Genomic DNA, 72089 nt, shown 5'->3' with positions numbered 1-72089 from the left:
AGTGCCGTGTCAATGATCCGTGCATTGAGGACTCCCTGAGTACGCATTGACACGACAGACCGGAACGGCTCAGAAGAAGCTGTTATGGTCTATCATGCCAATGATGTGCGGATATTGGCAGGGCCTCTGGCCCTTCCGTGGAAATTACGGAGTCTCTGAAGGAACCGGGGCGGGCGCCATGTGGGCGCCATCAGTGAGCTAACAACGGTCCCATCCATCCTCACTTCTCCTTGGGTTTACTTCAAAAAAGTCCGCTTGGAAAACTTGTCCAGTAACTTCAGTGGCCCCACGTTACATCACCAAAACATAAGCAAGAGGTAGAGATATTTTTGCCATTTAGTCTTTTCGTTTCTTCTCAGAGAAAGACACCGATCCTGTTCATATTAAAAGGAGCAGAAGTCAAGGTAACATTTTTTTTGATTTACAAATATCTCTTTTCTGCTCTATGAATTTCATGTTATACACATATATGGCGCTGGGCAGACTTTGTGGTGGTGGTGGTGGTGGTGGTGGTGATTTTTCTGAGATTGAAACACGGAATCTCTGCAAAGAAAAATTCCTTTTTTATATGTCCTCAGCAGTTGAATAGGTACTCAGAACTTGGCATATAGGAAATGGTTCAAAAAACCTTGGGAAGAGAAGTGCAAGTTCAAGAATAAAGTTTGGATTCACACATGCTTTACCAACTTAAGGCAGTAATTAATTCACTTATGGTATTTACATGCCCCTCTTCAGATACTTATGGAGAACATGGGAATTTTAAATTCACAATTCAGTGCAAAATTTAAAATGATCTTCATTAGAATTTGAAGCTATACTCTAAACTGCTTTATATACTACCAACAGGGAGCCTCATTATGTAGTACTATATTTGGACTACCTTCTTTACATTTTGTAGCTGTAGATTTTGAATGTATTTCTGGTATGCTTGAGCAGAATCAAACAAAGTGTTTTAATCTGCTCTATTAACTAACCAATCCACACAGTTGCATGGCAAACATATAAAGTTAAGAGACCTTCGTGCATCTTCTTTTCTGATATCGTCAAAGGATCATGGAGGAAGAGAGATCTGAGATACCCAAAACAGAATGGTGGTGAAGCCGTGCAGAAATACCAGAGGGGATTACTAGAGGGTGGTGGGAACAAAGAAACAGTCAGGTTAGGCAGAAAATGGCTGGAATGATTGTGATTCTAAGTACAGAAGGTACTTCTACGTGTTCATTTCCTTGAGTAGAAGAAAATGGTCCAATTCACATAATGAAATTTGAACCTGGGTTAAGATATCCACCACTGGTGTGTATTAAATGTTTACTGACTTAACGACAGACAGAAGGAGCAAAGCAAAGGGAAACTCACTAAATGCCAACCATAGGTAAATACTCAGTAAACACAGAAAAGTGGAAGGAAGGGCTATAACATTAAATACCTACTATGTGCTTGCTACTTCCTATCACCAGTATGTTTTCAAAACAACCCTGGTGCATAGGCATTATGAGAAATGGACACACACGTTGAACGACTTGGTCCCAGTCGCATGGCTAGCGAGAGGTGGACATCAGATTTGAGCCCAGATATCTAAAGCCTAGACTCCCTTGAGCACCCAAACATCCTTTCTATCTGCCTCCCTGACTCACAGATCTTACAGGTGTCACTGAGAATGGTAGAAAGCCAGTTGATTTAAGTATAAACTAAAAAAAAAAGAGAAAAGAAAAGGAAAAAAAAAAAACCCAAGTATTCAAAATGGCATAGTTGTCACTAAGTGGAGTTCAGGAAATTCTTAATAGGATGGTAGGGAGTGTAACATAAGTTATCAAAAGCTTTTTCTAGGTATTATGATATACACTAAATCTTTAGTGTACCTGCTGTATTCACTTTCAGAAGATACCTGACCAGAATGGATTCATCTTCATATTAAGTACAGCCTTACTCTAACCAAATGATCATTGTGTCCCATGCACTGAGCTACTCATTGGCGACAGAGAGATGATCAAGACTGCCCTCAAGGTGTTTGCACGTTTGTGAAGAGAGAAACAGGAAACAGAACTGTAAATGCTGTGATAAAGGTCAGTTCAATATATTCTCAGAGGCATATTTTTTAGAGGTCATTGCTCCTCTAAGAAAAAGTACTATGGTTACTTCCTGGAAATGAGGAGGCATAAGACCATGCCAATCACTGTGACTATTTCTTCTCCTTGTTTGTCTTTTAACACTCCCAAAAGACCTGAAAGGGAATAAATACCTCAGCTCAAGGCTATTGTTTCCTCTTTTCAAGAATGTTTCAGCATGGTCCAGAAACTGAACTGCCTGTGTCACAGAACTCCTGGGAGCCTGATTAGCCATGCTCTGAAACAGTCATAATCAGAATTTATTGAATATCTTCTGGGCTCGAGATACTGCCCTTAGAATTTTGTTCGATACTCCCAATGAGCCTCTAAAACAAGTATCGGGGGCGCCGGCGTGGCTCAGTCGATTCACAGTTGGTGAGTTCGAGCCCTGCATCAGGCTCTGCGCTGACAGGGCAGAACCTGCTTGAGATTATCTCTCTCTTTCTCTCTGCCCCTCCTGTGCTCTCTCCGTCTCTCTCAAAATAAATAAATGAATACAAACTTAAAATAAATATTGGCCTCCATTTTAAGCATTGTGAACTAAAGCTTGGAGAGGTTGAGAAACACGCCCAGGGCCACAGGGAGAGTGAGTGGCAGAATCAGAATTTGGACGCAGATTTGTTTGTGTCTGAATGCTGTGTCCTTTCAGGGCCTTGAATCCCTCAGTCCCTGGGGAGAAAGGAGAACTAGGCTAGCTTCATCATAACTGAATGGATTCAGGAATGTTCTCGGGGCTGGAGTCTGGGGAGCGGAGGTGTGAGCATGAAGAGTAGAGCAGCTCACGTTGGGTGTGCTAGTAACACACACAGTAGGGTGTGTCAAAGAAAGCACTGCCTCGCCTCTAAGTCGACCAGTTAGCAGCTTCTACACGCCATCCCTAGTTGTGTAAGCCATTTGGGATCCTTAAAAAATATACTGAATTCACATCCCATGCACGTCTCTAATGGCTGTTGTCCAAATCCTATTATCTGGGAACTTAATTTAAAATAGCTGGGTCTTTTTGAATTGTCAAAAATTCTAATAAAACAGGAATATTTCCTACTTGCACAGATCAAATTCTGTGGGGCATCCAAAGCTTAGCTCTTAAATTCTGCCCTTAGATCAGTGAAGAGGGAAAACCTAGACTATTGAAAAGCACAATGCAGATATGAATGTGAACGAATACTTGAATCCCATGCAACCCTATGTGAGAGTCCCCGTTCTGGCTTATTACTGTATCTACTATTAGTCTTTGCCTGTGATAGGAGGTCAGAAGTGTTAACCAAACGGTTTAGTTGAAAATGGAGAAAATGCTAAATTATTGTTCTTCTTTGACAATGTAAATTAATTTCATTGGTAGAAAAGGTAGAAATCTCTAAATTCGTTTCCTTAAATTCTAAGCCCTTTAAGAAAGGTAGACAATGTGGGAATACACAGCTGCACTTTTTTTTTTTTGAAGGTTACTGTTCCTTTAATGCCCAGCTGGTTCTGAGATGTAATAAAATTGACATATTGATTCCTTTGAATTTACAAATGCCTGTTTCATAAACTCCATCTCCAAAGCCTAGGCATCTTTAGAGCACTGTCATTTTTTTTCTCCAAATGGATCAATTATGTGCCCACGTAATCCTGTTACCTGTGAAATCCATGCATACTTCTCCCATTTGCTGCAGTTCCCAGGCGGACAAACTTGCATTATGTACGCATAAACAAACAGCGCATTTTCCTGATATTAGAGATTGTTTTCAAAGTGAAAGGCAATCTCTTGGGTCCTTAACTAAAAAAAAAAAAAAAAAAAAAAAAAAAAAAAAAAAAAAAAAAGAGAGAGAGAGAGAGAAGAGCAAAGAAAAAAGGAAAGAGAAAAACTGCCTGCTCCTTCAAGCAACCTCAATATATATCTACATACACACAAATGTGTGTGTGTGTATATGTATATATATACATATACACACACACACATACATATATATATACATATACATATACACACACACACACATATATATATATATATATACGGATTCATATTTACTATTTGCAGTTCCCCCAAATTTAAATTATATAGTTTTGATATGTTTAGATCTTTAACCAATTCAAGGAAGTAAATTCTTCATTTTAGTTAAACTAGTTCATGAAGATTTATCATTTTTTTTTTTTTATTGCTGTCTTTTCTCTTTTGTTGACAATTAGCTATTTAAGGGAAAATCATCCCCAGGATACCTTGAGACCATTGAGAAATGGCAGCCCAAAGTGACTTAGGTTAGAAAGTTTGCAGTCATTTTATAGAAAGAACAGTCCTCAGTGTTCGTCATCGGAGCACTTGCCAGTCCCCGGCTCTGAGCCTTCCTTAAACACACACAGAGTCCTTTATTGAAACAACCGTAGAAAACACAGAGATTCTGCTTCTACTACATTAGGAGAGAAACGCCTCAGTGAACTAGGAGGTCTTTCCCATGTCTTAAATCTGTAACAGCAAATCGTCTTCCTACACAAGCACATTTCCATGTTCACGTGTGGACACCCTCACCAGTGCACACTGCATAAAGAAGGCTTATGTGTGAATATACACACAGACTATGCCCATAGAATCCCCTGCAAATAACCAACAAGCAAACATGCTTTTGTCTACGTGTGAACTCTCTGTGTGAGCAAAGTACCTTGCGTGTTCTGCACTGAGATATGAATTCTTGCTTCATTCTTGCAGCCTGTGCTGTATCTGATTTTCCTCACTTCACTGGGCACCCAGCAGTCCAGCCACACCGCACTTGCACTCTACAATTTGTCTCTAAGAGATTCCCCAAATCACAAAACATCTTGTCTGCTGTCCAATGTGCTCCCCATATGCAGAAAAGATGGTCTGAAAAATTGGGTTGTGTTTGGAGCCCTGTGGCCTGGCCCACCGCTGCCATTGTGCGGGGGTGGTTTTGCTGCGTCTTAACCAGATTTGACATGCTGTACAAAGGCAGGCACCTTTGGTCCCATGACACAGCCAAACAGAAAACACAACAAGCAAGCCTGGCAAAGATGTCCGGCATGAATAAAAGCACAACAATTTGTCACATAGTTGTTACAAAATGTTAGCAGCTTTAGGGGCTTGCCATGGGATGCCAGAGATAAGGCAGTGTAAAGAATCTGGAAGTTCGAGGATTGGGGAGTCTTGGGCAATAGGAGAGTTAATTCGGGAAAGGGGGAAAACAGTCATCGCAGAGGGATTATTTTCATTTGCTTCTTCATAAGGCCGAAGAAGGCCTTAATGTCATGAATTAAATCAGCAAGGCCAGTGTTCCAGGGTTTACTAAATTCCACTGTCTTGAAGGGCTGTCTGTTAACCGTCTCTTTCCAAACTCCCAAAGATGTAACACCTTCTGGTGTCAGTTTCTTGAGGATCAGGAATCACGTTTCATTTTCTTTTACAAACTGGCATAATGACGAATGAAAGGAAGAATTGTGAGGATGAAAAATCCTTAGACCCCACTTAGGCTCACCATTCACCCAGCGGAAAGGGAAGCAAATTGCCTCACGTTAACTCTTTTTCAAATGCTGGGTTTCCTTTTCCAAATGTCCTTCCACAATTACTTGTACCTGGAAATTCCATGATTCTGGTAACATTTACCCATAAACTTTCTTCCTCACTCCGGGCTCGTGTCCTTTCTAAGCCTTAATTTCCCCATCTGTAAAAGGTGTATTAACATAATAGCATCTATTTGATAGAATTGTTGTCAGGGCGACATCAGATGGCATAGGCAAAATTCTTATCCACAGGTCCCAGCACATTACCAGTACTCAATAAATGTTAGATAATATTAGCTTCTACGCAGTTGCCAGTGACATTTCACTGAAATACAAATATGATTATGTCATTCTTTTTCTTTAAAAAATGGTTCACAAGCTCACCATCACCTATTTGCTGGATCAGAGCCAGAAACATGGCGTAGGAGCTTCCTCTGCTCCAAGGCTACTTCTGCAGACTCAATTTGAGCTCATCCGTTTGCACACAACCTGAGTTCACACATCTTAGTTGGCTGACAGCACCTGAAGTGGTCTACATTTTCCTCCTCTGATGCCTGGAACTGCCCAGGATGCCCTTCCCTCACTCCCCTGGGTGAAATCAGAGTCATGGGACCCACGCTGCCCTCAAAAGCTGTCTTCCTCCGGAAGTCTGCCCTCCCCACTTGCTCTAAGATCTAGTTATGCCATCTTGTACACTCTGTACTCACTGGGTACAAAGTTCTTTATAACACTCACCACGTTTTTCTCATTTCTTGAGCACCTCCCTCCCCCTTCCCGCTAGACATCAAGCTTCTCAGGGGCTTGGATTCATTTTTGGACCTGCAGCTTCAAGTATGGCGCCTGCACATTATAGATGCTCAATTAATGCAGCATGAGTAAACACTGCAATTTTCTGGTGGGATACCAGAGGCCAAAAAAGCACCTGGTGGGCATACTTTTTAATTACTTTTGCAACAAAATTTTTTTTTCTTATAATGCAAAACCCAGATTTCCCCGGAGAATGAAGGTAAAAGAAGCCGTGAGTGGAAAAAGAAAGCGTGCATTTTTCTTCCATGAACCTGACATCAGCTCTGAAGAGGGAGGGCCTGCTACTAGCCATAGTGGAATGAATCACGTGAGCTCACATGGCAACCTTTGAAAAGAATAAAGGACTTAAAACACCAAATCGCTGGCCAATCTAGCGCTGGTATAGCCAAGTAGTTCAGACCTTTTCCGAGCATCTTGGGGAAGCTATTTGGAAGAGGGAGTTTGTATAACAGACATTGTCATTATCATGGCCATGGTTCCATAAAACTAACATAGGTAAAATCTCCCAAGAGCTACACGTTGCTCTGTGAACTTGGAACTAAATGTAACAAGTTCAGAAGATTTCTACTGCAAATTTTCCAAAGGGTAGGGCCTGGAGCTCTATTGACATCTGTGATTCTCTAACCTTTGTGACCCCTTGTAAACCCAGAACCAGCACAGCCTGGAGCACGTCATAGTACCTCCCCCATCCCACCACTCTCCTGAAATTTGAGCCGAGCCCCATGTGGCTGAGGATCTTATGTTCACAGGTCCTGAAGGGAATCCTGGGAAGCCAGTCTTTGATGAAGCATGCACTCTCCCTCACCGAAGGTGAACTGACTGCTGGAAGATGAAATCGTCCTAGTCACAGTTAGTGGGGGGTAGGAGCTGGTGATCGCAGAGGGATCATGAAGTTAATGGTGACCTTTCAGTTTCCTCCATTTATAGGTCTCATTTTATTTCTACTTGTAATATTAAATGGGAAACAGATTTAAATATGGAAGAAATGATGCCATGCCAATCAGAACAACCAGTTGGGTTATCAGCTCGACATTGCACTGTTCTCTTGTATCCAAAAAGTGATGAGGAAGGGTCATGGGTGGGGAGGCCTGATACCAGGTCTGAAATCAGAGGACAGAAGCATACTGTCAGGGAAACAGACTATTCCTTATTTTTTTGTCTCTCTCCCCCAAATGTCAGGGCTACCCAAAGAATGTCTTCAGAGTGAAATCACTGATTTCTGCCTCAAACAGCAAAGAACCATGCAGAATATTTTACATAAGAGAATCGGATTATTAGATTGATCTGTAACAGTTAACTAAACATATTCTTAGAATGGGCTTTATACAGAGACATCATTTTACAGAATGCCAAATACAGGAAAGGGATGCTTAAGAAGTCCCCCAAAGTCTCTTTAACTCCACTGGCGGTCAGATATTCAAACCCCATGTTCTCTTCAATTAATTATTAAAATAAATTCACATTGTTCAGGCGGTAAGCATAAGCATACGAAAGTTAAACTTTGTTCATGAAAAGGAGAATTTAAAAGCTCAGTGGTTCTTATTGGAAGAATGAAAACGTAGTGTAAATAAAAACTTTTACATAGTATCTAAACTATGAATCTACTCATGTACTAATAGAATGTGCCATCAGCACGCTCAAAATATATTGACAGTATGATGCCTTGTTACAAAGTTACATCTTTGTGTGTTAAATGAAGAGATGCTATTAATCAGCAGTAAAATCATTTCTTAGTTCTTATTCTGGAAAAAAACATTTTTAGTTGTAGCTTTATTCACCAGTTTTGGAGGATTTCAGGCAGATTGAGAAAGATATGGTTTAAGACTCTAAGGTAAATATTGGCCTATTACAACTCTCTGGTTCTTCCTTAAACTCTAACCATAAAACCTCAGGTGTTCTTTAGATTGGTTAATAGTTCTCTATATCTGGACTACCTGTTCCGTGAAAAAATTTCCTTCCAGGTCCTATTTTATTGATGGGAGCATTGCACAGAAAACCAAATCTACACCAGTCACAACTTCAGGTGTACCATTTTTCACTCCTGCAAGGATTTGGGGCTTGCAATTTGCATTGTTACGTTTCTTAATCTGGGTCTAAAATATGTGCTGCATTGCTTTCAGGAAGTAAAAAACTGATGGATCGTGCCATCTATGGCAGCATTTGTTCAGCATTTGGTGCAAACGGGAGAAAAAAGATACAGAATGCATGGATTGATTTTCAAATTACCTCAATATTTTGAAAACATTTTCACCTGCATGCTGAGAATGCTAAGAATGGCAAGGAAGGCAATTGTGCATTTGCACAGCCTCCACTGCATTCATTTATAAATTACCTCATCACTGACTGAAATTAACACTGATTCTTACAGGCAATTTCTCAATTTCCAATGCTAATTACATTTTTTTTACTTTTAAATTCTGTACCACCTGTTTTGGGCAAGACATCTTAGGCAGCGCGACCGCATTTAATCACAATTTTAATTAACCGCCCTGTAGATGTGAAAAAGAAGCAATTATAATGTAGATGAATGATGATTTTTCTGCATTAAATTGTTTTGTTTCCCTGGTATGTTGATTGTAACACAGCACACAAATACAGTAACTGTACAATTTTTTTCTATTGTAATTTAGTAATTGTTTTTGGAAAACCAGTTTGGGAATGAGTGACTTCATCTGTTTACAAATTGATTGATACTGTTCACTCACTGATTGCTGCAGCGTATATTTTGGTATTGCACAGCCTAGCATAAAATATAATTAGAGATGCACAGGCTTTGCAGCACCATTTTGGAATCTGAAAATCAACTGTAACTGAAGTATGTTTTCCTTGAGCATACTAGTATCAGTTGGGGCTGATGAAATGATAATCAAAACAATGGGCTTTCCAATTCCACCACTAGTAGAAACCCTTGGTTTCAATCTGATAGTCTAATATGGTGAGTTTATGAATTACTCCGTACTAGGCCTGGGAGCTGGGGGCTGGCAAGGCTGAAGCTTGCACAACTCACTCAGATCTGTATCACGAGAAGCGTACCAAGTGAGGTAAGGAAACAATGATGAGAAATAAAGAGTTGCTGCTTTGGCAATGGAAAGATTGTTCCCGACACCCGGGCACAATGCACTGATGTGCTGTACCTCTCGACTATCTCATCTCTACACTGTGATACGATGAGATCGCATTCACGCTCCTGGCTTGCAGATACTGATCATTAAAGCCCTACCTCATTGCAGATACATTCAAAGATCTTATTTATGTGAAACACAGCTCGTTCTTCACTCAGCTAGGAAGGGGAAGGGGGAAAAAGACAGCCATCAATATCTGTTTATTTGAAACCTGATGCTGGCCGATGGCTAGAAGATCTAGGCTTACTATTCTCACATGAATTAGAAATCCCTTCAGGAATGCCCTCTCCTAACATCACATCCACTCCCAATCTCAGGAAAGTTCTCAGTCGATGCACCTCGTTGGCATCACAGGGCTGGTGTCTCCCTCAAATTATCCAATGAATTGTTCTGAAATGTGCTCACTTGGATGAGCCCTGGGCTAGGCCATTTCTGCTGGCCTGGAAAAAAGGGGGAAAGGCCATGCAAGCAATTGTGGATGTTCAAAGGAAACTATTTACGAGATCTCTTCATCTTCCACTTTGCTTCTTTTTACACTCTATTCCTTAGAAGATCCTAAAGAAGGACAGTTCATTAAGAGGTGACAAGCGATGCTGGTTCTAGCCATACGTTTGTTCTAAAATATAGCAAAGATGATGGCTGTAGTTAGAGCATTTTACGGATACAATGTTATGAGTTGGCACAACAAAGCAGATGATGTTGAGCTAGAGGTTGGGGCAGGAGGACTATTTGGATCAACTTGTATTTGTCTGTCTCCTTTATAAATAGTTGCTAACAAAGTATTAATAGAAAACACCAATGCCAAAGTTTACTTCATATATTAAGTAAGAATCTGCCCCCATTAATATATTAAAAGATCCATTCTTTTGCCAGATTGGAGATTTGCATGTCTAAATCTTGTTCACAACAATGGGATCGAACACAAAATCTCTCAGGAAACTAAGAGAAGAGCCCGCATGGCGAGCTATGCTCTTAGCAGGGTGTCTTTTTCATGTACGATATTACACAAAAACTAGCAATAAAAGCTTACTCCTGCCTAGTCACCCCTACCTGTGTCACCCTTTCTGGCTGTGAAAATTAGCTGGTATAAATGAGCATTGAGTAAAACCACTACTGAAAGAAAAAAGGCAATTCATTTCAGTTAGTAAAACTGTCATTGCTGAGAAAGTGTGCTTAGGACAGGTAGACGTGGGTCTGTGTTTCACTCTAGAGATTTAATTTCTGATTTTTAGTGCAGTCTCGCGAGTTATTAGCAGAAATACTTTCATAATGCTCAATATGTTTCTCTCCTTTACCACCCTTCCTCACCTTACTCAGAACAGCTCTCGGGAAAGATGTTGTTTTATGAATGGAGGTAAAAATAACCTTGAATATCTCAAATTATAGCCTCTTTACATAATGAAAAGGGAGTGATCTGGCAATAGATTAAAACAATTTTTTTTTTCATAAAGTTGTTCCAGCAATACTGCTTATTTGGAAGTTTCTAAAAGTGGTAGCATCTGTGCTCCTGCTGGGACGAGATGTCATCCCACAAGCCTTTCTGTGAGCAGTCTGTCTTTGGGAGAAAATAAAGTACCTGATCCCGGGCCTTGGTCAGCCTTAGCTCCCCGTGTTTTCACACTCTGACCCACTGCGCGTTCCTTCGAGCAGAGAGCTGCTTCCCATGGCTACCTCCTCAATATAAACTTGCTAACTAATCTCTTAGCAAACACTTGAAGCAAACCTGGAGGAGGAAAAAGAGGCAGAGAGGGAACAAAAAACCCCGGGCAGAGATAAAGCTCAAGACACATTCAACGGGACACTGGGATCTAAATTTAGTACTAAACTTAACTTTTCTTTGGAAGAGCTATAGCTGTTGTCTGTGGAACGGGGATTTTTACAACAATTATTTTCTTTTTCAATCCCAACTCTAATTCTCCTGCTGTCTGTTAAATAGGACTCATTTGAAAGTAAACTCGCTTCATTCTTTTCTTCCTTGCTGGTAGCAATGTGCCTACCCTTACAGGTATTTGTAAGTGGTTTCTTTCAACACTGACTATCTTTTTAACAATGTATCTTTTTAAAAGTCTGCCCAGCCCATGTACACACAAGGTAACTTTTCCTTAGGAATTTATAAGCGAATCCACTGTTGAAATAAATAATGACTTTCAACCAATGATCAAAGAAAAATAAATCTTTGACCCTAATAAGACTTTTTAAGACTGGAATCCCCTTTTAAAATGGATAACGGTTAAAAGGCTACTGGCAATCTATTTATTTCCAAAGCTGTGTTTTCACGTTGGCTACGTGTAAACTGGAGGAGGAAATGAACCCTAGGATCTTCAAAGTTAAAGCTTTTAAAATAAAGTTGGTATGTCGTATTTGAAAACATATTGTTTGGAATTTAAGTTTTAATATCTAGGAATAAACAGAGCATTAAATCAAGCAAAACTGTGACAAGGCCAATATGCACACGGACGATGCCAGGAAGGCATCTTCAGCCCTTTGTTCACAGCTTAACAAAACTGTGCCGTCACACCACTTTAGTTCAACAGTGCCTGTCGAATGGGCATCAGCAGATCAGCCAATGCCTGTCATACACAGAGCCTGAAGACGGTTTGAAAGCAAGGGCTTATTCGACCCCCAAGTCTAGTTGGAAAGTGGCGAGGATTTTAAATCATCTAGTAAGGACACCAACACCCACCCTCCTGCAAAGTTAGAAGAGATGAGAAAGAATGACAAAAAATATTGGTTTCAAAAAATAGACATGGAGGAGAAAGAAAAAAACGGACTCAGGCAAAGAGAGCACTTTTCAGATTTGTGTTCTTTGTTAGAGCAATTATAAAAGTTTTGCAATCACAGTTTTTTTTTTCCTTAAAGTGACAATACCAATACTGAAATAAAAAGTTTAATGTCATTGCTATTTTAAGATTTTTCCCACTTTTTTTGGCCTTTAAGCAATTGGATAAATGTTCTATTTGTGTTGTGTTATCAGGATAGGAGGGGGTTATTTGACAAAGAGAACCTACAACCCCATGTCACTCAAAGGAGTATCTCTTTAAATATATTTCTTGCTACATGGCTGTTTTTGTTGACAAAAATGCACCAACTTTTGAATTGACAGTCTCCTGAGCTCTGGTCTCTGTGAACATTTAATCTGCTTCCAAGTAGAAACCCGAGAAAACAAACCTGGTATAGAGAAGGATTGTTAACTTTCCTACAAGTTAACAATTAGGAAAAAAAAAAAAAAAAAAAAAAACCAAACCGCCTTATTTTCGTCCTATAACAGTGATCATGAGATTTGGCTTTCAAGCTTTAATAAGTGCTGAGGAGGTGCCTCAGAACTTTGCTCCTGTTTAATTAAGTGTGCCCACTCCTCTTTAGGCATCCAATCAGATGCAATCAGAGTGAGCCCCCCAGAGCAGGGCTGCTGAGCCCCAGTGGTAAGAATTAGCTGAAGGTGTTCTGAATCTCTCGACCTTTCAAGTTCCTCCAGGATACACTGCTACTGAGATGCGTACAGGAGTTGAGATTTCCCTTACAGTAAAGTTGAAAAGCTCTTGCTCTCGAGCCCGCCCCCCCCCCCCCCCCCCCGCTCCGTCTTTCACTCTGCTACTGTCAGTTTACTGCCTGTTCTTTAGCTGTCTCTTTTCCAGTCCCTACCCTGTCAGTTTCTGGCCTGCCAATTTCAACTTGAAGCTTGACTGGGCTGATTTGATGCAAATACCTCCAGGGAAAACCCTGAAACTGATGAACAGTTATGTCAAGTCGATTTTGCACCATCGGGAAAAGGTAACCTCTGAGAGAAAAAAAACAACAAGGTTAAAGAGACAAGGGCTTTTCACGTGTAATACCTCTGCTGCACATCTCGTTCACTGTTTACCATCCCTCAGAAATTGTAACTGTCAGAATTAGTCCTAATTGCAGATGCGAAAGCTGCCATTATAATAAAAACAGAGGCAGTGCAGGCATTAAATGTAGCAGCCTAATTTGTGAGACTACAGAAAAGGTAGAGTAAATGAATATTTCATTACTTTAATTACCAGGGACTACTCTTTTCTTGCTGTCTTATGATAAGTGTTGCTGTAACTAGCAACAGCAAACATCCACTAAAACATAAAGTGCAATAATCGTCCTGCTGTCAGGATCACCGCTTTAAAATACGAGCCGGGAAAAAATATAATGGTTTATCTATTTCTTAGAGATTGCAGAAGTAGAAGATGGAAATTCATTTAATGTCAGGGGAAGAAAAAAAGCACACACAAAGGCACCAGTAAACAGGTTTTAGTCAGAGAATAATGGCTCCAAGAGAGAGAAGGAAAAAAATCCATTGGCTATACATTTGAAGTGTTAGCCCTAAAAGAATGCTGGAAAGTGAAAAGTAGGAGGGAACAGTGTTTGGATTTTTTAAGGCAAAATTTTGTTTTGTGTTGCACAACGTAATTGCTTGGACATTAGAAAATAAAAACTCCAGCGACTGGGGGAAAGACGAGAGGAAAGCAAGTGGTTTTCAAATGATTAAGCAAAGGTGGAAAAAGTTCAAGCTGGCAAAAGTTTAGAAGCTCGGTCCAGTTCCACTTAAAAAAGACTAGATAAAGCCGGCCAGAAAAAGACTTTGCCTGTAGTTTGAGAGTCCTGATTCACAAGATTTGGGAAGTTTCAATAATTACTCACCACTGACACCTTGAAAAACCCTGGGCATCTCTCTAGAAATGTCAGTTTCAGGTAGAGGGGCAAAGCGGGTGGGGAGGTGGCTGGATTGCGGGAGGGGGAGACGGACCTGGGAGTTTGTGGGGGGGGTGTGGTTGAGGAGGTTGCTGAGACTGGTTGAAGCCAGCCTGTCTCTGCATTTATCACTTTGTCCCAGAGGAGGTGTTTGTTCAACACAGCAGTTTGACAGCACAAAAACACTGTGGCCAGAAGCCCTATCAAAGAACCTACTGACACATATCATTTGTGGTCTTGGTTTCACAGGGTAAGGCTACCTCACACTTTATCTGCACAAGTATAAAACTCCACACATTTGTAAGTGTTCAGTATAGCTAAATTCCTGCCCCCCCCCTTTTTTCCTTTTAAATATTATAAACACTACTTTAAAATACAATCTTTATTCCGTACTCCTGAATGCCGTTTTAAAAACCATAATAATTTGCAATCAAGTTAGCATAATCCATGTTAAGGTTGGTAATATTGAAGGAAAATGGCGGGGGGGTAACAGTTTAAAAGCATGAAGCTTGTAATTTATCCTAAATAATACACTTAAAGTTTAGATTAATAGGTGCAAGTAAGTTTTGTAAGAATCATGTGGCATAGGGAACACTTTTTCTTTCTTAAAAGAAGTCTTAGCAAACAGGAGTCTACGTTAATTCTTCACCTCTACTATTTTCATATGAATATATTTCATTCACAAGCTGTATGATTGTAGTCAAAGAGGAAAAGTCTCAGAGTTGGGGTTCGAGGGTGTATTTGTGTGTGTGCATGTGGAATGTGTGCATATGGGCTGTATGTAATTTTCAAATTCCCATCAGCAGAGCAAAGGTGATGGGAAATCTTTAGAGGACAACCATTTTGTTTAGAGATTTTCCCCTTTTAATGGGTCTCTTTATTATGAAAACACAGCTTACTGAGTTCTTTATATATAAACCTCACCTCTTAAAACTGAGAAATCTCATGATGTGAAACACTTCCATTGATGTGCTTTGTGTCTAAAATAGAAACTTAGGTACTTCCAAGAATAGGCAAATTGCAAAGTTTCTTTGATTACAGTTACTCAGATATATAAGACAATATAGATACAATTTAAACTAAGCAACAGTGAAGCCTGTACATTACATTGCTGGTCACTTGGGCACTGAATTCCTTGAAATTTACTCTTCTGTTTAAGATAAAGGAAAAAATCTCAGATCTTAAATAGCATGATATCTTCCTCTGTTGATTTATTAGATTGCTGATTTATAGAAGGGAGTGTCTATCACCTGGTCGGGAGTACCTTTCTTTCCTAGAGTTGATTATAAAAAGAAATACGAAATTATAGAAAGAACAAAAATCACCATATTGTCATATTAACAACCTAACTATTAGAGAGGAATCCATTACATTTTTTTTTAATGTAGAGTATGTTTTGACTTTTTGTCATGGGAAGTCATTAATGACAATGACCTGTTCCCAAAAGAATGTACTCATTGACCTCCATCGCCTGAGATCATTTAAAAATGTTTCCACCTTATTGTTGTGACTTAAAAATACACCTTCATATATTTGCTGTTGTGATAAATAAAGTTAGCTAAACTGACCAGTACTGCGTTTGTCATTTGCTTGGAAAAATATCTTCACTTAAGTGGGATTTAAAATTTTAATTTCAAGTTCAGAATTAGGTCTCCTCCAGTTTGAAGCAGAGTGTGTGTGGGTTTAGGTTGAAATAACACACAGCAACCCAGAAAGATGAATAACTGAAAACAGATTATATACAAAAGAACATGACATTTAAGCCCATGGATTACAGGAAAAGTGACCCGGGATTTTACTTTTATAGTAGTGTTTTGTTTTGTTTTGTTTTGTTTTGTTTTAAAGGAAAGGTAACTTAAATGTGCACACGAGCCCTTCAGTAATGTCTTTTCATTCTAACAGTTCCTTCAAATCTCAGCCCCTCAACTCAGCTTACTAACAGAACTAAGTTTGTAAAAAAAAAAAAATCATAAATCATTATGACGATTGCATTCCTCCACTGAAAAATGAAAGCAAAGTTCGGATCCTTCTCGAAATATTTGTTCCCCTTACATCCCTTACGTGTCCCCGATGCTTGCTCTTCCAAAGTCTGGTTTTCAGAAGAGCCCATATTAATTTCTAACCAAGACTCCAGCATCCACTGTAATGCACTGGGCTTTATTAGCTCTCAAATGTTCCTGGGTCACAAACACACAATATCAGATGAGACACTGACCATCTTCCTTCTCTCTTCAGCTCCTCTAACTTTCCTGTCAGGAGTCTGACAAAACACGCACAGTTACTGTTGCTGAGGGGAGACAAAGTTTAACTTCTGGGTTGGCAATCGGGGAATAATTCATGAGCAGATTTCTAGCAAATGATATGATTTGCTAAATTTTGGTCTTTGATTTATATTTATGTACTCCTGCTACTGTTAAGGTTTTGCCAACCTCAATTAGATCATGAATGAGATCATTTTAATTCAGCCCCCAAACTGTGACCTGACCATGGTCTGAAAGTGTTCAAAAAGTAATTTTAAGCCTCCCTTTGATTTGAAAAGGAATACTGCATGCTTGGTCGTTCATACAAATAACATAAAACTTAATTATTGGATGATTTGGCAAAGGACCTTCTTGCCAAACAACAGTCAATGCCAGCTACTGTGATGCTGGCTATGCCCGGGCCCCCGAGCACACAGCCCCCTGTATACAGCATTTGTTCATTGTGTCTCAGGGCAAGATGCTTTCAAATAGGATTCGTGGATCTGGGAGGCAGGGTGCAACTCGAAGGGTGTACCATATTTATAACTCCAGTTAAAAAATGCTGTCTCACCTAGAAGGGAAGTAGATCTGCGCTGTCAAATCACCAGGAGGCTGTGACAAAGGGAGCTTGCAGCCTGACACACGGTGTAACAACATAGCAAACACCTTTAATCCTGTCATGTCTCATACCCTTTACTTTCTCACACATTTGTGGCTGCTTGAACGTTGACACCTACACTCTTTTTCGAAACTAAATAAGGCAATCTTATTTAAGCCCAAATGCAACACCTGTAAAGTTATTCTTGTGCCCAGCAAAAAATAACCATTAACTCCTTCCTCTTATAAATGCCTCTCTGCTTGCTTTGGCAAGTCTCACGTTGGTAACAGTCGGCCTGAGGCCCTGACTCTGAGGTTCACATGACCTTCCGAGCTCCGAAAGATAGGCAACACTTCCCCCTAGAAAAGATGCGAGGGCTGCGATAGTGTCACTGTCCCAACTGGCCTCTTACAGCTTTTTGAGCTGAAGCCCCTTTCTTCATCACAAACTTCTGGTGTCTTTTATAGTAAGGAGAGAGGCCCCAGCTGCTTCATTCCCTCTAGCTACCATAGTCTAATATTTTAAAAGCTGGAAATGAAAATAGCTTTTCTAAAGATATTTCCTGGAATTTTTAATGTGCTGCCTTGATTCCTTTTTTTTTCTTGCCAATTATAAACCACCATTTGGAGGGCTTATGAGCAATGTAAGTCCACCTCATCTAATTAAACCACATTGTTTTAAAAGCTTGAACAGTTTTCATGTCTACAAGACTTGTCTGAATATTAAACTGCTAGAACCAGAATTCTGAGTGTCTTTGGAGAGCCAGGATTTTATCTGCTGAGTGCAAAGGGCCAGGCACTCAAAGAGTTAAGGAGTGTTCCCGCATTGCTGGGTAGGTTAATATCACAGCTGCCTGGTAAAGCATTATCCCTGTACCTCACTTAACAAAAGCCTCCTTTTGCAAACAGACTCCCACTTTCCCCCCAAGTGTCCAAAGGTGTTTACTGAAGTAAATCTGCCTAAATCCTTCATTGCTTGGGTCATGGGGGTGGATAGGAGGGGTGGAAGGTGTAGGGATAATCTCTTTTTGTAAATTCTGTAAATCTTCTGGGAAAAAGAAAAAAAAATCAGGAATCTCTGTCACATGCTCATGTACAACTTCTAATATCTCTGCTAGTTTTGCTCTTATAAGTGAAATCCGCACCATGGCTATCAGAACAGCCCCCATTTCCAATTATTCACTCGAAGCGATTGCACTCCTAAACTTGCGTGTGTGCGCGTGCGCGCACGCGCATTATGTACTTAATCTATCTGTTGAAAAACTGTTGGTATCTAAAACTGGTTTCAGAAAGGGAAAAAAAAAAAGACAAGGCAGTTTAGAAGCAAGATAATGTAGCTGAAAAGTTGTCACGAGAGCTTTCTGCTCTTGCTGTGGTCTCGTTCCGATACCATTAACTGCATGTTACTTTTGCATGTTGAAAATGGAGGCAAATAACACAGTAAAACCTGACAGGTCCGCCTGCAAGGGTTTAAACAGTTCCCAGTAAGAAGGAGCCCTTGAGGCATAAACTTTCTCTCTCAGGAGAACGTGAATACCACCAACCCCTCCCTACAAATCTTGAAGCATCCAGTTTGAGATACAAAAAGGCTGTCATCTCACAAATGTTAAACATACTAAAAAAATCTGAAAAAAAAGTATGAAGAAGGTGTGAAAAACGTGGCACTTTACAGCCCTCAAAGCTTTTTAAAATAGAACAACTTTTCCCCCTAAAATTCTTTTCAGAGAATTTTTTTTTTCCTTTTTGGCTCATTTGAGAGTTTCTTTCTTGGCTTTTTTCCCCTTTCATTTGAAAATATGAATTATCATAAAAAGTCAGGGGAAAAAATGGGAAAGTCTTTTCCAGTTTTCCTGAAGATTTATCAGCGTGTTCAGGCTGGGTGTAAGCACTTCTCCCTTTTTCTCTGGGCCAGACACCCATCCCTGAAACCAGAGCAGGGCCTTGGGAGACTTTATCCCTTCTCTCCTCCAGAGCAGCCTCCAGCTGCGACCCCCCCTCCCCCCCCAGTGCCCTTACCTCCCTGGTCTGATGGTAAACAATAAGTAAAGCCAAATAGTAGGCAGCACTCAAGATGGGAAGTCCACACACCTGACCCCAAGTCTAACAGGCTTCTGAGGGAGAATTTGATCCCTCTCTGACACTTTTTACCTCAAGTGTTGAGCGGGTGGCCATGAATAGTACAGACATGCCATCTTGTAACACTATATGCCTGTCAGGAGGGACAAGGCCTGGTCAAGCATCAACTATATAAGGCTGGTAACCAGGGAAAGCCCAACAAACAGCCACAAACACCTAAGTTATTTTACTCAGCTACTACCCTCGGCCTCTCTCCTCTTCTCTCTCCTCTCTCTCTCTCTCTCTCTCTCTCTCTCTCTCTTTCTTTTCATCTTGGCTTTCTGTGGCAGAATGCAAATGGAGCCTGCCGGCGGTGAAAGGGCTGAATTGTGATTAAGAAGAAGAAGAGCTCCTTTCTTTGTTCTCCCCTCAGGGGATGTTTACTGGGAGAGACACAGCGGATCAGATATGAAAGGCATTCAGGTCAGCATTGATGTGAGCGAAAGTGAAATCATACCTAAGGCATTCAAAAGACCGCCGTGTCAGGGGTTCAGCTAACGGTGCAGCTACTGTGCGTGTCTTCCCGGAGAGGCAAAAATCTTTTCACAGACTAGCGATTTTTTCTCCCTAATTTACTACAAAATTATTAAAGTTTCCCCACCCTATTTACCTCCTACCAGATGACACAAGAGTTAGTATTTTCTCTCCTTATGGACCACACGCGAAATCAGACCAACTTCTAATAACTGTATTACCTTAATGAACCAGCAAGGCACCATCTGAACTGTGAAATCTTTCCTTTTTTAAGCAGATGTATTCATGTGTGATACATATATGCATAATATGTAGGGGAGAACTGAATGAAGAGAAAAGCCAAAAACACACACATGGATGGCTTTTCCTCTCACTTTTCTCAGAGGAAACACAAGACAACACACACACACACACACACACACACACACACGCACACACACAGTATAAAAACAATACAGAACACCTTAAAATGAAATTCTTTATTTACTTTGTAACTACTAGTTACACTTTTCCTGAGAGTTTTCACTCTGACAGGACTGTCACCCAAGATAAAAGTATTTGGCACATAGCTATTTAGGCAAAGACTTCCATAGAGTCTTCTGATTATTACTGCTTTCCTTTTTAAAAAATTCTTGATGAAATACTTGGATCTTACTTTTTAAAAGTTTACACTCCCCACAGCCCAAATAGTCATTCAATAGGTTTTCCAAGTGGTAAGCTGACGCTGTTGGTATAAACAGAGCTATGTAAATATACACAAAATTCACAAATCACAGCAAACATACAAATAATGGGGAGGTGCCTAGATGTTTCAAGGCTTAAAAATGAAAAGGAAAATCACATTTCATCTTCCGATTGCTAAAGAAAGAAAAGAAATTGGGAGGGGGGAAGAGGACTATATTTATTGGTTTTAAATCATCCTTCCCTCTGCTCTGAATTATTTTTTTCAACCTTCACATCTTGGCGAAAAAGCATATTTGAGCTTATGTTAACATCTGCTTTTGTGGTGACATTTAATTCTGTATATTTTCAACTAGTGTTTCTGCATCACAGATTTTCCTCCTTTATTTCTTTGCTCTAAAAAGACAACCAAAGAGCAATCAAAAAGGTGTCTGACTTGGCCATTCAGACAATTGCCCCCTTGTGGGAATGCGGGAATGAATGGTACAGTGGACACCCCAGCACCATTGACGTTATAAACATGTAAATGAAACACATTAGGGCAGACAATCAATTGTCTGTGAGCATTGCAAACCTGCACTCCCTCTCTCTGTGACAGGCACAAAATAGTGTCTACCTTGGGAAGCCACGGTGCTGGAGAGGAAAAGGACAAAGAGTTCCCTTTCACACAGAAGAAAATGCACCTTAAAAGCCTTGGAAGAATGCAGATGACAAAAACTGTTGTAGGGAAAAGAATCTCCCACATCTTAGAATAAACGCGGCGCTGCTAGAGAGCTGGCCACACCGTCCTACCCTACCTTCAGGGTAGACATACATTTTCCCAAGGAAATATCCTTAACATGGCATTAGGGGCTTCAAGAACCTCTTGGAATTTTCTTTACTTTGAGCAAATTAAGCCACCAAGGAGGGAAGCATCGCATACATGTGACATAGCAGTTTGGCAGGGAACTTTAATCTTGGCTTTATTCAAATCATATTCGGAAATAAATGCTTGAAGACATGAATTTATTTTTATTTGGCAACAGAAGAACAATGTAAAGTTTAAAATCCTTAGCCCGCCCTTACCCCTGGTGGAGCGTCCCACTGTGGGTGCCAGCAGGCTAGTGGCTCTGCTACGAAAGCAGGCATGTTTCTGCCCCAGTGGACTTAGTTTTCCCAAACCGAAATAAAACAAATAGATCAGTCTAGATACATAGCCCCCAGTCTTGTGTGTGTGCAGCATGACGAAACTTGCACGGAGATCTCCACAGAGAGAAAAGGATGGAGATAGCTATCTTTGGAGTGCCCTCAGTACTGGTACCTGCCACACCAACTGTCTTTGAGTGCTTTGAGAATCAGCAAAACCAGTCTCCCTATAAACTCATCAACCCTGTGAAGCAAGCTACTTGCAAAAGATTTCCCCACTTGCAAAGATAGCCAAGTTTGAAGCGATTGTAATCCGAGGGAAACTTCCCTGCCTCAGTGTGTACTAAGGGGCTCTGACTCCAGGCAGCCCCAGCCCACCTTCACCTCTCGGAGAGGACAGACGGGAGCCACATCCTTGAGAAGGGGCTCCATGCATTTCTTTCCCTTTTTACTTAAGCATCTCTGAAACGGAAGCAACTTCTCCGTCCTCCGCTGCCTCTAAGCATCACCACCAGCGCCTCCACTCCCTTTAAGGAAGTGGTAAGGAGAGAGGGCTTATCTTAAAAAAGGATAATCATTTCTGCTCATCTGATTGCTTCTCCCCTAGGGTCCAAAGCCCTGAAAACATCCAACTTTATCCCTTGTCTTTACCACTGGAAATCAGAGACCAGAGGCATTTGCAAATATCTCCCCCGCTCCCCCACACAATCCCCAACCCTTTAACTGAAAGTTTGAAGACAAATCAAATTTAACTTTTCTTTCCTTCCTTCTTTCTTCCATTTCCTTTCCCCCTCCACTCCTAATTCAGTTTTCATTTAAAAGACGGCTTCACTCCCTTCTCTGAAGCAAGCAGTTTCCAGATTTGATCTTTGTCACAACCTGCATGTGTATGTGCGATTTCTCAGAGGCTGATGCTGGAAGGCAGTGGGCTGGGGAGGCTGGCCCATCTTCCAGGCTCCTCAGGAGGCAGGAGGGAAGCCGGAGCATCCCCAGGAGCCGAAGCCCCAATCAGGGGCTAAAGCAACAAACTTTGCAAGTTACAACCCCGGCCGCGCCAGTGGTAGGCAACAGCCGGGCATCTCCCGCTCCAAGTGCTCATTTCTGTCTCCAAGGCTGTGTGGAGATAGTGGGGTATAATCAGGGGGATGGAAAAGGGGGGCTGGGTTTCCCCCCTCCTCTCCAGCTTCAGTGAAAGTGTTACAAAGTGAGTCAGGCGACTGAAGATCATCTGACTGAACTTTCTTGAAACTGACACACATTCTTGTCTGCCGGCAACTTGCTTTTTGCCTCCTTCCCCTCACCCCTCTCCCCCTTTCCTCCTGCACATCTTATTTTCTGGGAAGAGATTTCATCCTTTCCATGTGGGGGAAAGGAGACTGTCAGCTATGGATTAATTTGGCCCTGGCACTGTCTTTGCCAAGCATCTTGCTGGCCTGAGAATCTTGAAGGCTGGATTTTAGATTCTTGTTTCTCTCTTTGCACATTTATTACCCTCAAGCTGCCTCCTTCTCCTTTGCTTTTTAATAATTGTGTACAGCATCGTCTTCTAACTCACGTTCTTGACCAGCCTTTCAAACACACACACACACACACACACACACACACACACACACACACACTTGCTTTACATGTTTTTTCTTCTTGTCGCCTCCGTCTATATATACATTGTTGACTTCATTAAAATTATATAAAGTGTCATTCTAGTTTCCTGGATGACCATCTTTTTTTTTTTTTCCTTGCAGCTTCTTACTTCTGTGATTAGTATTGCCATTATTCCTTTCCAGGAATTTCTATATGATTTTGATAAGCATCATCATATTTAGTGTTATCAGCAAAGACACAAGCTCAAAAGTGACATCTTTTCCATGAATCCAGGAAAGAAGAAAAATCCACTCAGTTCAGATAAATCCTGGCAATTCCCAAAGGGAAAGGCATTGGATATGTGCTTGATGAGAAAGAAAATGAAAACGGGGGAAGAAAACTCTTCTACCTGCTTCTCTAAACCAGGGCATTTTGCTCAGTCAGATTAAACCCAAGGAAAAACACTGACAAGTAACTAATTCACAGCATGTTTTACACAGATTATTCGGAAAAAGAGACAGGTAGTAAAAGTTAGAGAAGCTGTAAGCAATGGAAGGCTTGCTGGTAAGTATGCAAGGTCTGAGATAAATGCCTCAAAATTTGCAATTCAACTTTCCATTTCGGAGTGTTGAGGCTTCTCCCAAGTTACTAGCTGGGCGGAGGGGATATGGTTGCAGTGTCCACAGCTGAGCACCTCCCTGGCACTCTGTTTCACCTGCGAAGCCCCCAGCAGGCCTTCCTCTCTGCCAACCCCCACCCCTCAGGGTTCCCAGGAAGCCTGGAGCCTTCTGTTTCCCCAGACCTGGGCTCTGGCCTGACCTCACTGCCGGGGCCAGGCTGGTCATCGGTGGCAAAATCCCGAAGGGGGTGGGAGGAGGCAGGAAAGCAGAAACAAACATTCTAAATAGTCTCTTCTGCAAAAGAACACTTCTGGGAACCTTGCTTTATATCTCATTCTCTTTTCTCTCAGAAAAAAAAAAAAAATGACTGTTTAACATAAGAAAAAAAAGCCTCCTTGACACAAAGCTTTTGTTATCCAGTTGATCAGCACCGTGCTTTAGATACTTGTAAGAGGGGGAAAAAAGCCCCACAACAGACATTGATTTTAGAAAATCAATAACCAACATTTAATAAAAGGAACAGAGGAAACACAAGAGAGGAGAGGGGGACATTAGGTATAATTTTAGTGTCTACTAAATTACCCAGAGATGGGGAAGGGGAGGTCTCCTGTGTAAGGACCACCTTAAATAATGCCAGATACTAGAATGAAGAAAAAAATTAAATTAAGAGAGAGAGAGACAGAGACAGAGACAGAGACAGAGGGAGAGGGAGAGGGAGAGAGAGAGGGAGAGGGAGAGGGAGAGGAAGAGGAGAGACTGACTTAAAAAGAGGCAGCCTGAACTGGATCTTGGGGAAGCAGCTCAGAATATATTATTGTACTTGTTTTTTTTTTTTTTTTTTTTTTTTGTAATACTAAGCCAAGCAAATAGATCAAAGGCAGCACAAAGGGAAAAGGCAGGATAACGTAACGAACAGTTTCTGACTAAAATTCCTCTATCACTCCCCCATATGGCTCGACACCTCCACCACAACAAGCAAAAGATACACACACACACACACACACACACACACACACACACACACCCTAGAGAGGCAGAGACAGAGAGAGAAGCATCATTTGTCTCTAATCAAAATTCTCTTGTCTTTGTGTTTTCTCTCCCTCCAGCACCCCACACTGCGCCCCCGGCCGCCCCCTCCCTGCGCCGCGCAGCTCCGGGGCAGGCCGGGGGCGCGCACAATTGTCCTCTCTAGAGGAAAGTTGCTCCAAGTGGGCCGGGCAGTCCCCGAGAGGTGCGGGCTGCGTTTGCGGGAGGCCGGAGGCCGGGCTGGCGCCGCGTCCCCACGTCCGGCTCCGGAGCGTCAGCGCGGCCCCGCGCCGGGTGATAAAGCTGAGATCGAAGGGAGCGAGCGAGAAGTTTCCTTTCCCAGTCTGAGCTGGCGCTAGTTCGCTTGTTTGTTTTGGGGGGTTGGTTTTTTTCTTTTCAAACTCAGTATCCTCTGTCAGCTACCCCCGGCACCCTCTCCGGTCCCCAGCTCTCTCCCCTCCCCCAGGCGCCTTCTGCGCTCTTGCCAATCACTTTTCTCTTTTATTCCCACGATTTTGTTCGGGGGTAATACCTAGGGGGTCGATCTCTCTCTCTCTCTCTCTCTCTCTCTCCCCCTTCTCTTCATCCCTTCTTTGCCTTTCTCCAAGACGGACTTTATTAACAGCCACCCCTTTAATCTCCCACCTCTGGTCGGTGTGTCCCTCTCGCACCCCCATCTCCTTCCTCCTTCCTGACTCAGCTTGGATAACGGGCTCCTCCTGACCATGTAGAAAACTGCCCAGAAAAGTCTCCCTGCTCTCCGCGACTCCGCCAGTCCCCGGCGTGGGGCCAGAGCCCGCTGGAGAGGAACCACCCACCCCCGAGCCCGCGCCGACCCCGCCGGACCCCGCGCAGGGCCGGCCGGGTCCCTCCCACCCGAGGTCGGGGCGCGCCCGGCCGGGCCCCGCTGCCCGCGGACCGTTACTTGGCGTACGGAGAGGCGGCCGCGACACTCCGGCAAGAAACTTTAAGCCTCGCGGAGGCGCAGCCCCAGGCCCCCTCTCCCGCCCTCGCAGTTCCTCCGCCACCCCCGCCCCCCGCCCCGGGATCCTGCACGACCTGGCGCCCGGGCCCCCGCCCTGCCCTCGCCGGACGCTCCCGCAGCCGGGCCAGGGGACCCGGCGGACCGGGCGCCAGCGGAGCGAGAGGCGGAGGCAAAGGGAGGGCGGAGGCGGGGGCACGAGGGGGCGGCGGGGGTGGGGGCGCGGGGCCCCCGCCGGACCCCGGGGCTCGGAGCCCCCCGGCGCCCCGCGCTCACTTTGCCCGGCACTTCCCCAACTCCCCGGGTCCAGTCGCCGCGCGCGCCGGGCTGCGGCGCCGGCCACGGAGAGAGGCTCGCCCGCGAGCCCCGGGCGCCGCCGCCGCCGCCGCCTCGGCTCCCTTTCCCTTTCCCCCGCCTTCTCCCCGGGTCTCCAGCCGCGGAGTGGCCCGGAAAAGTTTGGTTCGGGCCGCTTCTTACCGTTTTTCCTCCTGGGATTGGCTTGTTTGCGCCTCTTGCACCGGGGGCCATCCGCCATGATCGGCTGCTTCATTGATAAGAGCGGATCAGATGGCAGTTCGCATGGACTCGGCGCCCTGCTTCGGCAGCACGCAGGCTCGATCTAGCAACCAAACACAGCGACAATGTGGGCATCGCCCGCGCCCATTGAAACGCGCGCGGGCCGCCCAGGGGAGCCGGGCCAGGGCCCCGGCGAGCACCCATCCGCGCCCCCCAACGCCAAAGCGAAACTTCGGCGGCCCCCTCCCCGCCCCCCACCCCCAGCCTTGGCCCCGAGGCGCTTTGTGTTTGTTACTGTTTGCTGTGTTGCACCCGCGAGGGGATCAGAGAGACAAGAATTACATCTTCAAAATGAGTCATAACTCCTGACCGTATGAGGGAATGCACACGGCGGTACAGTAAGGCTGCTTGACTCAGGGCTAGGCGGACCCTTTCCTCGGAAAAGTCCTCAGCCCGGCTCGGGAACTTGGGGTGAGGCGAGGCTTTCTTTCGCTCTCATCTTGTCTCACCCCCCCACCCCCCACAGCCCCATTCCCCAGAGGAAACAAACAAACAAACAACGCGAAGCAGCCCCCGGATGAAGCACACTCGGGCAAATTGATAATAGTAATTATAGGAAGCCCACTCGCCCCGCGCCCCCTCCCCTCCCCTTTTGGAGTTTATCGAGGCACTGTCTCTGCCTCCCCCCAGTCCCCCGCCCCCAAATTAAGATTTCCCGTTTCACGCCGAAATAAGAAGTATAATTATAAGCCTCTTTGGACACCGTCGCTTCCCACCCCCCCACCTCCCCCCCCCCGCCACTTTGACAATATTTACTTAAGTATTTTTCCCCCACCTCATTCACACACATGCTCCCCCACACTGGTTCCCTTAAATAGTTCCAGTAGAATTTTTTTTTAATCCCCTCAAGAAAGGAAAGAGAAAGTCCAACCGCTACGGCAATACTTTTAAGCTCTACTAAATGATCGTATCCTTTCTGGCTTCGAAACTTTTGTACCTAAAAATCGAGAGAGGCGCTGCATTTTTTCAGCTGAAACTGTCAAAACTTGGAGAAGGGGAACCTCGGAGGCAGGCAGGAGAGGAGGAGAATCCCGAAAACTCGGTGGAGGTTGGGAAGATGCTGTGCCTCGAGGATTAGTTTAAACAGGGGCTATAAAAGATGTAACAGATGCAAACTGTAACACAAGGGCCATTAACCCTTTCTCTGCCGAGCACACTCAGTCCCCACGCCCCGCACCTATTGTCTCCTGTGCTAGAAGCTTTGCAGAAAACCTGGAAAGTGAGTATCAGTTTCCAGACATTCGCTGAGAGGGGAGGGGGGCAGAGAGAAGGGGAAGTGGATGATTTAGAAAGCACCTTGAATTCAACCTAGGCATAGGGAGTGACTTTTATGTTTGACACGTTTTGTCATTTCTTGGCGTTCTATTGATTTGAAATGGTTAGGGAAAATCCTGAAATAAGGGAACGGTCACACAAGTGTCTGGGATGAAACAGCTGGCCTGTCTGTATTCATGCTGAGACTTACACACGATTGCATATAAATACATGTTTAATAAAGTAAGCTGCTAGTTTTATGAGCGTGTGTGTATGTGAGAGAGAGAGAGAGAGAGAGAGAGAGAGAGAGAGAGAGGGCATTTGTGCTGTAAACTTTATCTTTGCCTGTTATTTCTAACTCTGGAGTTAGTAATCTTGCCTTCATCATTATAGGGGGAGCATGTAAAATACATAAGTAGGTGGGAGATAAACACATTCATGTTAGCCGGGCTCATCACTGTTCCTGGGAACTTCTGTTATCTCTCTCGACTTTTCAGTGCCAAAGTATGGAATGGGATATGTGTGTGCATGTGTCTCCTGCTAAATCCATGTCTATATTACTTTGCCATTTAAAATACAATTTCAAAAGTTATCCTTAATTTTAAAACTCTGATATCCTGACAGCAGCTTTCTTCCCAGCTGTAGTGACCCCCCCCCCAACACACACACACTTTGGTAAACGACTCGAGTTCCATGAGGACTTTCACTTCTTTATTTATCATCACAGAAGTGAGGTGTTACTTCACATACATACACACACAAAGAATAAAATAAAGAAATGAAACTCGCTAAGCAGACAAAAACAGGCAACTTTCTGCTTAGAAAACAGCCTTCTCGGGTGGGAGAGGATGCATTGCCATATCTAAGAGAAAGACTTGCCCCTGAATTTGGTAGGTTTGTATCGATCAAGTTTTGTAATTATTCACAGGTATTTGCCAAGTTTTAATTGCTGAATACAATGAATTGGCACTAGATGCAAAAATAGAGCAGAATCTCTCCCCTTGAAGAGTTTTCATTCCACCATATAGTTCTCAATAAAACTTTTCCTAGGCTGGGTAGCAAAAGGCACCTTTGGTTACCTGAATGGACAGGTACAGGGCAAATTATTTGGGGGAGGAAAAAAGAAGAGAAAAGGAAAGAGAGAGTGCCGGAGAGCCAGAGAAATCAAAGAAGTCACTCTTGGGAAAAGCTTGCCATAAAGGAGCTAAACCCACCTGAAATTCCTGCCCACAGACACTCCTTCTCACTTCAGACTCACATCCCCACTTAAAAGGAGAAAAATCATAAAAGGAGGGTGGGGGATGACCATACCAAAAGGGAATAAAAAGAGAGAAAAGGGGAAAAAAACCTACCTGCGAAGTCTTGTTTGTAGTTTTGGCCAGAAATGGTGAGAAGAAAAAGCATGAAGAAGCCGCGAAGTGTGGGGGAGAAAAAGGTGGAAGCGAAGAAACAGCTCCCGGAGCAAACTGTACAAAACCTCGCCAAGAGTGTCGGGAGGCAGGACCGTTATTCCTGCGGAGCAGGTTAGAACTGATCTCTTTCGGCCACTCCAGGAAACACAAACCTGGGGACGGACTGACGTGTTACGCCTCTTCTAATGACATTTTTTTCTTTTTCTTTTCTGTAGGAGAGAGAGGAGAGACCCTGAAACACGCGCCACCTATCTTTGTGGGGAGGGATAATTGAAGCGCCCTGAGCGTGAGCATCATGTGAAAACGTGATCGCCAAGTTTCTCTCTGGGAAAGGATCTGGGATAGATTATACCTTGAAGTCTCCGCAAACGCTTTAGTGGAAGAAATGAAATTCCACCTCCCTCCCTTCCTCTCTCCCTCCCTCTCGCCTCCCTCCCTCCCTCCCTCCCTCTCTTCTCCACGCCCCCCCCCCCCCCCCCCCGTCAAGCCTTTGGCATCATTATCCTCATCACTAAATCCTACAGAGTACAGGGCGGAAAACGGTGCACACCATTCACAGAACTGGAGAACTCTAAGGGGCGAAAGTTAAAGGGAAAGATCCCGGGTCCTTAATCCAGATCGCCTCTTCTTATACAGATATTTCTAGTGGCCAGACTTGAGATGCACATTAAGTTGTGTGGATTTCTCAGCACGTCTTCTGGAACTAAATTCTTTGCCCTTTTTCTTCTTTTATTTTATTTTTTTTTTCTTTTTGGATGGCAGAGCCAGAAAAAAAAAATGCTGCATGTGAACTACATCTTAGGGTGTGTGTGCTGGGGTGTGTGTATGATGAATTTCTGGATTGGATCTCAATGGTAAAAAGTAGTTTGGCATTTTTAAAAAGGGTCTCTAAGTAAATTAACATAGAGCGCTGGGTTGACTGATCTCTGAATCTCTCTACATCTCACGGAGACCTCACTACAAAGTGAGGGAGTGTGTGTAGGAGGAAAAGGAGAAAGGCCATAGAGGGACTTAGCAGGGAAGGAAGAGTATGATATTAAACGGCATGGGGTCTAAGTTTTGGAGTATATATTTTTCTGATATTGCAATTAAAGTAAAATTAAAAAGAAAAGACTCCACCTTTGCTCTGAAGGGATTGGTTATGTAAATATGGAAGGGATTTCCTGGAGAATACAGCTTTCTACTGTATGGTTAATTAAATAATCACTCAAAAGCTTCCAACGTGACGCTTCTGTCGTAATCCAATCAGGTTACATAGGTCCTAAACAAGAAAGATATTTTCCACATCTGGAAGTCAGCAATTTAGCAAGTACTGCACATTATTAACCGATTCAGAGCCCACTTCCCAGGGGAATTTTTTTTTGAAGTTTAAGTGTTCTTAACCAATGCTCTGCTGTTTTGTTAATCAAAAAGCTGGTTTACACTGCACGTAATTGGAACTAATATAGAAGTAAATAAAGACAGCCAAATTTGAGGATGCTGAGCACAGGCATTTATCGGAAAAGGAAGAAATCTCTTAGCCTCCAATGGTTCAGGCTCAATTTCTTAAAGAACTGTGAGACTTTTTTTTTTTTTTCTTAAGAGTGAAAGTGCTTGAGAACCTCAGAGCACAAAATAAACTTCCAGTCCCAACAGCCTTTGGACTTCCTTGCAAAGGTAAAGGTGGAGGTGTCAGGAGGATTAAACCACCTCACCACCAGTTTTTCTGCTTTAATATTGTTCAGTGTCACAGCCCTCTGTTTTCAGTCTGATGAAATCTGAAACAAATAATACCCTGATCCAACACTAGACTTTTACTTATATTAAGATAAACTGCTTTGAATTGTGCTTTGAATGTGTGCCTAAAGCAAGACTTTGAATGCAGGAGTCACTTGCAATTGCACGCAGAGGAGGGAAAAGCCACCACTTGGGTTGCCACATCCATAGTCCCAGAGGTGCAAGTCTTTCTATTTTGCATATTTGGGGGGAGGGAAATAACCATCTAGTGTGACCACAGCCACTTCTTACTTTAAGATGAAAAAAAGTAAAATTTCACAGTTGTTTACAGACTCATCTCTTTCTTAACTTGATTCTTTATTACAATGAGAATAGCTACGTAAATTAATTTTCTCCCCCACACCATTACAGATAATTTACCTACAGAAGAGGAGCATTCAAGATCATCATTCTAAAGTTAATTGTAAAAAAAGAAAATTAATGATTTCCAATATGGGTTAGAAATATTTAAAATTTTAGTTTTACATTGCTTTTAATAGTACATATTTATATTAAATATATGTCTGACTTATCAAGTTCCTCCCCTGAGATTTAGCTGTATTATTAATGTCTTTTTTTCTTCCTCTTCCCACTTCCCCCTCCTTTTTATTAAAAAAAAAATGGAATCCAGCTTTCTCTAGAAGTTTGCTCTTCAGCCTCTCCTCTCCCATTCCCATGGAAGAAGGATCCCACTGCAAAGGAGTGATTCCAGGCAAGACCCCACTGCTGGAGCCCAGGTAGTCCTTGGAGGGTTACAGTCTCAGACACACAGTCACAGGCAAAAACCTCAGGTCAAAGGATCTCAGAGAAGGGCTAACAAATCACTTGTCTTTATTATGTATATTAGTGTCAGGTTACTTAGGATCTGACTTAAAAAAAAAAAAAGACTGAAGTATTTCCATTAAAAACACCTAATCATCTGATTACTGTGGGCTCAGTAATTGTTCAAGTGGCAGGAGGCAGCCCCAACACTTAGCACTGGGAGTTCCGACTTTCAAGTATTTGGTTTGGGGTAAAAAAGCAATCTTTCAGGTTCCCATTAAGGTGTATGTTGGGATGAGGGCAAGGGAAGGGTTTCTGCGAGGGGTGAGCGCGCGGGCAGGTTGCCCCCCGCCCCTGCCTGGCACGCCCCTGGCACTCCCCTCCTCATTTGACCGAGAGTTCCCACCGACGCACTGGCGGGGAGACGGGAGGAAGCCGAATATAAATTTGTTCCGAACACTCCCTGAGTCCGAAGGCCAGGTCGGGGACAATGGTGATCGTGGGATCAGCGGGATGCAGGAGGGCTGGGCGCAGGGAAAAGTCGAGAGAGGACTGGTGCTTTCGTCTCCTCACACAGCAAAACAAGTCCTGCAAATGAATCGTTCCTTCCCGATCTTTCTTCCCCATTAATAATCCATTTCGAGATTAGCGCAGACGAAGGGGATTAAAACAACAGATACATGTAAATATGAAATAATATTGCAATCGACACTGGAGGGAGGAAAAACAATTCTTTAGGGTTTCTTTGAGTAAAATAAACTGCCTCCCTCAGGATTCCCTCCACCCAGTCAGGGTAAGAAGATGCACTTTTGTTTTCCAATTTCCTTCAGCCAGGACCTGGTGACGGTCCCCCTCTTCACCTCACAGTCTGTCAATTTCCTCAACTTTCACAGCAGATTGCCACCCCCCCCCAACCCCCCAAGCCCCCAGCTCCGCTTGCCGGCCCAGAAGCCCAAAGAGATACAATGTTTCTGCCCTTGAACACACAGGCTGTAGAAGGAATTCGAATTTGGCCACAGCTAATGATTTTTTTTTTAAAGCAAATTCTGTTTATTTTGTACCATGTGGAGAAAATTTAAAAAAAGGAAACTATTCTCGTTTTGAAAACGGAATTGATCTTTCATCTAGAGGAATTATTTCAACCCTGGGTTGTTACGCAGGAGGTGGGCAACTTCTTTTAGAGTTGCAAGCAAAGGGTGATAAAGGAGACCCCTGGTTTGGGGTGTGTGTGGAGGGGGTGGGGGGGGCGGCAGGGGTCCAAGCCAAGCCAAACGGTTTTCTCACGTGCAAACTTGCAATCCAATCCATTCGGAGTTGAGCCTAGGATAGGAGGGGAAAATCTATTAAAAAAAAAAAAAATCAGGAGCATCTCTCAGAGAAACCCTTTTCAACAAAATCAAGGACCAGAGAACCTCAGACCGACCCTAACGTTCCTGCTGTGAGGCCCGCGGGCTATGGAATCACGCACGTCACCTGGCCCCAGCAGGGCGGCCAGCTGAGGGGGTTCTTTTTATTTTATTTTCCTTTATTTTTTGAAGTTAAGGCTGAATCTCGGCTTCAGTGCTTTTGCCAACGTCTCCACTGACAGGAACCAGCAAACTTCAGGACTCAAATGAGCGTCTTAATTTATTGATGCAAAACAGGTCTGATTGTCGCCCCCAATTCTCGGCGCGCTCGGTCCCCCACGCCCCCAGCTTCGGTCCCTCCATTTGATCTCAGGGTAAGGCCCAGCCGAACGGGCGGAGGAGCACGTGGGGGGGAGGGGAGGGTCGGTCCCCGCCCGCCCTCCCCCGGACCTGTCCCCGCCCGCGAACCCCGCGACCCCCGCCCCGCCGCCGGGTCAGCTGACCTGGGTCGCTAGCTAGCTTGCTCCCCGCCCGCCGCCCCGTTTCCGGTCCCCGGGGTCCGCGAGCTGCGCAAGGAGCGGGAGCGGCCGCAGCCGGGAGGTGATGCTGGGGGCTGATTACCATGAGAAAGGCTGTGCCTGGAAAAGCCTCCTCCACGCGACTGTCAATCTCTCTAAGGGGGGGGGGGGGGGCGGGGACGGAAAGGGGCCCTGTAGGAGTCACCAGAAAACTTGGAGTAAGTTGGATGCGACGCAGGCCCGAGGAGGTGGCTTTCGCCTCAACTTGGAAGGCTGTGGCGTTAAGGGCGCGGACGCCAGCAGCCTCGCCAGGGAATTAAAAACCCCAAACCCTTCCTTTCCTCCCTCCTTCTTGCCCTCCTGTCAGCCCTCCCAGCCCTTTATCCTTATTTTCTTGAAATTCTTTCCCAATTGCATTTCCTACGTTCTCTTTTCTTTTTATCTGATTATCTTCCTTTTGCCGTCTCTTGTTTTGTTTCTTAGCATCCCCTCCTCTCTCGCTCGGATTCTTTTGTGCCTCCTTTAAGGGTCCAGATTTATCATTTAGTTTTGAAAACACAGTGTTTAATATGTAATTAATCTACCAGCGGGAGGTCAGGGACGCCTTAACTAAAATAACTCCCTGGGTCATCAAGTTCACCAGGTGTCAGTGCTAAGTAAATCATAATCATAATCATAAATATAAATCAATAGCTTAGTAATCAAATGGTTTCTTATTCTGAATTGTATCAGCTCAAACTGACTTTTTAAAAGATATAACCTTCCTGGAAAAATTAATAAAATAGTTGACACAGGGAAATTATTGACAATTAAAACTGTGAAAATTTTTCATTTACAGTGATATTTTAGCAGTGCTTAATGGACTTTAGGAGTTATAATAGGTAATTTAAGGAAACTTAAACTGTGCTTTATCTTTTAATGTCTATTCACAAAGTGTAAAAAATTCCCAAGGCACTCTCCTCCCCACTCTCCTCTCTCCACTTCGGAGAGAAACATCATGTTTATTTTGTACTTGCTAAACACATTCACAACTTGAGTTGTTGGGTTGGTTTCTTGGCCAGGTTGACCCCTTCCCTGGCAAGTGAGTGAGCATGGGGCCGTGTAGGTCATGAATGTGGCTATGTTTTTTGTTTTCCTTATTTTTTTTTTTGCTTTTTGTTCATTTTGAGCACATTTGTTGTTCACTTATTAAAATTCAGAGTTTGCACTTGTTTACAATTTGTTTACTTTGTTGCATTTTAAAAACTTGTTAGAAGTCAATTGAACATGTATATTAAGCCCCTTTTTAGGCCAAGAAAAATGAAGATGCATTAGAAAGATGCCTTTTATGCTTCATAATTATTAATTGACATTTTATGATGAATAATTAATCATTTGAATAATTTTGGTATCTCTGATCTGAACACATATTTGCATATCTAATGCTTGATTTTAACTGTGTTTTTTTAAAAAGAATTCATTCTCTCAGGACAAAGAAACAAAGTAACATTTTAATGTAAAATTTCTCTTTAACATTTGTGTAAGTTCATTGAATTGTATTATTCTTTCTAGATATCCATAAAACTTAACAATTTGTAAACCACTTATGTAGCAATCACATACAAACATGTGACAAAACTACAATTAATTAGGAAAAACAATGCCCTATGTAAAATCAATTCGCTGTCCTCCCCAAATGCAGAGATGTGCACTAATTATGCACCATATTTTCATACTGGGATTTGATCATTGAACTTCTCGGTTGTCTATTTATACAGGTCAAAAGTGGATCATTGAGGCAGTTGACAAATAATTAAGACGTGGTACTTAAGGTAATTTTACATTTTTTTTTTTACTTATTAGTATGTGCACTGGTGTAAAGTTATTTCAAAATGATCACGCAAATATATCCCTGGAATCTGTATATCCCTGTGTCAGTTGAAGTTCAAAGTATCTATTTTGGATACTAACAGTGCAGATGATTACCTGTATGATTACAGGCAATTTTCTCTAAATTTGTCTCCTTATCAACAATGTGGGTACATTAATAGTGTTCATTCCTTAGGGCTTTTATTGAGAATTCAATGAAGTAATACATGAAACGTCATTATGGTGTAGCTTTATTGTTATGATGAAAAATTGAAAAAATAATGTGGAACATACAGATCAATTAAAGACAGTATAAATTAATTTTGACTACCAAAAACAACGATTTAACTTTTAGTATCATTCATAATTTTCCTATTGAGAGATGAGTACTATGTCATTAAAGTGAAGAAATAAAATGGAAAACATCATAAGATTTATGGCTGGTTTATGATTCTTTAGACCTGTTCAAAGGATGTGTAGCCACAGACGTGAGAATAAATACAGTATTTCTTTATTATGTTAGTTCAGCAGTTAATTTATTGTATTCAAGATGGTCATTATTTGGTTATAAATATCAGACTTCTTTTAATCCAAGTGTATAAACTTGAAGTTTCTCGTGTTCTTTAGTAACACGAGTAATACTGTCTTTGAGTGTAAGGGTTAAATGTGCAAAAGCTCAGAAGCGGTCTTGAGTAAGAATTGTGAGAAAAAAAAAAAAGGCAAACTTACAAATTTGGAGACCAGGAATTTGGCTGTCAGACCGTTATTTGCTGTCAGACCATTCATAATGAACTGAACATTCCCTTTTGGAATTGTAGTTATCCTGGGGTTTGTGCTAATTCCAAGTACCTATAGTGGGGGAGAAAATCAGTTTATTAAATGGAAAATGAAATTCCCTAGCCTCTTAAATATCCACCAGGCCAGATTTTCTTTTTGATGCAAAAGCTGAAAAATCAATGCAAATGCTAAGGGGAAAAAAAACTATTGCGATTTTTAATCCCAACACTGATGGCTTTTTGTTGTTGTTGTTTTCTCTGACTCCTCAAAACACTGAAAGTGTCCCTTAATTGTTTCCTGTCTCTAAGGACCCATTCCGTGCTCCTCATAGGTCAAAGCCACCAAAAGGGCCATTTGGACATCAGACTAGGGGCTCAGAGTGACCTGTACCTTTTACTTTTTCCCTTTTTGAAGGGAAATGGGACCAGCAATTGTTTGTACCTACAGATTGTCTGGTGACCTGGAAATAGCTTCACACTGCTTTGTGGTCTTCTTTAATAGTCCTTATTCTGTTAAGAGGTCAAAGTTATAAACTTTGTACTCTACTCAGTTCTAATGTACTATTCGGGGGTGATTTTTTTTCAGAGTTATTTCAGATACTTAAATGTAAAAACCTTCTTCTCAAAAATGATCTTCTTCATGATAATCACAACTATGAAATGGTAACAGCTAAGGAAAAAAACCCAAACCTGCTTCTCTATGCCTGGCAGTTTTAGATGTGACCTAGAGAGAATTGATGACTTTCTCTAGAATTTAAGTGTCTGGTTCTGTGTGGACCTTTGAATGTGTCAGGTCCACCTTCGTGGCCAAGGCCAGGCACATCTCACTCAGTATCATCTCACCTTTCGAGATATGCTTCTAAACCGCTTGTGCCCACCCACCCTGCGCCCTGCATTATGATCGACTTCCAATCTTCCTGGATGAGTGGGTTAGTCCTTGTGTTTCCACGTATGGCTTATTTTGCCTTTTGGACCTAATGCTTCGGCTCATTTTTCTAGTTACAACGTTGGCTCAAGTCAAACGCTCAGGTCAAATGCTTTCTCTAGCTTTGTTGTCTGTTGCTTCACAGTTCAGTTCGGTCTTCTCTCCAGGACCCCCACCTCAGGGAGAGCTCCCATACGTGGGTTCCTTCTGGCTCACCCTGACCCCAGTGTTGGGCCCAAGCACAGGACAAGTCAGTGATGAAGATCATGAATAGTTTTTATTTTCTGTACAATTTCTTTTGTCACTTGTTGAGTGCAAACTGAACATCAATGTATTTGACACTAGCTTCTTTATATTCTCCTCCATGATAGCATATTATAAAGGCAAATATACAAATGTTGAAATTAGATGAATTGGATTTGATTTCATGCATTTTGTGTACTAATTATATATTGAGAACAAGATATTAAACCCCTGTGAACCTCATTTTAAAAATGAGCAAAAGAGGGGCACCTGGCTGGCTTGGTCAGTAGAGCACGTAACTCTTGATCTCGGGGTTGTGAGTTCGAGCCTCACGTTGGGATAGAGATTAATTAAGAAAAATAAAAAGAGCAAAAGAACACTTAGATTTAAGCTAGTTGTGGTGAAAAAAAATAACCATATATGTAAAATGTCTGATTCAGGACAGGCATATCAGTACATAGGAAAATCTGGGACCTATCAATACATAGGAATTCCTGCGTAGCTCAGTCTGTTGAGTGACTTCTGATAGTGGCTCAGGTCACGATCTTGTGGTCGTGGGTTTGAGCCCCACATTGGGCTCTGTGCTGAGCTGCTGAATGCAGAGCCTGCTTGGGATTCTCTCTCTCCCTCTCTCTCTGACCCTCCCCCACATGTGCACACATACTCTCTCTCTCTCGAAATAAAACAAACATTTAAAAAATACATAGGAGTTTTTTCCCATGAATTACCTGAAAAACATGAAGTTAAGTTATAAAAAAGTAGAGTAGATGTAACATCTGTTTAATTATTATAATTATTTTATTGTTATTTAATTGTTTTAACTATTTTATGATTTACTAGGAATTACTTAACTGGTTCTTTCATTGTACAGAAATCAATGCTCACTGATAACAAAGTTAGAAAACTACCATGGAATTTCTCAATTTGTAGTGGGAAAGGTCAGGTGTTCATGATAATAAACATCATGATACTAGCCCCTGAGACTCCATTTTTCACATGGCCATTTGTCATTGTAAGGAAAAATATTTTCCCACCTCATTCTCTCCGTATGACCTGGCATGGGAGGAAGTAGTCTTGTAGCCAGCTTAGCATGGCCAGGAAGTATCAGAGATCCTATTTGTGCTAGGTAAAAAGAAGAGGCTCTTAACACCGTCCAAAGCTCTTCACTGACCCTCACCCAAACTTCAGAAGATTGAAGGGATTGCAGAGTGGGTAGAAGGGATGTAATAGCACTGAGAAATTTTCCTGCAATATCTTCTTCCCAACCCCCCCAGTCAAGTGCTGAAACATCTACCTAAAAAAATGAAAATAAAAGTAAGACTACGTATGTAGCACAGACATTGCTTCACTCTCCTGCCCGTAAATCTGAGAGTAGGGTTGTGTCAGCAGGCCCTGGCATGATCTACTGTGTACGTGACTTTTCTACCCCATGCCCTAGAAAGGAGGGCGTCAGGGGAGGACTGGGCCGTGGACACAGGGACGGAGCATATTGTTCTAGTGGTTCTACTACTGTGCAAACCAGGCTTCTTTCTCTCTCTCTGGAACTGACTTTGCCACACACACACACACACACACACACACGCACAATCTGTTCCTATTAGGTTTTTCCTTGGCCATTGTGGAACCTAAGTATGGCTCCTGTGGCAAAGGGGTATTTTTTCTGGGTTGAGGGAAGCTGGTATTTCTATTGTTCTTGGCACATGGCTAGTACCCTTCTAGACAAGAGGGACAGAACAAAACTGAATGTTCACAGAAAATTCTTGGCCTTTCAAAACAAGAAGGAAAAATTAAAACCTCATTCTTTTAAAGCTTAATTTATCTATCTCATAAGTATTTGGAATTTCAGTTTAGAGAAATCAGCATGATCCTGAGGTGTATTATTACCTACTATCATCCGGCATTTATATAGGATATTGAAAAGTTATTTACAATAGTTTGCCACGGTCATTAGGTAAAGATGATCTCTACTTCTACTAGGGAGGGTTCTTGCGTGCTTGAGGAGAATGTTCAGGATTGGGTGAAGTATGTTTTGCAATTTGAAATCACTTTGAACTTTGGATTTGGGGCAAAGTAATGTGTTTTATGATACTGAAGCAAAACCATCACTTGGAAAATTTTTTGAAGTTTATTTATTTTGAGAGAGAGTGAGGGAGCAGGGGAGAGGCAGAGAGAGAAAATCCCAAGCAGGCTCTGCACTATCAGCATAGAACCTGACATGGGGCTCGAACTCATAAACGGTGAGATAATGACCTGAGCTCAAATAAAAAATTGGCTGCTTACCCAACTGAGCCACCCAGGTACCCCATCACTTGGAAATTTTTAATCGTTGCTTCACTTAGGATCTTTAAATAGTAATTTATTTGACAAAGGAAGATGATCTACCCCTGATGTATCTTTCCCAATCCCCTAAGACAGTGCCTGTTATATAGTAAATATTTGTTGTCTTTTGTGGAATCTGCCATTCATTAAAAAGCCTTAAAGGGAAGTAAAGTGAGCTCCTGTTTCACACTTGTAACGGCTTGAGATGAGCACGAGGATAGATGAGGGTAGCAGGCAGGGACCATGGACACTTAGACTCACACACTTCCTTTTTATCAAGTTAGGCTGGCTTATTTCCCTTCCGCTGTATCAGCTTTACACGTGGCCTCAGATAAACGAAGGAGCATATGCAGAATTATGTGTATATATTTGTCTTTCCCTTTAAATGGCTCTGATGAGCCTTCTCGTGGTTGATTTTTAAGTAAATATATTAAAATTTAATAAGAGGTTTTCTCTGAAAAAGGAAAGAAATCATAAGGAGGAAATGGACCGGACTAGTACAAGTATGATTTGCTTATGCCGCCAAGTGTGAAGTTGCACTTGAGAATAAATGATCTCCTCACCTGCTAACACCACACAAGAGCTGAAGAAGGAAAACAAAGAAGGTGTAGGGTTGTGTTTTGTTTCTCCTTTAAGTAAACGAACAGGCTCCATCAGCACAGGGGCTAGATGATTTTCCTGCCAGGAGTTTCATTTTCACGTAGAACAGTAACTGGTTGCTCAAAAGTCCAGAGGTGAAAAGTATGAGCCCTATTTACAATGCTTTGCTTCTCCAGTACCCTTCCCTCTCTCTTCTTCCTTCCCCTTCAGGTCCTATTTCTCAGGGCCCTCACCTCCTCTTACCCTTGTTTTGGTGTTCTCTGCTGAGAGGAAAAACTATCTTTCAAAGTTAGCCTTGTCCACAGCCTTCAACAGGCTTAGCTTTTTAAATAATAAGCTATGATGCTAAGATTAGAAATTTCCACTATATTGCAGAAAACTGCCCAGAGGAAACAGAATGCTTACGTGAAATATTATAAGGAAGGCCAGTTCAATACTATTGCTGTCTGCCTTGTGCCTAGCATAGAGCTTGGTGGCTGAGAGGTTCTGAATAATGTCTGCCGAATGAATGAATGCTTGCATGCATGTATACTGTATAAAAAAAGCCAGACGTAAGACAACAGATGCCATTTGTGCCACATGGCAAATAGGAGTTAAAAGGTATTAACGTAGGCACAAAAATCACCTGTGGTCATAAACAGGAGTCTGGCATTATTTTTGAGTTTTGAGTATTTTATTTCCAAAATGAAATACTGAAATCATTTGCCAAGCAATAGAGATATAACAGTCCCTCAGTCACTCGCTTGCAAAGGAAATTTTCAATACAAATAAAGTCATACATATTTATACTAGGGTAATTCAAAATAACTTCCTCACATAAGCACTGCTACGTTCAAATAAAATCTTGCCAACACTTCTGAGTACATTGCTTTAAGAAAAAAAAAATGCTCCCTGTAGCGTCCGAACTATTTAAAAATCTTGCCAGCTTCTTCAACATACATCAGTTATCTCTCTTTAAATCACTGACAAGAATTTAAAAACTGCTTCATCAGAACAACTGTTACCCTTTCTCATACTCTAGTTAGAACCTGATCTTCTAAAAAAGACCATATTTACAGCTTCTTTTGAAATTTTGAAACCATTTGGCTGATATGTTTTTGCTACATTTTCTTTCCCTGATTTAATTACTGGGGACATTTGCATGAAAACAGGAGGACAGAGACATAAGATTTTTGTCTTATGAGTTCATCTGTTTCTGATGCTTATTCCCCACCTGAGATCAGTGTTTGTTTTATTATAATTGGGAATCCAGGAGCAAGATTAGAAACGAAGTTGTTGGAAATGAAATAAAGTTCAGAAATAGGGACATGGGAGGCTAAGAGATTGTGGATGGTATGATAATGAATTTTCTTCTAGGTTACTTATTTAAGAATAGTCCTCAAGTCAGTGACATATGGCGTGTTATTGAAAAGGTTAAAAAACCAAGGAGCTTAAGGAACTGGGTGTTTGTGCTTCCCTAAGAAAACCACACTCAGGCAGCCACTACTCTGTCATAGATGCTAAGAAGCATCGGAGAAAATAGTGAAGGAGGCGAACCCAGGTCATATAGGAAGTCTAGACATGGCCACCGGAAGTAAGGAAGGAGATAAAGCCGAATGGCCCACTAATTCTGACCACCTTGCAAATGCTTGTGATTTTTCGCAGGAGAATCGGAGAAGACTATCAGGAGGAATTCAGAACATCTTCACCTGGATTTTCATGGGTATGTAGAAATGTACATGGTCAGAGCTGAAGGGATAATCTAACTTTTGACTTTCTCCTATATTCTGCAGCTTATTGAAGGGCACAACTGTCCATCCCAAGTCTTCCAAGCCCGAATCCTGGGGTGACTTTTAACTCCTTTTTAAATTTTTTTTTAAAAGTTTATTTATTTTTGAGAAAGGGAGAGAGAGAATGCATGAGTGAGGGAGGGGGGAGAGAGAGAGAGAAGGAGGGAGAGAATCCCAAGCAGGCTCCATGCTGTCAGCAACAGGAGCCCTCTGTGGGCTTAGACCCACGAACTGTGACATTGTGATCTGAGCCGAAATCAAGAGCCAGACGCTTAACCCGCTAAGCCACCCAGGTGCCCCTTGACTCTTTTCTTAAAAAAAAAAAAAAAAAAAAAATCCATATTTAATGAGTCAGCAAATGCTAACGATCTTACCTCCACAAGTTCCTGACACGTGCTCACGTTTCCCAAATCCTCCACACTTTCATCTTACCCTATTTCAGGTACTCATCATCTCTTTCCTGGAACGCTGTGCCCACCTCCCGACTGGCTTTCCTGTTTCCAGTCTTTCCTCCCTCGTATCTATTCTCCATCACCGGTATGAGTCATTGATCTACAACAACATCTATCTGACTGTGTCACCACTGTCAGCAGTTCCCAATGACATGACTGTGGTATTCCTCAAACTCAGCGAACCTCAAAGATGGACCCCTGAGGGTGGGTGTTTAAATATTTATGAATATTGTTTTGAAATGATAACCTTTCAGTTTAAACTTTGTACCTCTTCCATAGTTTTGGATAAAATCGAGAATCCAAGAAACCGGGCCAGTTTAATCTTGCCTGTCCCCACGGTTTGAATACTGCAGCATTTCTTATGCCTATGCCATAAACCACAGGTTCTTTAGCCAAGCACATGAGGCTCTCTTGGGTGGAACATATTCTCTTCTTCATTTTCGTCTCCTGCCAATCTTCAAAGGGCACATTACCTTTTGTTCTATTGCTTGTATTTCTCCTTAAGCCATATTATTTCCAATGTTAGGGCCTTTGCACCTATGCTTTTTACTGGGAGTATTCTCTCCTTCCCTTCGTGTGGCTGACTTGAGTGTTCATTCTTTAACTCAGCTCACATGTCATCTCCTCCTGGAAGTCTGAGGCTGGCTCTTCTGTGTCCTCACAGCACTTAACACTCTGCACTGCTGTGTTGCCTTTATGTGTCTTCTTTCAACTAGAATAAGGCTTCTCTGAGGCCAGGGACACTGCCACTTTCATCTTTATACTCTCGTCTGGTCCGAATGTTCTAGCTCCCAGAATCGATTTATTGAAGGCCTAATTCCCAATGTGATGGTATGTGGAGGTGGGGCATTTGGGAAGTAATCAGGTTGAGATGAGGTCATGAGGGTGGGAGCCCAAGGTGAGATTAGTGCCCTTGTAAGAAAAAGGACACAGAGAGCTTGCTGTCCCCATGCACACAGCGAGAAGGTAGCTGTCTACAAGGTAGGAAGCCAGTTCTCACCAGGAAGTGAATACACTGGCACCTTGATCTTAGAATTCCCAGCTTTCAGAGCCATGAAGACTAAATGTCTATTGTTTATGCCACGCAGTCTATGGTATGCTGTATAGTAGTCTGAGCTAAGGCATACCCTCGACTCCTAGTAAGTATCTGGCACACGGTGGACACTTAAAAATACATTTTGAAGTGAACGTGAATGTCATGGTAGGAGCTGATTTTCACTGCTGAACAAAGAACACCAAGCACACGCATGTTCTGCAGATGATGCATTTAGCCACAGGAGCAACGCAGCTTCCCTGCACTTCATATTAACAGGGGGCCCCCCCAATCGGAAAGGTCTCATTGTAGTTTGCAATGACTTGTATTTAGATTAGACAAGCATTTGTGAAAGTATTCGAATAAAAATAACTTTCACATGTAAAACATTTTCAAATTTCAAAGCTTTTGCATATGTATTATCTTCACTTGATCCTTACAATAAACGTTCAAGGTTGGCAGATATTATTATGCCCCATTTGGAAAAGGAGGAAATTAAGATTTTGATGGAGTCAGATGAAATAAACCCATTTTGGAAGCCCCAAGTATGTTTTCAGATATGGAATCATCTTTGTGAAACTGGCCAAGGGCAAATTTTAGTACTCTTTTGTGACAGATGAGGAAACAGAGTGTTGAAGGGACTGGCTCAGAGTCATAGCAGAGTGCCATCAAAATGGAATTGAATTCTGCCCTGTGACTTAGATTAGTTCTGATACATACATGTATAAATATGTGTACACATTAGAAAGGGAGCCTTGGTTTTAGGAGAGCAACCTGAAGAGATTTTTTCTCTTCTCTTCCATAACTGGTTTGTCACTTGTCTTTAGTACATAAAGGCACCAAGTCATAAACAGTTGGTCAAGAGAGTGGTTTGGGAACAAAATTGGAAAATTATTTGGGTTTATTTGAGATGGGAGAGTAGGGGCAGCCGGGATCATATAGATACTGAACATTGAAAAATAATTTTTTCCTTTTGTCATGAAGTCACAAAATTATTAGTTTTAAGTAAAGATAAGGAGGCTATCTCAATATATTCTACCTATAGTTTTCTGGACTTTTTGCTGATGAATGTGAAGCCCAAGAAAAAGTATATTTATTATAGTTCTGTTGTTGAATGAAAATGCTACTTCCAGTAAGGGGCTGTCTTTTCCTTCTGTTTACTTAGAATTTTATAAAGCAAAGTTGGCAAATACTCTTTTGAAGGGAGAAAAACTTCACATGTTAAGATGGTAGATAAAAACATATTATTTGTGCTTCAATTCTCTCTTGAGAGGCCAGTAATACAAACTAAATTCTGTATATACTATGAAACAACAACTGAATGCAAAGATATTTATAATCTTCCTCCTACCTACCCCTAGACATTAGTTAAATGGTTTTTGAAAGTGTGCCCTTATGTGTAAATATGTTAAAGTTTAATTTTTCTTTTTAAGGTTTATTCATTTTTCAGAGACAGAGAGAGACAGAGCACGAGCAGGGGACGGGCAGAGAGAGAGGGAGACACAGAATCGAAATAGGCTCCAAGCTCCAGGCTCCGAGCTGTCTGCACAGAGCCCGACACAGGGCCAGAACTCACAGACTGCGAGATCATGACCTGAGCCAAAGTCGGATGCTTAACTGACTGAGCCACCCAGGCACCCCAATATGTTAAAGTTTAAATGTGTTTACTAATGCATCAGGATTATTGGCCAATTAATAAATTCAAATATGTGATGGGGCACTTCATGTCCTAAACAAATGAACTGCTTGACAATTATACACGTGTATCACATATTTATTCATTCAGCAAATGCTTACCAATTCCCTACTATGTGTTGGACTCCATGCCGAGAATAAGGATACAGACCTAATCGTTGCAGGCTGGCAGGGAAGACAGATTGTGCGTGATGAATGCTATTGGGAATATAGACAGCAGGCCATCCAGCCAAATGATAGCTACAAAATAAAGTGAAGGGAAGAGTAGATCTTCCTAATGCACAAAAGGTCAGGTCTTTGAAATCCATTAACCACCACTGAAATTAGTTTAAATCACCTGTGACATGTTATAACCCTTCCAGGCTGGGCTAAAGGCATGTTGGGACCTCAGAGCTGGCTCGGAGGGAGTGAGGAGAAAGTCTAATGTCAGAACTTCAGGGAGGGAGGCCAATGTTTCAACGACAGTAGCTGGAGGGCTTTGATGCACAAAGTCCATGAGAGGCTGACCTCAACATCCAGGGCTCTTTCAGGAGCTCAGTGGCTCTTCTTGCCAAGTGTGAGGCAGTACCTCTTACTTTCTGAGGGGTTCTGTTTCAGTGGAAGTAGGACTCCAATCAGCTACTGGGTCTCATGGATAGGCTCTGGTGACTGACAGGAGGCTACTGGTAAGGGCTAGACAGATTATTGGGGGAGGAGCCTCAAACTGGGGTTCAGGCCAGGGCACTTGTTCCAGGAGAGAACCAAATGATGGAATGGGCACCAAAGCAGATACAGTGAATAATCAGAAGGGATTGGGTACTGGGGAGCTGCTCCTTATGAGGCTCTAGGGTGTCTTGTCCTCCTTAGGTGTCAGGCTCAGTCTCTCTTTCCTCAGTGCCCTCGTCCTGCCACCACAGCTGCTCTCTCTCTCTTTCTCTCTCTCTCTCACCTGTTGGTTTGTATTCCAATACTATCTGTGATGCCCAAATATTGAGTAGAGCTTCTGCGTACACCAAGAGCAATTAATAGCTTCTGAGTGTGGATTTGGCTTTTGTGGAGACAATATTATTTCAGTGTCAGTTCATTAGAACACAGGTGGTGCCTGGGTTTTCACTGCGAAGGGTATGATGCTTGAAATTTAAACAAATATAAACAAACAATTCAGTATTTTGATTCATTTATTATTAACTGTAATGGCTATAATTTTTTTAGCCTAAAACAACAAAAAAAAAAAGGATAGCAAAACTATAAAGAAGTCTTTAATTAGTAAATTGTATGAATTTTGTTTCCTTAGGTATCTTTACCCTTAAAAAAAATTTTTTTTAATGTTTAATGAGAGAGAGGGGTGTGAGTGGGGGAAGGGCAGAGAGCGAGGAGGGAGAGAATCCCAAGCAGGCTCCACTCTGTCAGTGCAGAGCCCAATGTGGGGCTCCAACTCACCAAACCGCAAGATCATGACCTGAGTTGAAACTGAGAGTCCCAAGAGTAGGTCCTTTAAATGACTGAGCCACCCAGACACCCCCCAGGCATCTTTACTCTTAACTTGTGAGAATGAAATAGTACATATGCTTATCTAGTTACCATGTAGGATTAAGTCTTTAGAAATGGACCCAATAGATTTAAGTTTATCATTTGTTTATGTTTTTGCTCAACTTTATTTTTTTAAAACTCACTTTAGAGATGGGACTTTATTTTCTGTTTAAATGTAAGTTCATCTTATATCCATGTTTCCAGGTATGCATGTATATGTGTGTGTGTGTGTATTTACTTATATATGCGTATTTATATATGTATTTATATGTGTGTGTGTGTGTGTGTGTATATATATATTGAGAGGCCACACATATTTAAAGGTGGATCTACACAGCACATGCTTTAACTCAACCACTTACCACTTGGGCAAGTGATTTTAGTCAAGTCCCTTACCTTCATTGGATCTCAGTTTCTATGTGTAAAAACATAAGATAATAGCACCAACCTAAGGGGACCATGATTTAGAGCAAATGACACAGTGGGGATCCAAGTGTGTGTTAATTATAAAGTGCTAAAGCAGGTGCTTGGTATTTATATTCAGATGCAGGTTATGCCCACATCATTTATATTAAAATATGAATGTGTTCAAAAGCTCAACCACTTCCTGAGGCAAGAAATGTGAAATGGCAATGACTAAAAGGGTCAGTGAAACTCTTGGCTTCTAACCAATCCTGTACAAAATCTTTCCTAACCACATATTTTAAAAGATGAGGAAAGATAAAGGAATGAGAACTGCCCTTTTTCTCTAACCCTTAAAATATTTTTTTCTTCCCAAGAAACTGAGCTATAGAAGCTTGAGGCCTAACTCCAAACTGAAGGTGGTGATCATGCAAAGGACTGCTTAGAATGTTGTATTTATGAAAGTGAGGTGCCATGAATATGTACTCGTATCAGACAGAGGTGGACATGATCAGAACAAGCTTGTTCACAGAGCCCTTCTCTCTCCTTGGCCATGAGTCACAAAAATCTGACATCTGGATGTGAAATGCTTCCTTGAACAAAAGTTGAAATGTGTGTGTGTGTGTGTGTGTGTGTGTGTGTGTTCAATACGTAAAGGAAGAATGAAATTGAGACACAAACCCTTTCATTGACTCGAGTTTAGGACCAGATTTTAATAACACAGCTGTCCAGATGTGAGACACTAATGAGAACATAAGGAATTCCTGGATAGAAAAGGGATGGTTGGCCCAATGGCCTGTCTCCTTCAAGTTTATTGCAACACACCTCTCTGTGTTGTCAGCATATCTTCCAACCCCCTTGCCTACATAAACATGTCCAGCTGTCTCTTAAACTCATTTTTACTTTATGTTTCACTCAATGGACTTATTTGGTAATTTGCAGTGTTTTCCATATGCTGGTAGATCTTTGGATGAAGTGGTCCTACATTATCCCTACTTCTTAATTAATTACATGAAATATTTCAGTAACGAAATATAGCAGATACCATTGGAAATTTGGAAGAAATCAAATATACCTACAATGAATTTAGAAAGAAACAAATATAATTTTGCTACTCTGTGTTTTCATTTTTCTTAAAGATGTGAAGATGTAAGTGGAGAGTGACAAAGGTGGGTAAATATAAAAACTTTCTTTCACTGTATTAGTTTCGTTAACAAATTTCTAGGCAAGAAGAAAATGCTAAGCTCAGCTGATAAAATAAAGAAAAGGATTTGATGTTTTATTTTGATTGGGGTAAAGCCATATTCCAGATAATATTTTACTTCCTTAATTATATTAATATTTCAGGCTAACATAAATTTCAGCTGAATTATTCAAAAAGTAAAATCAGTTCTCTGATTCAGTATAGAAACAATTTTACATTAAAACCCTTTTCTCAAAATTTTCCAATTTCCTGAGGACCAGTGGGCTTGGGGTAAATTCTTAGGTTGACCATGGGTCCTTCTGATTGGAAAATACACCTGAAAATTTCCTTTAAGGTTTGATGGGAGCTCACAGAAGTAGAAATAACAAAAGGATGCTGAGGGAAATTAATGAATAATTAGTATATCATTTAGCTGAATATTTCGCATTCTCATTTTTAAATGGCATGATTTTAAAATTATTTCAATACATGTGTGTTGATTCGATGTGTGTGTAACATCAAATATTATGATTAAGTGCCAGTTGTAGTCTTTTATTGACAAATACTTGGGGTGACCAACTTGTCCAGACTCACCCTGGCATTTCCTAGTTTTAGCCTAAAAGTCCCACTTGCTGTGAAATCCTACAGCTTCTGGCAAACAGGTACTTCACAAACACATATGGGGGAAAACATCTGCCACTAAGATTTGCTTGGCTTTGGTCTGTATACTCTTCAGACTCTGGGAACCCAAAAAGCAAAATGTTACGTCAGCATTAAGGATTTTACTCTCTTGTTATAACAGCCTGTGTTAGGGTGTCAGAGCCTTGGTGACTAGGACGAAAGACGATCCATGTGATTTTTTTTTCTTTTAAGCTGTTTCTAAGCTCAGATGCATGATGTTTTCTTTAAGAAAAGAGAGCTGAAAGCTAGAAAATGTTTAAAAATCAAACCTATTTTCTTCCAAACTTTTCACCCCCAACTTCCTTGCTCTCTGGACACACTGTAACATACATCCTAAATCTAGCACCTTGAACAACCTCCAAAATCTCTGAAGCATAGCAATATCCTATTGTCCAAATTATGGTAAGAAAAAAAATTATCTACATTGAGTGGTTTTAATCTGACTTATGTGCCTCACAGCTAAAAGGATTCTGTAAGTATTTTGCTACTTTTAAATTTGTGGACAGTGACTTCTGAACTTTCTCAAGGAGGAGGTCCAACAAAAGAGCATGCCCGAATCTACTTCTTAATGATTTTTAGCTTCAATGAAACCGTTTACAGGATTCCTCTGCCTAACAACTGCTCTGCCAAGCATTGTATAAAATAGCATTCTGCATGGTTAGATGATCCCATGGAAGGTGACCAAAAGATTTTAAATAGAGAGGAATGTAACCAGCCACTCATCTGAATTTGTACATTTTTCATGTGTGTGCTGTGTCTCTGTGGAAGCGCCTTGTTCAGTGCTCGTGCGTGTGTGTGCATGCGTGTGTAAACACGTAGCATTTAGCTACAGAACAGAATGTGTCACAAATTTCTTTCCTGGTCACCATGCTGCATGACTGATCCATTTCATGTGATGTGTTTAGTATGGTTCATTGCCCACTGGTCTTATTATTTAACAATTTGCATTAAATTGAATTTTCTATTTACAGGTGTAAATGGAAATTTTGGCTTCTGAGAATTTATTATTTGCTGGCCAGAATGTTCTTGGTTGAATTAGCTCTGCCAATACTGGATTGCAGATACCTGGAATAAAGTTTGGGATATTTAATTAGAATATCATCATAAAAGAACTTGTTATTTTTATGGCTAAGCTTGAGCTACCGAGGCCAGATCAGTATCATTAGTCTAGGAGACATTTACCATCATTCTCTAGAGGTTTTTAAAAAACCACGTGTATTTCTTGATGGATCAGGGGGAGTTAAATTAGTGATAATGTGTATAAATTACTCAAAAGTTCAAAAAGCTTGAAACCTTTATCATCTGATATAACATTTTGTTGATAACTGGACATTTCTCACTTTAAACTCTTGGCTTCCCACAGATTCAAGGAGCTAATACTTATTGACTGCATACTGTTTGGCAGACTCTGACTCCATGCTTTACCTATCTTGTTTCATTAAACCCTGAAAGCATCTTGTGAGGTGAGCATTATGTTTATTACCATTTTACAGGAAACGGATGCTTAAGAAAGATCACAAGCTTGCCTGCACACATGCCCAGTGAATGGCAGGGTCACTCTGAAGCCTGCTTTCCAGGCCTCTGATGGGGGCAACTCTTCCATATCCATAGTGATCGCATGTCTCCTTGTTCTCTGGCCCCCTTTCCCATGTCCTGGCTGCCACTTGTCCTCTCAGTGCTGCAGAAGACACTAGCTCCATTCTCTGTCTTGGGCTTTGGACGAGTGGTTCCATTCTTACCCTCTGTGCCTGCCATACTCTTAGTTTTGTGAAGTTTTTGTTTTCAGCTCTAGCGTTGGAATGGTCACCAACGTCACTATCTCTACTGGATCTAGCAGAAGTCTGGCCAAACTCCTAGGACATTGTGTGTATGTGTGTGTGTTTTCATATTTTTATTTTTAGTTTCCTTCTCTTTCTTTTTAAAAACAGATTGAGATATAATACACATACCTTATAATTGATCCATTTAAGCCTACAATTCAGCAGTTTTAGTATAGTCACAGATACATACAACCATCACCAGCGTCCGTTTTAGAATATTTTTGTCTCCAGAAAGAGAAACACTATACCCTTTAGGTCTTACTCCCTCCCTTGATTTCTCCATCTCCCTCAGCCCTAATCGACCACTAATCTACTTTCTGTCTCTGGGGATTTGCCTATTCCGGACATTTTATGTAAATGGAATCACATAATACATGGTCTTAGGTAACTGGCTTCTTTCGCTTAACATAATGTTTCAAAGATCCTACATACTGTAACATGTATCAATGCTTCATTCCTTACTCTGACTGAATAGTACTCCATTGTGTATATCACCTTGTATTTTTCCGCTTGGGTTGTTTCCACGCTTTGGTAATTGTGAATAGTGCTGCTGTGAACTTTCATGTACCAGTGTCTGTTTGAAAATCTCCTTTCAATTCTTTGGGGGTATATACCTAGGGATGAAATTGCTGGGTCTCGAGTCTATGTTGCACTGTAAAAATTATTTTATTTTATTTTAATTTTTTTAAGTGTACTTATTGATTTTGAGAGAGAGTGAGAGGGGGAGGGGCATGTAGAGAGAGAGGGAGAGAGAGAACCCCAAGCAGACTCCACACTGTCAGCGCGGAGCCTGATGTGGGGCTTGGACCCACAAACCGCAAGATCACTACCTGAGCCAAAACCAAGAGTTGGATGCTTAACTGACTGAACCACCTGGGTACCCCTGTTTTTTTTTTTTTTTTAATTTGAGAGAGAGAGAGAGAGAGAGAGAGAGAGAGAGAGAGAACATGAGTGGGGGAGAGGAGCTGAGAGAAAGAATACCAAGCAGGCTCCCCAAGGAGCCTGATGCAAGGCTCAATTCCATGACCCTGGGACCACAACCCAAGCTGAAATCAAGAGTCCGATGCTCAACTGACTGAGCTACCCAGACGCCCCTGTGTTACACTTTTTGAGGAACCACTAAACTGTTTGCCACAGCAGCTGTGGAATTTTATATTCCTGTGAGCAATGTATAATGGTTCCAATTTCTCCACAAACTTGCTATTTTATGTTGTTTTTCTTGTTTTTGTCAGTGGTGGTGTTGGGTTTTTTTTGTTTGTTTGTTTGTTTGTTTTTGTTTTTTTGATTGTAGCCATTCTAGTGGGTGTTAAGTGGCCTAATATTTAAGATCTTTTAGAGACTTTTCAAGAAAGCTTTATTCTTTTGTGTTCTCAAGATTGGTTTATAACTCCCTTAAATTATTTGTCATCATATCCTATAATCTCTCTCTTTCTTTCTCTGCCTCTTTATCCATTTCTTGAAACCAGAATGGACAGTCTTGTTCCTTTTGTATTTTTCCTGGGCGCAGAACATGCTTGTGCTGGAGTGAATAAAGGCATGGGGTGACTTGTGAGGACAAGGAGTGCTGGGAATCAGCATTTCTGTGTAATCCCTTCCATTGTGCCAGACACTGTTGTAGCACCAACATGTCTTATCTTATTCAATTTTCACAAGAATAGTAAGAACACGGTGTTAATTTCGCAGAAGAAGAAACAGACCAGAGACAATCTCTTGTCACCCACCTGAGCAGAGCTTGACTTCAGACCCAACCCTCTGTTAATTTCATGACAATGTGCCACAAGAGAAAAAAAAAAAAAAAAGACATGAGAAGGACCATTACTACTCTTATTCTTGTTACTGGGACTACCTCCACGTATTGGATGCCTCCTGGTGCCATACACCATGACAGCTAAATTTTGGATACCATCAAATCTAATCACTTTAAGAATCTAGTGATTCAGATGTTATTATTATTTCAGAGAATGAAACAGTCACTGAGAAGTTAAGTAACTGCCCAAGAACAAACAGCAAGTAAACCATGAGCTCAAAACTGGGTTGGCTTCATTGCAAAGTGTGGGTACTTCTGTCAATGTAGGAAAACACATTTAAGATCTGGAAGTTTCACCTGGAAACCTGAGAGTTGTGAGATAAGTCAGGAAATCAGGCAACCAGACTGCTCAATAATTTTTCCAGATAATTTTTCCAAGTACTTTTGTTTTCTTATTTGCTTCCAGTCATGATTTTGGTGGTGTAGATATTCCACTAAATCTACGTATTATGAAAAAGTACTCCGTGATCCTAAAAAAGAATGTTCTGCTTATTGGCTTATTCCCCATTATGTTTTAAACCATCTTACCTATATAATACATGTAAAATATACTACATCTGATCAAACCATTTTTTTTTTTGGATTATAGTAGTAATTTGGCTACTCTTGCTTTTAACAATTTGAGCATTCATTCAATATTTATTCCACATAGCCATTTTTTCTTTTACTGTGTAAATCCTACCTGGAGATCTATGAAATACTGCTAAGAGTCTATGGTAAATATAAATAAGGAATATTATAACTAGCATAGAAGATTTTAAAACTATACTCTGATTTTATACTAATTTGTAGTCTCTGATTTAAGAGGATCTATCCTAGATCACTACTAAGCTATTAAATGTCGGGAAACCTCTGCATGGCAGTATTTTGGGGCCAGGTGTAAGTGGAAAAGAAGAAGCCTCAGATGACTTTAAATAATTTTAATCAATATGTTTTCCTATTCCCGGTATCCTATTTTGATGTTTCACTCATTCTTCTTGTACCATGCTCTTCATTGCTCTTCATGCCTTTGTCAAGGATTTTTTTTTTTTTTTAAACAGAGACCTAGGTTACCATTTGGCATATGTCTCCCTTGTCAGTGACATCTTGAAAATTAAAAAAAAATAATACCTCCCTCACATGCATCCATTCAGGTTGGCTGCCTGTAACCGACTGCACCATGCTTCAAAATGTGTCACCTTATTAAATTCTGCAAATTGTTCTGAACATTGTCTCTATAAATGTTTTGGAAGGGCTTTACTGTCAGGTCAGCTTTCTAAGGGCTAGAAATATGTCAAACCTGGCAGCCTTACCTTTATTTAAGAGCCAAAATACAAATAAGTAGATTACAAAGCAATCAATCAATACGGCATTGCAGGATGTTATGGTTGGCATTGACCTCGGAGTTCGGCACCCTCATTTTACAGATGAATAAACTCATCCATAAGCTCTGCAGGAGATGGGGTTCGGCCTTGATTCAGTTACAACTAGCTAACCTTGGACATGCTGCTGTGCCTCAGTTTCCTCATGTGACAGGGAGGAGCTTTCCTTTTGTTAGGTAATCCCTCAGGCATTTTCCTACTTCCAGTTTCTGTGTGTCATGACAAAATGGATTGTATTGATGCATTTCTAGTCCTTAAAAAAGTTTCTTAACTCACACAGAATAACTCTTCTAATCTTTTACGGGGCCTCCTTATATATTCTCTAAAAGTTGGACACATGAGCAATTTATAGTTATTGGGAAAATCGTAACTTTTATTCACTGTCAAAAGAATAAACAGACGAAGATCTTTTCCCTGTTCTGAGCATTTCTTCACTTTTTTCCCTCCCTGGTTTGTTGTTGTAGGGTTGCTTGGGGATATTAGGTTACTGACCTTTGTTTTTCTTTCTACAAGAAGCTTTCACTAAAGTATTTTTGGGGGGGGTGTCGTATAAGAAACAATGACTCTCACATGCAAGTAATTAAATGGATGTAAGGCAAGAAAAAAAGTGGCACAAATTTGAATTGATGAATTTTCTTTCTGGAAACTCGTGGAGCCTAGTCTGAAAGCTGTGTGCAAGCATGCACGGGCTTTCTGAGAATATTTCCTCTCTTCTGATACACTGAAGTCTCTGGGTGAGTTTAGTTCCCCTGCAAGGGCTGGGCAGGCAAGTTTGGCAAACAATCTAATCTGATATGATGCATGCTTTTCTACTCAACTGTAAAAATCTATTTCATTCAGATATCACCTGCTATTCTTATGGCAAGTCTTTGGAATAGAGATCCTAAATGTGTCAAAAATATGTAATGCATTTATGATAGAAATAAATAGAGACGAGGGTGACTTCAGCTTCCTTTCACATGTGCTGGCCAGCACTTGCAGAATTCAAAGTAGGTTATGTTAGCCTTCCCACTTTCAATGCCTTTATGGATGTGGTGTTTATATACCCTAGATTTTCCAGGGCAGCCCTGGGTTGTAAATATTCTGTCCTGTTGTTCCCACAAGTACAATCATACTTGTCAAGCCATGTGTCATGAGTTTCGGTTTGGAAAATACGGGCGCTGTATGTCCATCAGAGCCTGTTGCTCTGGCCTGATGCCTGATGCTGCTGCTCCACTGTGCCCTACCCCTAGCCCACTTCCCATACTCGTCAAAGGCTTGTTTCAGTTTTAGTCCACTTGCTCTCTCTGCCTCGTGTCTAGGGGACAATGTGAACAGTAAACTGATCTGTGCTAATGGGCAAGCTGGGGAAAATCAGCAGGAGAGGATCCGCCTGGATCCTCACATCCCAGAATGTTCTGTCTCCATCCAGGTAGCTTAAGGGGCACTTTGGAAATTGTGCCTTGACTTCATTTATCTCTAAGACAAAGTTGTTCTGCGGGTGGTTGGTGGGGACAGATTACTTTTTTTTTTAAATGTTTATTTATTTTGAGAAAGAGAGAGAGCATGAACAGGGGAGGGGCAGAGAGAGAGAGAGAGAGAGGGAGAGAGAGAGAGAATCCCAAGCAGGCTCCAAGCTCAATGGGGAGCCCAATTGAGAGCCCTAGGTGGGGCTCCATCTCACAACCACGAGGAGATCATGACCTGAGCCGAAATCAAGTGTTGGACACTTAACCAACTGAGCCACCCAGGTGCCCTGGCAGGGACAGATTTCTTAAAGGAGGCAAGAGCTCCCATGTTTCACTGCAAAGATGGCTTCCACCCTGTCAATATCTTTGGCTGGCTTTGCATACGTGTCCCAGATACGATTAAATCTCTGTAACAGTAGGAGAGGAATAAAAGGCCAGTGTGCCAACTTTACTTTTCTGCCCACAATAATTTCTTCTGGTATGTGTACACTGCTCAAATGCTCTTTTTACAAAGTTGGAAAGCAAAATTGTTTTATGACAATATTTGCTGAGACAGCAAGATAAATCTATGCCTCTCCATTGTTAAATCCCTGACCCTCATCGAACCCTGACTTAAAAAAAAATATTCTTTAATGAGGAGGCTCAGTTTAACATTTGTATAAAGATGTTTAGGATTATTTGAAACATTTTGTAGATTTCAAGTTCATTGCCTGCCATTTTCCTTTTAACCTAACCTTGTTATTTCTGTTTATTTTATGTGATTTTATTATGTAAACATATAAAGATTTCTACTAACTGTCCAAACAGCTTGCTTTTAAAATCTCTGCTTAACCACTTTTATTTGTATCACATTTTTTTTCTTGTCTTGGTTTAGTACTTAACTGTGATAAATTTCAAATGAATCTCCTTTAACTCTTTAAAAAATAACTTCTCATTCCTCTGTGTTAAGCAGTTTACCTTTTAGAAATTCAATCAGCATTCCTTTTAGCAGTTTGTATTATCTTAAAAAGCAGCATTAGTACCTTGACTTTTCAGTCCTGGGAGCATTTGCTGAACCAGATGCTTTCAATATCATCTATTATTTTTAATCATACATGGTTAAGTCTCAAGAACAGTCTCTTGAGATTGTTGACTACTTAGGAAACTAGAAGAGCAAACAAGTACATGGTATCTTTAGAAACAGGATACAAATTTAGCTTCATTATTATCCTAATCAATATCTGAGTAATTAAGCTGCCTTATTATCAAATTCAAGCTTTCCTTACAGTCTATTATCAGTTTGTCTTTCCTCTTCCTTTATGTCTATATTCAGCTAATTTAATGCTAACATTGTAGAATCACCTGGTCTCTTCTGTTCCCTGTAATCTTCTGATAATTATATTTTAACTGAGGGATCAGTATGTTCCACACATATTAACTTCTAAAATCTTAACAATAAATCCGAGAGATTTGTATTATTATCCCCATTTTATAGATGGGAACATAAGTTTTGAGTGGGCAAATCATGTTTTTCCGGCTCACAACCAGTAAGAATGAGGCTTGAATTCAAACCAAAGTCTGTCTGACTTAAAAACCCCCGCTTCTAACCACTGTGCTATAGTACTTCCTGTTAATGAAGGATAAAGGTGTCTGTTATGTAAATCAACATAGTCATTGACGATGGACTTCCTTCTTTAATCCTGCAATATGCATATATGAAAGCATTTATTAATCTTGTCTGCTTTTCCTTTTTTATTTGAAAAATGCCAAAAAGTATATCATACATTCATAAAAATCATATAAAATTAGAAGCAAAGACTTCCCCATCCCTCTAAGGTTGCACAACAACCTTACACTCTTTAGTGCATGTACTTTCAAAGTTCTGCTAGGCGTATTTAGACATGACTCTATAGACATTTCCTTTTGAATTTTAAAGTCTTAAGGTTTATTACCAAAATTACTGTATCTTATCACTTCTTGCTTGCATAGGGAACATATAAAACTTTATTCCTCTGGAAAACGACTGCAAAGTATCTTTTCTTTTTTTTTTTTGGTAAGGGCTTTGAGAGTTAGAGTCTAAGCTGTGTATCAGTGAGGCAAATAGCTTTAAAATATTGATTTTCCTTTTTTTTTCTTCCTCCTGATATTTGTCCATCGTTAGACTGTAGGAAGAGAAGTTTGGCCAAACACTTAATATTTCATAGTATTTTTTCTCTAAGTGGATGGTTGGAGATTTTTACAAATCCTTTCCTCTTTTAGATCAGAAACGTCTTTTACCAGAGACATTTAACCTAGACTTTTTAGGGCTTCCCTCCTCTACTAAAAAACGGGGGTATTTTCATCTTGAACGAGTGAGGGAGGCAAGGATGAAAAGGCGAACAGAGAGGCAGTCATCACCGCAGAAGTCACAGGAGCACGTCTTCGGCCCCTTTGAAGCCATCGGAGTTGGTCTTAGATAAAAGTGCCTAGAAGGCAGAACTTGCCTTCGTTCTTTCATTCATCAGGGCATTCTCCCTTCCTCCTGTGGGCTCCAACTAAAGGCTATACATCTGCTTTATTGCTGCTTACATGCAGGGCTTTTGCTTTCATATCTGTTTTTATTTGCTGGATGCTAAACCATGCAAGCCAGGTATCCCGTCTTTCTATCCCAGTGCCTATTTAGTGCTGAATAAATGGATGCAAGATGAAGACCAACTCACATGTGGGAGATTGAATAATGACAATGCTTGCTGTTTGGGACCCTGAGAGTAAGCGACAGGGATTTGCAGTAAGGTATCAATGTCAGCGTGAGAGCCAGAGTGTGCTACTGAACACAGTGTAGGTGTGGACTCATTTATCTCACAAACCCTCCACTTGCTAGAAATGTGTTCTTTTCTGAGGTTCGAGGTTTGGGCCTTAGCTGTCCCACCTGTAACATGGACATAATATCACTCATTGCCTGTGTTGCTGTCAAGATTCAATGATAAAATGATGTAACAGGCTTGGCCCTGGTCTTCAGGCTACTTCTTGTCTGTCTGTCTATCTATCTAATTTATTTTGATGTTTAAAAACATTTATTTGTGACAAAATACACATCACGTAAAATTTACCATCTTAACCAGTTTTAAGTATACAGTTCAGGAGCATTAAGTATATTCGTGTTGTTGTGCAAGTGATCTGTGGATCTCTTTTCTTCTTGCAAAACTGAAACTCTGTACCCATTAAACTACAACTTCCTATTCTCCCCCACCCCCAGCCCTGGGAACTACCATTCTACTTTCTGTCTTTATGAATTTGACTAATCAAGGCACTTCGCACAAGAGTATTTGTCTTTTTGTAAGCGGCCTATTTCACATAGCGGAACGTCCTCTAGGTTCGTCCATGTTGTAGCATCTGTCAAAATTTCATTCCTTTTTAAGGTTGAACAATATTCCATTGTACATTTGCTTACATGCTCTCATTAATTGATGCTTGGGTTGCGCCCACCGTTTGGCCATTATGAAATAATGCTGCTGTATCATGGGTGTACCAATATCTCTTCGAGACTCTCCTTCCAGTTCTTTTGGGTATATACCCCAAAGTAGAATTGCTGGATTAGGTGGTAAATCTGTTTTTAACATTCTGAGGAACTGACACACCGTTTCGTGTAGTGGCCACACCATTTAATATTCCCACCCACAGGGCATGTCTCCACGTCCTCGCCAACACTTGTTATTTTCTGTTTTGGAGCGCGTCTATCCTGATGGGTGTGAGGTAGTATCTCAACCAACTTTTAAACCTTCAGACAAATTCCCATGTTTTGCCTACTAACCCCCAGAAATAAAATATTGATTATAAAAACAAGTTCGGAATAACATGTAGGCAAAATTAGGGAATGTTGACCACAGAACAAGATGTTCCAATGCTTATTAGTTGGTTTGCCCTCAATTATCTAGATGTGAATCTATAATTGTTCTTACAACAGATTTTATGTTCACTGAATCTGTTTAGGGAAAAAGCATGGTTAAATGAATTCTGACCTACTTGTTATAAAGAGTATAGAGGAAGCTCCTTCCTTTCCTTGAATGGTACTATTTTGATTCCTCATGTTTTGCTTATTGAAAAGGGCTTGTTATTTTTACTAAGTGATTTAAGATTTTTTAGACATCACTGTTATGTTTAGACCAATGAGACAAAAGCATGTGAAAAATTTACAACTTTACTGTTAGTTTTATGTGCCGGAGGGAAGGTGGCTATATAGATGCTACCTTAAAGAAGGAGTCTATTTTCTGCTATTGAATCAGACCTGGGGCTTGTTGGTCACTGCAGTGAGCCTGCTCGTGAGTAAATGTGGGTGCATTTTAGTGCACTGTGATGTGATTTTTAAACTTGTTCAAACAATGAATTCACTGCTGTCATCACATCTCTTCCGATTTTCAAATGCCAACTTGACACCGTCGTTCTCATTAACAATTAAAAAAAAGTTTTGCCCCTCAAGTTTCTATTATAAGGGATGTATTCTTGAAGTTATGGTTACATTAAAATTCTTACTACAAATGAAGCCAGCTAAAAATGTTTACCAACTTGAATTGAGCTCATCATGTTTTGTTTGCTGAATAGTGTTTTGTGATTTTACCAACATAAGAATGAGTCTCCAAACTATTTTTAAAAGTGGAGCTTTTACTCTAAAGAAGTGCTTGCCTCATTTTCTTCATGCTACTCCAAACAAGATGTTGTTTATTACTTTGAAACACTATATGTAAACCCCAGGAATATGTTAAATATGATTGAAGTCTTGGCTGTCTTTAACAAATTGAAGTTTCCAGAAATTTAGCTGTGTTTAAAAACCAAAGCCATGTTTTCAGGAAAGATTTCTATTTCCAAATATGTGGTTGCCCAAACCTTTTATATTTTCATGTCAAATTCAGCTGCCAAATAACACACACTGTACCTTAGCTATAATAGAAAAACACACATAGACGAGATTTTAAAAAGCACTGCAAGAACTATGATCATATTTCTCGAACTTCTGCTATTCCTATGCATATAAGTGTGTCTTTGAGTGAGCTCTATAAGGCGCCGGTCACTTATACTGGGGCAAAGTGACACGCACAACATGAGATTGGCACTGTGTAACAGCTGATCTGGGAAAATACAGGAATTTCTAGCCAGACCAAAATATGAGGTCAAGGAAGTCGCTTTTATAATAATAGTGGTTATCTGTTTAATGTGTGATCTGGCAGTGATATGATGTTGACCATAGGCAATTATGCATATTTCTAAACTGGTTGTATGCAAGCCCAGAGTAAGAGAAATCCCCCGGTTTGTGATAAAAGGGTATTTATTGCCCTTTTATTTCCTTCGTATGCTTTACTTAATCATTTATAAAAGACAAATTAATAGTGAGTACCGATTTCATTTTGTGTTTTATTCTGTAGTCATTCCTACACATTTGGGATATGTATTAATATGTGCTCTTAATAGTTTTGGCACAAGTTCAATGTCAACGAATGAGTGATGTACACATTTTACAGTCCTTCTTAAGGGATAATAATGTTGTTCAGTGACAGTGTGTCTTGATTTCTTCGGGGGCAGCGTACGCAGATATGAGTCATATGGGATAGAGACCTATTAGTTATTTTTTCTCAGCTTGTGCAATGAGGCAAAATTTTTGTTTCATTTTAGTGCAGTTTTTTTAGAATGGTATTATCAGGATTAGTGTGTAGATTAATGCCTAAGAAACTGGTTGATCGCTTGGGACTCTATTTTCCTTTATCCTTTCAATGTGACTGAAAAGTTATATTCTATATTTTCATATCAATGACAATGTGATGACACGGCAAAGGAGTTACATTGGCTTGTTGCACACATCAAATCTAATCTTCTTTGTGGAAAAATATGTTTATTTTGAGGAAGAAAAAAGAAATTTGAGTGTTTCAAGTATCAGGAAACCTATGTTGGAAAGGATAGTGATTGGCTGTTGTTTACCTACTCCATGGGCTGAACAAGGAGAAATGGGGTTGAATTTTAGTAAAACAGGTTTAAATTAGCCATGTGAAGCACTTACAGAAGACACCACGATACGATGGGTTGCAATTGCTGCCTTCTTTATTCCCAGGGACTCCGTCTGCTGTACTCACCAGGGCTCAGCATGGTATCTGGCACAGAAGAGGGGCTCAACCGATATTAAATGAATAAAGAGAAAGAATGGATTAGGGAAGATGCTCATAAAAGGCTGAGCATTTGTGCCCAATGTAGGGTATTAATTTTAAGGTTTAATAGTGTCATTATTTTAGGAACCTCTACAAAGAAATCAGAATTGTAAATATTGAAAAATCTCCCCAGAATTTTAAATTTGAACAATACGCCGTATTTACCTATACAGTTTCCAATTTTCCCTTTAGAATAGCACAGCATACTGGGGGCGTCTGGGTGGCTCAATCAGTGAAGTGTCCGATTTCAGCTCAAGTATGATCTCAATGTTTGGTTCATGAGTTTGAGCCCCTAGTCATGTCTCCCTCTGCCCCTTCCCCCGCTTACATTCTTCCTCTTTCTCTCTCTCTCTCTCTCAAAAATAAATAAACATTTTAAAAAGTAGCACAGTGTAAAGGATGTGGGGTTATTGGTTGGGAGTGGTGGGCTGGGAGACTTCTGGCCCCAGAACAGTTCAGTAGAGGTGGGGAGGCTGGGCTATTAGCTGCAATGTTGCCTTCAAGAAGCCCAAGACTGAATATGAGATGTTAGGGGGTATATGTTTTGTCCATTTATTTCTGAAGGCTTTTTCCAGAGTAATTTTTTTTTTTTTTTGTGGGTGAGGGGGAATGTGGTCAGTTATATATTATATCAAGCTTCTAATGTCAAGCTGAACCTCAACAAAAGATTTTATTTGAGGGGCGCCTGGGTGGCGCAGTCGGTTAAGCGTCCGACTTCAGCCAGGTCACGATCTCGCGGTCCGTGAGTTCGAGCCCCGCGTCAGGCTCTGGGCTGATGGCTCAGAGCCTGGAGCCTGTTTCCGATTCTGTGTCTCCCTCTCTCTCTGCCCCTCCCCCGTTCATGCTCTGTCTCTCTCTGTCCCCAAAAAAATAAACATTGAAAAAAAAAATTAAAAAAAAAAAAGATTTTATTTGAAAGATGTGAAAAAAGAAAAGCTTCAAGTAAGGAGCTAAGTGTAGCCACCAGACCTTGAGGAGTTCTGAAAGCTCAAAGAAGGTATCCCATCTGGGTGTGGACTGCTTGCTAGAAGACTGGCTGGCCAGTGCCAGACTATCAGCAGAGAAGACCAGACAGTACCACACGGTGACCAACCCTTGGGCTGGGTGTTTGGTGGTTCAGTCCACGAGGACTCCTATGCTAGATCGCTGGTGGAGATGACATCGGGGGCTGTCGTGGGTGGGCCTAATTCATAATAAACTGAAGGCACTCCAGAGTTGCCAAGTTTTACAGGCCTGGGGAAATATTTAAGGCCTGATCACAAGATACTGGTTGCATATTAGAAGAACGGAGGCCAGGTTAATAACTAAGCAAAATGCAATATTGTGTCAGCTTCATTCATTTTCAAAAAGTATCATAAAAATGTCACTGCATTTGAAAACAGTTTTTAAGTTAAATCGCAAACATTCCTCTACGTGCTTGCTGATCACTTAGAAATCGTAGCTGGTTATAAGTTAGGCATGTTACCCAAGGCCTAAAATTTCAAAAACAAAATTGTAAAGATCCTTTCAAAAATTTTACAGCGAAATGATTCTATTTAATATGGGATATGGGTACATTTTAATCTGCTTGATATCATTGATCAGGTGCATAGGGTCTGCAGGGCATTTAAAGGGCCTCAAATCTGAGAGACTAGGTGGGAAAAAGTAAGAGGTTAGGTGTATTTTAAAAGGCGCTACGAGAACATTACATAGATGCCTAGCTTTATTTCTTTATAAAGTATTATTTCTTTATAAAGTGAGTCTTTTCTTTTTTATTGAAGTGTAATTGACATGCAATATCATATTAGTTTTATGTATACAACACAATGATTCAACTTTTGTATACACTGTGAAATGATCACTGCAATGTCTAGTCACATCTGTCACCATACAAGTTAACACAACGCTACCGAATGTATTCCCGCTTCTGTACATTACCTCCCCATGACTTACTTATTTTATAACTAGAAGTTTATACCTCTTGATCCCCATTACCCATTCCCCCATCTATCTGCTCTCAGGCAACCACCACTCTTTTCTCTGGGCCTATGAGTCTGGATTTGGTTTTGTTTTGTTTGTTAGATTCCACGTAAATGAGTATTTGTCTTTTTCTGTTTGACTTATTTCACTTATTAAATGCCTTCAAGATCTACTATGTTGTTGCAAATGGCGAGATTTCATTCCTATTTACAGCTAATTAGTATTCCATTGTAAATTTTTACTCTGTCTTCTTTATCCATTTATCCGTCAATGGACTTTTAGGTGATTTCCATATCTTGTCTATTGCAAATAATATTGCAGTGAACATAGGATGAATATATCTTTCCAAATTAGTGTCTTTGTTTTCTTCAGATAGATACCCAGTAATGGAATTGGTGAATCATATGGTAACTCTATTTTTAATTTTTTAAGGAACCTCTATATTGTTTTCCATGGTGGCCATACCAGTTTACATGCCCACCAATAGTGCACATGGATTCCCTTTTCTCTGCATCCTCACCAACACTTGTTATTTCTGTCTTTTTGATACTTGCCATTCTGATAGGTATAAAATGATATCTCATTGTGGCTTTTGATTTGCATTTCCCTGATGATTAGTGATATTGAACATCTAATTATGTGCTTCTTAGTCATCTGTATATCTTCACTAGAAAAATGTCTATTAGATCATCTGCCCATTTTTTAATCAGATTTGTTGTTGTTGTTGAGTTGTAGTTCTTTGCATATTCTGGATATCAACCCCTTATCAGATTGGCAAATATCTTCTCCAGTTTAGTAGGTTGCCTTCCACTTTGTTTATGGTTTCCTTAGCTATGCAGAAGCCTTTTCTTTGTTTTTCTTTTTCTTTTCTTTTTTTTTTTTACAAGAGAAAAAATCTATACCTTTATTTACTTTTCAGTAAGTTTAAATCCTTGAGGGGTACAGCATCACGTGGATCCTGTGGCCAATGGTTTTAGCAGGAAGGTTGCTTTGGAATTTGGCAAATCATGCCACTGTTTCCATGAGCATGAGTTACTTTTCCGCAGATTACTCTGGTTTTGTTCAGTTTGCCACCCGGAGTCACTGTGTTGTTCTTTGCTTTCTACACATAAGCACATTTCTTGGCCTAGGTGGAATTCAGTTTCATCTCAAGCATAAACACCTTCAATTTTAAGAAGGGCTGTGTTCTCCCTCTGGTTCTAGAGAACCCACTTATGGGTTAATATGGCCTTGGACTACAGCCTTCCAGACATATTTGTCATTTTAGGAGTCCTGTCAAAAAAGAGTATTAGGAGAATCTTGGAGTCTATGGAGGCTACTTTTCCCACAGGGCCTCCACAGGCTCCAAGATGGCAGAAAGAGCTATGCAGAAGCTTTTTAGTTTGATGTGATCCCATTTATTTTTGCTTTTGTTTCCCTTGCCTTTGTAGTTGGAGTCAAAAAACTATCACCACAACCAATATCAAGGAGGTTACTGCCTATGTTTTCTTCTAGGAATTTTATGTTTTCAGGTCTAACATTACGTCTTTAATCCATTTTGTGTTTATTTTCATAAATGGTGCAAGGCAGTGGTCCGGTTTCATTCTTGTGCAGGTAGTGGCACACCATTTTTTTTTTAGCACCATTTGTTGAAGAGACCATTCTTTATTCGTTGTACATTCCTGACCCCTTTTGTCATAAATTAATTGACCATACATGCATGAGTTTATTTCTGGACTCTCTATTATATTCCAGAGATCTATGTGTCTATTTTTATGCCAATACATATTGTTTCAATTACTGTGGCTTTATATTATAGTTTGAAATCACAGAGCCTGATACTTCTGGATTTGTTCTTCTCAAGATTGTCTTGGTTCTTCGGAGTCTTTTGAGGTTCCATGTAAATTTTGTAATTATTTGTTTAAGTTCTGTGAATAATGCCATTAGAATTTGATAGAGATTGCATTGAATCTGTATTGCTTCAGGTAGTATGGATAATTTTACAATATTAATTCTTCCAATCCATGATCATGGAATATCATTCCACTTATTTATGTCTTCTTCAATTTCTTTCACCAATGTCTTATAGTTGTACCTCAGGGTACAGGTCTTTCACCTCCTTGGTTAAATTTATTCCTAGGTATTTTGTTCCTTTTGATGCAGTTGTATATGGAATTGTATTCTTGATTTCTGTTGGTTATAGTTCAATATTAGTGTATGGAAGTGTAACAGATTTTTGTATATTAATTTTGTATCCTGCAGCTTTACCAAATTCATTTATTAGCTCTAACCATTTTTAGTGGAGTCCTTAGGGTTATCTAAACATAGTACCATGTCATCCACAACAAGTAACAAATACTTTTCCTTTCCAGTTTGAATGAATTTCTTCCTTCCTTCCTTCCTTCCTTCCTTCCTTCCTTCCTTCCTCTTTCTTTCTTTCTTTCTTTCTTTCTTTCTTTCTTTCTTTCTTTCTTTCTTTCTTTCTTTCTTTCTTTTTCTCTGCCTAATTGCTGTGGTAGGACTTCCAATACTATGTGGAGTAAAAGTGAGGATGGGATGCCTGGCTGGCTCAGTCAGTAGAGTGTGTGACTCTTGAGGGGTTGGGAGTTCAAGCCCCATGTTAGGTATCAAGATTACTTACAAATAAAATCTTTTTTTTTTTTAAAGTGAAGATACTGGGCATTGCTATTTTATTTCTGATCTGCAGATGTTGAACCATCCTTGTGTCATTAGAATAAATCCCACTTTGATCATGGTGTATGATCTTTAAAAAAATTTTTTTAATGTTTATTTTTGAGAGAGACAGAGCGTGAGCAGGGGAAGGGCAGAGAGAGAGGGAGACACAGAATCTGAAGCAGGCTCCAGGCTCCGAGCTGTCAGCACAGAGCCCGATGTGGAGCTTGCACTCATGAATCTTGAGATCATGACCTGAGATGAAGTTGGACGCTTAACCAACTGAGCATCCAGGTGCCCCATGGTGTATGATCTTTTTAATGTGTTCTTGGATTCCATTTGCTAACATTTTGTTGAAGATTTTTGTATATATTTTTAATATCCCAGTACAAGGATCTTGGCCTATAATTTTCTTTTTTTGTATGATGTCTTTGTCTGGTTTTGGTATCAGTATAATGCTGGCTTCAGAGAAAGTGTTTGGAAGGCATTCCCTCCTCTTCAATTTTGTGGAGAAGTTTGAAAAAGATAAGTATTAAATCTTCTTGAGTGTTTGGTAGAATTCACCAGAAAGCCATCTGATCCTGGACTTTTGTATGTTGGGAGGTTTCTGATTACTCATTCAATCTCTTTATTTGATCTATTCAGAATCTATTTTTTCATGAGTCAGTCTTGGAAGATTGTATATTTCCAGGTATTTATTCATGTCTTCTAGGTTGTCCAGTTTGTGGGCATAGATTTGTTTATCGTAGACTCATAATCCTTTGTGTGTCTGTGGTACCATTTGTTGTTTCACTTGTCTTATTTCTGATTTTATTTAATTGAGCCTTCTCATTTTCTTGGTGAGTCTAGCTCAACGTTTGTTAATTTTGTCTATCTTTTCAAAGAAACAGCTCTTAGTTTTGTTGACCTTTTCTATTTGTTTTTTAGTCTCTATTTCATTTATTTCTGCTCTGATTTTTATTATTTCTTTCCTTCTACTAACTGTGAGTTTTGTTTGTTCTTTTTATAGTTCCTTCGGTTGTAAAGTTACATTGTTTATTTGAGATTTTTCTTATTTCTTGACTTAGGCTTGTTACTGGTATGAACTTCCCTTTTATATCCTCCTTTGCCACATCCTTAGGTTTTGGTATGCCATATTTCTGCTTTCATTTGTCTCTAGATATTTTTTGATTTCTCTTTGATTTCTTTGATGACCTGTTGGTTGTTCAGTAGCATGCTGTTTCGTTTTCACGTTTTTGTAACTTTTCCAGTTTTTCTAGTTTTATACCATTGTGGTTGGAAAATATACTTGATATGACTTCATTCTTCTTGAGATTTGTTTTGTGGCCTAATGTGATCTATACTGGAGAATGTTCCATCTGCTCTTCAGAGAAATTTGTATTCTTCTGTTTTCAGATAGAATGTTCTGTGTATGTCTATTAATAAAGTGATCTAGTCTAATGTGTCATTTAAGGCTGATGTTTCCTTATTGATTTTCTGTCTGGGTGATCTATCCAATTGATATAAGTGGGGTGTTAAACTCCCCCACTCTTATTGTGTTGCTGTCAATTTCTCCCTTTAGGTCCGTTAATCTTTGCTTTATATATTTTATTGCCTCTATGTTGGGTATGTGTATATTTATAAATGTTAAGCATTCTTGCTGGATTGACTCCTTTATCATTATGCAATGTCTTTCTTTATATTTTATTTTAGTTTTTGTTTTTAAAACCTTTTCATTTGATATAAATGTAGCTACATCAGCTTTTTAAAAATTTCAATTTGTTTGCCTATCTTTTTCCATCCCTTCACTTTCAGTCTGTGTGTATACTTTCTGAAGTGAGTCCCTTGTAGGCAACATAGAGAGGCATCTTGTTTTTTATCCATTTAGCCACAGTGCATGTCTTTTGATTGGAGAATTTAATCTGTTTACATTTAAAGTAATTATTGATAGGTATAACTTGTTGCCGTTTTGTTAATTGTTTTCGGGCCATTTTTGTAGTTCCTCTCCATTCCTTTTCTCTTCTCTTTCTCTTTTCCATTGTGGTTTGATGGCTTTCTTTAGTATTATGTTTTGTCTTCCAGCTTGCTGATTAGTTCTGCTTTATTCAGTCTACTTTTGAACCTGTAGTATATTTTTTAGTTCAATTATTATGTTCTTCAGCTCTGTGACTTCTGTTTGGTACTTTTTAATATTTTATATCTACTTGTTGAAGTTCTGTGTTCATCTGTTCTTCTCCCAAGTTTGGCGAGCATCTTTATGACCATTACTTGAACTTTATCAGGTAGATTACTTATCTTCACTTCACTAAGGTCTTTTTCTGAGGCTTTGTCTTGATCTTTCTTTTAGAATGCATTCCTCTGTCTCTTCACTTTGACTGATTCTCTGTGCTTGTTTCTATAAGGTGAAACAGTTACCTCTCCCAATCTTGAAGGAGTGGCCTTGTGTAGAAGGTGAGCCACTGGGCCCAGAAATGCAATCCCCTCTGGCCACCAGAGCCAGGGCTCAAGCAGCATTCCCTGTGTAAGTTGCACATGGCTGCTGATGGTTATGGCTGGGCCAGGGCTGTAGCATTGGGTATGTGGGGTGCCTGGCTGGCTGGCTGCCTGTGGTATGGCTGTGGTGTGTGCGGGGGGAGGGTGTGCTCACGCGTACCAGCAGGTTAGAGGGAGATTGCCAAAGTGGCACCTGCCAGTGCTGACATTAACAAGGTAGAATGAGATCCAAGAGTGGTGCCTGCCAGAACTTCCATCCCCAGAGACAGTTCCATTGGCTTTCCAGCTCTCCAGCACTTGCTTTAAGATTGGTAAGTAGATCTCCTTCATATGTGATATAGGTGCTTTTCTAACTGCTGCTCTTGTGCTAGGTCCTGGGGTGAGAGAGTTTGCAGGTGTGAGTCCTTTAAGGGCAGGTTCTCTGTTTCCTATAGTTCTTTGGTTCTCTTGGGCATAATCCCCATTGGTTTTAGATTTGGGGGGCTCATCTTTCTGATGCAGGACCCAGGAGTTGGGATGCCTGATGTGGAGACATGAATCTCTTGGTCCTCAAGGAAAAGTTTCATGTTGTTGAGGTCCCTGCTGATTGTGGGTTGCTGGGCCTGAGGTGGGATTTTAGCAGGAGCACATCTCTGCCTCTTCTACCTATCTTGATGTGGCTCTTTTATCTTCTGTTGTGGAGGCATTGTTCATCGAGTTTTCAGAACTTCTTCAGAGAAAATTATTCAATATGTAGCTGTAGATTTGTTATGTCTATGGGAGAAGATGACTTCAGGATCTTCCTAGGTTGCCATCTTGAACCTGAGCTCTCTTTGTGAGTCCTTTTCTTTCTTTCTTTCTTTCTTTCTTTCTTTCTTTCTTTCTTTCCCTTTCCTTTCTTTCTTTCCTTCTTTTCTTCCCTTTTTCTTTCTTAGCATCCTGATTTTTCCAAGGAGTTTATTTGGGCAAACTTGGGGACAGGGAGGTTCTGCATCTGCAAGAAAGTTTTGGGCCTCTTGGTGGTTAAGCATGGCTTGTGCTGCTGATGTAGGACCTGGTGAGGCAGTGGGAATTTGATCTTGAAGTCATGCAACTGCTTGACTGCCACTCAGCGGCACTTGCTGGCTGCAATCTCCTACATCTTCATGATCTGGATTGAATGTGCCCAGGCACTTGTGCTGGGTGCCCATGTTTCAGTAGCACTGGGTGAAAACACCTGCAGTGGGGAGGTTCCAGGACTTCCAGTACATGTTGTAGGTGCTGCTGCAGAAGTCCTAGCGCAGCTAGATGCTGCAGTTCTTCACCTTCCAGGGAGGTTTCTCAAACACCTGTCCACAGTAGACCATTTCCTCTGAAGACTTACTCATCTTCTTTAGCTAAGAGACAAAAGCAGAAGCAGAACTTGGTGATAATAGGATTAGGTAGAAAGGTTCACATGCAATAGAGGGGCAGAGTGCAGCATTTGGAGGTGGGCAGGCAGCGCAAGGCACTCTCACAGTGTGCCCAAGGCCTTCGTGGCGCACTCTCCACACTTGCCACCATTCAAGAAAGGGATCCCTTTACTTTCAGTGAAATATTTTATGGTAAACAGACAGGCAACTTGGAAAGCAATGGATCCGATCCTTAAGTACCCAATATGTGGTAGCCAACCCGAATGAGGAAAAGGTAAGAATTTGACCTTGTATGAATAATACTGTGCAGTGCATCTTGTGATATATGCTTTTATGTTAAAATGCTTAAAATTGGTTTAATCTGTACAGTCAGGAGATGTGCTCTTTGTTTTCCAGTTGACTACATGCCTTTGGTATAACTTGCAAGTTAGGGAAAGAAGATGACACTTCTAGTTTCAGTTAGAGGGTTTGTAAATGAATGTAGAACTCTCTCTGGGGCAGAGTTATTTCTTAGTATGCTCTGAACTTTGATAATGTAAAATGACTATTATTTTGATTTTTTACTCCTTACATAACCATACTGTTTGCACATCAACAGATAAGAGTACATGGGTGCTTCCATTTCAGGCCAGTCCTAACTATGTTTTTAACATTCTAGAAGGGCTGTATTTGTAATTTGGTGAGTCCTTCAGTGCAAGCCATAAAATGTTATTGATACAGTTGTCTAGTGTTTAGGTAGAATAAATTGTTCATTTTTAAATTTTTTTATTATATTTTTATTATATTTTATTATTTTAAATTATTTTTTATTATCCTGTTGTCTTCTTCTTCTTCTTCTGATTTTTGTTTAGTAATCTCTTCATACAAACTCTACACTCGAACTCATGACCCCTAGATCAAGAGTCACATGCTCTACCAACTGAGCCAGCCAGGTGCCCGTCATTATCTTGTATTCTTAGCCACAAGTTTTTAATTATGACAGACACTCAGGCGTACTTATGTAATAATAATTTAAGGGTCCATTTTATCAACATGCATATATTATTTTTATTTTTTAAAGTTGATTTATTTATTTTGAGAGAGTGTGGGGGGGAGGGGCAGAAAGAGAGAGGGAAAGAAAGAAAATCCCACGCAGGCAGCCACAGGGCTCAAACTCACAAACTGTGACATCAGAACCTGAGCTGAAATTAAGAGTCGAACGCTTAACTGACTGAGCCGCCCAGGCACCCCCAAGATGGACACATTTTAGAGGTAATACTTCCATAGTGTTTTTAGCTTTCATAACTTACTCTTTTTAATCTTTCACAGTATGTTATGATGTATTTGTTGCATATTAATTTCATTCTTGATAGATGAGACAACCAAAGGCATGGACTACTGAAATGAATCGCAAGGCCACAGTCTTTAGTTAATCCCAAGGAAGGGCTGCTCTCCAGATTCCCAGGTGAATCCTTCCACAGCCTTTCGGAAAAAGAGGTAGGATGTAGGGTTTTAGTTATTAGTTCTCCAGCTCAATGCTTTTTTCTTGAGTTGTGTAAATTAAGAGCATCTTCAGGTAGAGGGTAACCGACAAGCTTTGTTAGGAAGGGGCACCGTGAGTCTTGTCCAGCTATGCTTCCCGGGCACGTCACCATAATAATTACTAATAGACACTGGTCAACTCAATGACTGAGTGAATAAAGGAGTGGGAGTAACGGCTCCTAACAGGAGTTTGCCAGCGGCAACTGGAGCTCTCTGCAAAGCCCAGGAATGGTGGGCCTGTCTGTATCTGACCAATGAACTGACACAACCTGTGAGCACACCACTGTCGAACTGGCTCTCTTGGCCTGGCTTTGCTCTGCCCACTTCACTCATTCTCCTCAGGCCAACTTGAGACTGAGTCTCGTGCAGAGACTACCAGCTTCGATCTGTTCTTCGTCAGAAGAGGTTAGGAGATGTGCCTTGTGTTCAGATGGAGCGAGCGAGTGGAAGGGGGCTAAATACCTCCAGTGGACACGGGTTGGGTGTCCTAGCAAAGATGTTATGGGAATTAGCATTAGTGTTGAATTTATGCAGGGCTTTCACACCCTCACATTCGGCATGCTATCCCCAAAGAACTGCCATGACTAAATGCTGCGACCTGGCACTAACAAACGGTGCATTAAATAACCGTATGCAGCGCATTGCTCTGCAGGCTGGCAGCATACTGTCGAGGTGACGCTTCCTTGTTCTGTGCTACGCCTTCTCGAGGAGGGCCACAGGGACAAATTTCTCTATGGTCTCAGAACCAGGAATAATTGCATCCTGCCGAGCAAATGGCATATTCTTTGTGTTAGGGACACTCCG

At 40.9% G+C, this 72089-nt stretch overlaps 1 protein-coding gene, 2 long non-coding RNA genes and 2 pseudogenes across 4 annotated transcripts in view; 2 read left to right on the top strand and 3 right to left on the bottom strand.

The window, feature by feature from the left end:
* ZEB2 (zinc finger E-box binding homeobox 2) overlaps positions 1-26498 on the bottom strand; it is a 128423-nt gene extending 101925 nt beyond the window's left edge. The window contains exons 1-2 of one of the 2 annotated variants that reach the window (XM_047084708.1): positions 26480-26498; positions 26146-26287 (exon numbers count right to left, since the gene is read on the bottom strand). In XM_047084708.1, the coding sequence (XP_046940664.1) occupies positions 26146-26218 (73 nt within the window). In that variant the 5' untranslated portion in view covers positions 26219-26287; positions 26480-26498. Of the gene's footprint in view, positions 1-26145; positions 26288-26479 lie in introns of those variants that run through there. The other variant, XM_047084707.1, reaches the window with a different exon arrangement.
* Positions 26499-27373: 875 nt separating this feature from the next.
* LOC124515696 (uncharacterized) lies at positions 27374-29296 on the top strand. The gene is made up of 3 exons (XR_006962862.1): positions 27374-27463; positions 28871-29021; positions 29126-29296. It is a non-coding gene; the product is annotated as an uncharacterized LOC124515696 (long non-coding RNA).
* A 1822-nt stretch (positions 29297-31118) lies between these two features.
* Positions 31119-42847, top strand: LOC124515698 (uncharacterized). Its single transcript, XR_006962864.1, has 3 exons — positions 31119-31402; positions 35049-35102; positions 41647-42847. It is a non-coding gene; the product is annotated as an uncharacterized LOC124515698 (long non-coding RNA).
* A 21347-nt stretch (positions 42848-64194) lies between these two features.
* On the bottom strand, positions 64195-64523 carry LOC124515694 (60S ribosomal protein L35a-like; annotated as a pseudogene).
* Positions 64524-69304: 4781 nt separating this feature from the next.
* Positions 69305-69915, bottom strand: LOC124514218 (60S ribosomal protein L18a-like; annotated as a pseudogene).
* Positions 69916-72089: the final 2174 nt, after the last annotated feature.

The sequence above is a fragment of the Lynx rufus genome, unplaced genomic scaffold (assembly GCF_022079265.1).
Source record: "Lynx rufus isolate CCGP_SWC_20201006 ecotype Redwood Valley unplaced genomic scaffold, mLynRuf1.p SCAF_2, whole genome shotgun sequence".
NCBI classification, from domain to species: Eukaryota; Metazoa; Chordata; class Mammalia; order Carnivora; family Felidae; genus Lynx; species Lynx rufus.
The sequence above is the reverse complement of the archived record's forward strand: the minus strand, read 5'-3'. Positions and strand labels throughout refer to the sequence as shown.